General features: G+C 42.6%; 1 pseudogene across 1 annotated transcript; it reads right to left on the bottom strand.

The window, feature by feature from the left end:
- Positions 1 to 402: 402 nt before the first annotated feature.
- Positions 403 to 35219, bottom strand: LOC309549547 (putative nuclease HARBI1; annotated as a pseudogene). The gene is made up of 3 exons: positions 34915 to 35219; positions 33663 to 34257; positions 403 to 534 (listed from the first exon to the last, which is right to left on the bottom strand). The product of its transcript is annotated as a putative nuclease HARBI1 (transcript).
- Between the last annotated feature and the right edge of the window lie 25729 nt (positions 35220 to 60948).

The following is a 60948-nucleotide window of genomic DNA, read 5'->3' as shown; positions in this document are numbered from 1 at the left end:
ATATCCTGCAAGGAATGATGGACCGGAAAGGTCCTATGCCTACATCCTTGCAACCCATGTACATCCTATCTTGAGCAGATAGGGTACATTCTGTTCAGAAGTATAGATAGCCTTTAATAGTTCATCGACTTCTTTGACTGGAAAGAGGTATCTCGAAGAGCTAACTGCTTCTTCAACCACTGATGAAGACTCATCCTCAGACACAGAGGCTGAATTCTCCCTCTCCTCCAAGTCAGAGACAGTGTGTGAACTAATAGTTTCTAATTCCAAGGGGGGAAAGGATTTAGCAGAATATAAAGGTTCCTGTGCCAATGTGACAGATTTAGAAGTGGGCAAACCTGACCCAGCTAATTTAGAGCTAAAGGACTAAAACATGGAAACCACTTCTTTTATTGAAGACATTTACTTCTTCATGCATGCCACCGACTCAGAACCTGCTACTAGTGAAATACAATTGTCACAAAGCAGTTTTTTACAGCTGTCAGGTCGCCTAGCTCTACAATTCACACATTTTTTCTTAATGGGTCTGTCAGCCTGGAAAAGAGAAATAAAAAAAAAATTAAATTTCCAGCCTCCAATCACCCTCACTCCAAATCAGAGGAGAGACACATGCCTTGGGAACAGGGTTAGAAGTGGATGCAGCCACAGGATCAGCTTAAGCAGGTGCTCCATCTCCTACAGGGGTGTCTTCACCATCCATGGTGCCAAGAACCCCATGAATGCTGGGCCATCAATAGGAAGCGACCCGTAATTTGAATATGCCTCTGCCACTTGGGGAAATTAAGATCACAATCTTAGATAGTCTGGTGGCAGTGATGGTTGCCCAGCTCCAATACGTCCATTTCCGGCTGGGAATAAGAATCCCCGCTTCCTGTTCGGCACCATCTTGTCGTGCCACCGGAAGTGCGTCACCAAACGCCACATTGGTACACCCCGAGATGCGGACGTGCAAGGTAATGTCCAGGATGGCATCTTAGAACTCCTGGACATGCACTCCGGCAGTACCACGAGCAGGACGCACTCCAGAAGACCTAAAGGGTGCCCCGGGCTGTTGTCACCATTCTGAAAAGGGGAAGGCAAGCTTCCACAAGCATAAAGTGGGGGCTAAAGCCTTCAGGTACTGTATAATGCAACCAGACTTCAGGTACACCTAGTCTGAGCATCTAGAAGGGGGTCCACGACACTACCTGCCTGGAGTTTGCATGTTCTCCCTGTACCTGAGGGGGTTTCCTCCCACACTCCAAAGACATGCTGGTAGGTTAATTGAATCCTGTCTAAATTGGCCCTACTATGTGTTTGTAAGAATATGAGTTAGGAACCTTAGGTTGTAAGCTCCTTAAGGGTAGGGACAGATGTTAATGTACAATGTATATGTAAAGCTCTGTGTAAATTGACAGCGCTATATAAGTACCTGAAATAAATATATAAATAAAAATATATATGTAAAGTGCTGTATAAATTGACAGTGCTATATAAGTACCTGTAATAAATATTACATTTTACAGGGTAGATGTTAAGGTATTGGTGGATGCCAATATTGAACACAGAATCCAACAAATTGTTTCCCACAATTTTCATTCAGGACAGGAAATGAAAAAATGTTTTATTGCTATCCATGCCTCCGTGGACAGGTGACTACTGCACCCTTCACTAATGCATGGGCATTGTATAGACAGGAAGAGAGAGGAAAAGTAACCAAAAGGGTTGTAGCAGAAAAAAAAACTGACAAATTGAATCTTCCCTATTCCATTTAAAACAAATCAGCTTTAACTGAAATCCGGCTTAGGCTCCATTCACACCTGAGCATATAGTTTTCAGGCGTTTTTTTGGGCTTTTTTTCAGACGTTTTTTCGGGCCTTTTTCAGGCGTTTTTTGCAGGTGTTTGGAGGCAGGCACTTACATCTACCAAAAACGTTTGTAATCTGCCAACAAAGAAGCTCATGTACTTTTCTGAGCTTCAGGCGTTTTGCTTCAGGTGACAAAACGCTTAGATGTGAACAGGGCCATTTAAATGAATGGGATTTTGCTTGTTGGGCATTTTGGGACTTCAGAGATGAGTGTTTTAGGAACTGAAATATGCTCAGGTGTGAACAGGGCCCTAAAGCAGTACTATACCCAAAACAAAAAATATAATATATTGTAACCTGCCAATCATTAGATTTGGTGTCTGCATTAGTGTTCTTTTTTTAGACTCTTTTTTCACCTGGTGATCTGGCCAGTAACACACCTCCCATATTGGAGTGCCCCACTGAAGAAGGGGGCACATTTGGACAGCAGCATTGTTAAACTGGGGGGTTAGATGTTCAAGCAGATTTAAAGCCAAACCCCAGCTCACGTTTTATAAGCTGTTACATCAAACATTTTTGTTCCTTTTGGGATAAAGATTTTATACAAAAAAAATAAAGGCTGATTATTGTAAGCAGTGATCCCTGTCAGTGTTAAATTGTTTGTCCCTTCCCTGTAACTGATACATCTGCCAGAAAGCTTGTTCTTTTGAAAAACAACAGAGTTACTGGCTGGATCCCAAGATGAAAATAGAAGAAATAAAGCCTAAGTTAGAAAACGAATACAGCCATCACATCTAATGACTGAAGAGCTGGAATATAATACTGTAAATGTGATGTTTTGGGTTTAATACTGCTTTAAAAGTAATTTAATTTGCTAAATAAATATGTTAGTATGTCACAAGAGACAGTGCATACTCGAATGCTCATCATAAATAGCTGCATATGTACAGTATAGCACTCTTTTTTATGGCATGACATTACAAATCATTTTACGATTGTTAGTGCCCCAAATTATTAAACATACTTAAGAGCTGTTTATATATCTACCACAGCATTCCTAAAATAGTGATACATACCAACTAAGCTCTTAATCATGCAGAAAATAAATTTAGCTTGCATCTGGAATGCTATTTGACTTGTCATAACAATGCTAGCCCATAATATTTGACATTACAAACGCATTAATTTGTGTACTCTGCCTAGCACATCATTATTCCTTATAGAGTCTTTAGTATGGTTGTGGGTCCTTCTGGCCACCTTGAGGCTGCATTCACACTTGAGTGTAGCGTTTTCGTGCGTTTTTTTACCGCAAATTTTTAACCGGGAATTTACCGCGATTTTCAGGCGTTTTTGGAGCTAGGCATTGACATCTATCAAAAACGCTGGTAATCAGCCCAAAAAGAAGCTCATGTACTTTTTTCAGCTACAGGCTTTTTGCTTCAGGCGTTAAAATGCTCAGATGTGAACAGGGGCCATTTAAATGAATGGGGTTTTACTTGTTGGGCGTTTTGGAACTTTTTTTTTGAGCGTTTTGGAGCTGAAAAACGCTCAAAAATGCCCAGGTGTGAATGGAGCCTTAGGCTCGGTTCACACATATGCGATGCGGGAACCCTGCAAATCCACTGTGGGTTGCTGCATCGCATTCAAATCGCAGACAGCTCACACTGCCATATACAAATTGCTGGGGGTGTCAATACAAAGTTAACGACACCCCCAGATCAGTTCGTATATCGCAGTGCGAACTGACAGTTCGGACCTGAATCGTATCGCATTGGTGTGAACCAAAAAAGGGTCCTGTGCGTGTACAGTCTGAATCAGATGCAAATTCAGCCATACAATCTGTATGGCTGAATTCGCATCACACAGACATCGCATGTGATTTTCAGAGCAGTGCGCTCCAAATCACATGCGATGTCTGTCATCGCTATAGTGTGAATCAGGGCTAAAGCCGGACGTAGACAGTTGAAATTCTGACCAGTTCAGCAGAAGCTGGCTAAGATTCAAACTATGTATGGGCAGGCTGAATGTACCCAAGTCGATCGATCTACTTCAGTACAACCAGCCTGCCGGATTTTACATGCTATTATTGCTAGCGCCTAGCCACTAGCAATAAATACTGTGTTCTCCTGGCAGGGATAACTGTGTTGATGGGGGAATCGTGCATGGTTGTAGGAAAGAAAATCGCTGTGTCTATGGCTGATCTATGTATTTGAATGTTTTGCAATAGACCTAGTATTTTCATCATACAAGGGGCAAAAAAACAATGTCACATCATTCCCCAAGGCATGAGTAAATACATTTTATTATACAGTACCAATTAATTATTGTCTCTGTCTAACGCAGGTAACAAGTGTGTGTGGTAGAGGGTAAGAATGGTCCTCAAGGACTTCCATGGCCAAGGGACAGATGTCTCATTAGCATACAGCAGGTGGTGAAAGGTCTGCCTATGTACTGTAGTATTGTTGCATTATACATGCATAGTAAATGGATTGGTCACTGCTCTTTGGTGAAGAAATAATGCTGAGCCAAGGCAGGCATTTTCCCATATGATGTTAAATATGTGTAATAACAAGCACTTGTAATGCTCACAGGTTCTCCTTGTTGCTCAGTTATTTACCCCTAAGGATGACCATGCACTATGCAATTTGATTGTACAATCTGCTTTACGTTCTAATAATTTTTATTGAAAGAAAAATTTTCAAGTTATAACAAGGTACAAAGAAAACAAGTAAGACCACTAAGTTTACGACGTGCTCAGTAATGGCCAAGACATCTTGATACAATATTAACATTTATTATGATATCCAATTACTCATCAAATATCAATGTTAGATTCCATTACTATAAGCTATTCATTACGGAATATGGAAATGCTCACATATTGGAAACAGTGTTCCAAAATAAAACAGAGTATAGTAAAGAAAATGAAAAACAAAACAAAAACGAACTAAAATAAAATGAAAAGAGTGCACCAAGATGACACTAAACCTTCTATCCTCCATCAGGTACCATCATTTCTTATACACTTGAGTCCAGGCAGACCACGTAAGTTCAAAGGCAGTGAGAGAATGAGAATCGCATGCAGTAACACATTTATAAAGGTAATAAGTATTGACCCTGTGTATAATTTCAGATATCGTAGATGCATGAGTGGTTTTACAATCTCCTTTAGATCTATCATCAATTATGTAGTACAAGGGCCTGCCGGATATGATACAAATGGTGTTTGTTCATGTTAGTTTGGTAACTCTAAAGGAAATTGTAAAGAATATGTAGAATCGGATTGTATAGTGTATGGCCAGCATAAGAGCTGTTGCAAAGGATGCTCAAATTTATTGTATTGCTAGAAAATATCAAGCCATGTTTACTGGCCTTATAAAACGTAAAGGAAACCTATCGTCAATTTTAAATGTCCTGATCTAATAGCAAGTGCCACTAGGTATCTGTAATTACCTGGATTAGCCAAACACCCTTTTCTTGTGTGCCTCCTGATTCAGTTTCACTTTGTTTCTAGAGACCTGAATGCAGGGCTCAGTACCAGCAGCTGTCATCCTCATGTTCACCTACGGCTTTGTTTACACCAGGTGTGATGAGCTGCATTCGCAGCATACTTGCGCAGTAGTGTGCATTGTGTATAAAAACGGCATGTATTCAAACTTTGCGTAGCTGTGGTGTCTTTCAGGCCTCTCATTTCCTATCAATGGGCAAGTGGCCTCCTCTTTCTTTATTAGGAAGCCCTACAGACTCTTTTCATCTAGATTTCTGGAGGGCTCTTCATTACACCACTTCCTCTATTCCGCTTCCCACACATACTTTTATTTGTCACCTCACTGCCCTTGAGAAATATTTTGTACTCTCCAAACCCTTAGCCTAACAAAAAGGGAGGCCGACTTGGGACGTACGTTCTCTCCAGGTCAGCATAGCAACATTATTAGATTTGCACTCAAATCTTTAATTTGCATGAAGATACAGGAAACTAGTTTTAAAATTCTAACTCAATGGTACTACACCCCAACTCTCTTGTATAAATTCTTCCCACACACCACAGATGGGTGCTGGCGGTGCCTAAAGGAGTGGGGAGTGACACTACACATTTTTTGGCCCTGTCCCAAACTTGATCACTTCTGGCAGGAGGTTAGGAGGATTGTTCTAAGATTTACAGATTATGAAGTTCTGGTAGATCTGGCCTTCTTTCTCCTTCATGTGTCCCAACATTCCATCAAAAATCTACAAACAATCTATTATTCGTCACCTTCTCCATGTTGCCAAGTCCTGTATCCCTCTCACATGGAAAAGTCCGCAGCCACCGACAATAAGCGTCTGGCTTAACAGGGTGGAAGACATATATAAAATGGAAGACCTCATGCTTACAGCTCAGCATAAAGAGGAACGGTATTCCAAAACCTGGACGCTGTGGCAGGGGCGTAACTACAGGTGTTGCAATTGCAACCGGGCCCCATGCTCCAGGGGGCCTGTGCAGCTCCCCTGTACACCTGGATAGGAGGGGTGGCGGGGACAGCATGTAGAGTAATCACTGTCCTCCTTTTTCCTCCTGTAGCTGCAGGAGGAAAATGAAGGAGATTAGTTCCTCTGTATGCTGCCCCTGCCACTCCTATCCAGTTCACTTGTGTTCTGCTGCCCCCCCCCCCCCTGTGCTCCCTTCCCTCTCCTGCCAGCTGCTGCAGGGGGTGTGTCACAATAGAGAACCAGGAAGGGGTTGGTAAATATGTAATTTACCAGCTCCTTCCTTTTCTAAATGGACAGTCATAGTCAGGGTCGCAAAGGTCACACTTGCAACCAGGCCCTGGCATTCCACCATCGCGGGGAGGCCCCAAGATGGCAGGAAGGGGGCCCACTGCAGAACTTGTGAAAGGGTCCCACTGCGGGACTGTAATAAAGGGCCCTGCAACAAGAGTAAAGGGCCCCAGGATCAGTGGGAAGAGACCCAGGCTTGAAGGAAAGGGTCCTGACCAGGGGTCTGGGGGCCCCTTCATGGTTCCTTGCACCAGGTCCCTGAAGGTTCTAGTTACGCCTTTGCGCTGTGGAACATGTTTGTCTACTCTAATGAGGGGATGGCCCTTTTTGCCACTTAGATCATTGACTAAACTGCACTCTTTAAAGCAGAGTTCCGGGCAAAAAAAATTTTTTAGATAAAAAAATACCCCTGGGACAGTCAGGGCTAGTGCATTTAAGCAACAATAGCCTCTGAACTGTCCCCTGTTTAACTTACCTGTAAGAAGAAATACTTACCTTGAAAATGTCTTGTCCAGAGCTGCCATCTCAGGTGTAGGCAGCTGAAGCCGGAGCGTCCTCTTCGTGTCCTCTTCCGTGATGTCTGTCTCCCAGAATGCCCTGCTAGTCACTTCCGGGGCAGGCGCGTCATCCCGCAGCGGGTTCTGCGCATGCCCAGAAGCTGTTCTAATCCATCGGCAGAGAATGAGGCGCCTGCACCGGAAGTGACGAGGGACACCGGTGCAGGCGCGTTGACTCCTGGAATTGATGACGCTCATCTCCCAGGAGTCAATGCAAAGGGAGAAGTGACGTCGTGGGCCGCAACCACAGAGGGAGGAAGTGGAAGTGTTTGTAATCACTTGCTTGACATGCGAATTGCTTATTATCTTCAACTGATTTCTTATTGTATATTGCTCTCGCTTACTGTATTATGATTATGATGTATAATCTAATTTGTACACTGTTGTGTTGAAATGGAAACTTCCTTTCCAGAATAAAAAAAATATATGTAAAAAAAAATGTAGCATGTCTGCACAACGCACCTGAGCTGGTGTGAACAAGCCCTGAAAAGTGCCTCTATGGGCAATAAAGGCACTCTCACTCGGTGGACAATCTAATATTAGAGGAAATAAGGGGAAACTAAATCAGTAAGGTGCCCAAAGCGCATTTTTCTGGTCCAATATACGTAGGTAATAACAGACATATTATGGCACCTGCTCTTTAGGTTTTGTAAGTTAACATCCGCCACAGGGAAAATCAATATAATTTGTTTATACAGTGTTTGTAGTGGTGTCTTTACAAATATGGATACAAAATCTAGCCTTTCATGCAATGCCAGAAGTCTGCAAAACTCCAGTTATTATCTAGAATTCCTTGTTTGCTCCATGTTCATTTTTTTTATAGCTTTATACAAATCTAAAAAAGGTTTTGTAAGGATGTAATAATTTACTCCTATTTAAAGTGGAACTAAACTCAGTCAACATTAGTATTCATTCTTATGCTACTAGCATTAGTTCATAGATTATATTTACTTGTTTTAATTTGTTTTTAAACATTTCTTCAGCAACTTCCTGGTTTTTAGGCCAAAATTATGTCATACTCACCAGGTGTATTTTTGGGCATTTTTTCCCTTTTTTTGGAGGAGGGAAGGAGGGCTTTCTCAGCTAAGCACGCCCCATTGCCTGCATGCTTGAGCTAAGGGCAGATGGATTCCTGGAAATATATACGCTACATGAATTATCTGCCCTTTCTCAAGATGGCCTAGGCTAGAAATGCTAGGGGGGTGTTTTCCAAAGTAATTTCCCAACAACATAAAGCATGGAGAAACCGAGGGATGGGTGAATTTGCTTTGAGTATTAAAAGTTAATCAAAAAGCGTATTCAGTTTGTGATGCTTAGTTACAGTTAAAGCACTATTCAACCCAAGGGCAAACTTTTATTATATTGCAGCTTACCAATCCTTTGATGCGATGGCTGCATTTGTTTTTTTTTTTAGCCTTCCTTTTATTTTCACCTGATGATCTGGGCGGTAATTTTGTGCTAAAGCAAACCATTTAACGCTGACCAGCTTTTATTTATTCATGTAAAACCTTTATCCCAAAAGAAAAAACTGTTGTAACTGCTTGTGTAGCTGCAGTATGAACTGGAGCTTGGCTTTAGTTTGTTAGTGTATTTAAATCTGCTAGTACATCTAACTCTCCCCTCCCCCCAGACTAACAATGCTGCTGTCTGACGTGCCCCCTGTGCTCCTTCATGCAGAGTGGAGTCGCTTTAAGGCTACATCTACACAGGCCTTCCCTAAACAAAACTCTCCTGGCAGTAGAAGAAAGCTAAGCCTGAAAAAAAAGGCGATACCGCGTTATTGCCACGTTTAGCATTTGGAGTTTATTTGTTTTATTGGCCAGAGTACTTGCCTTCTTTTTCTAATCTCTCCCCTGATTTTTCTTTTCTCCTTTCCTTCTTTTTTCAGTGGTTACAATGACCACACACCTTTTGTTAAAGCGTCTTATGTTTTATTTAATGAATGAGCATTCCTAACCAATACAATAGCCTCATGGACTTCATCAATATACCTTGGTGTATAGATTATATTTTGTATTCAGCCTTAACTTGGAGTATAGGAACTTTTCACCTATAATCTTAGGATTTACTTCAAAAAGAAATATTGTTATAAGAATTCATATTATGTTCTTTTTCTGTTTTACGTTGGAAATCTTTTTATATGTCAAATTTGATATATTTATCTCTTTGGTGAATTATTGTGTCAACTACTTTGTTTACAATAAAATCTTTGTAAAAGAAATTAATAAACACCCAAGCGCTAAATGTTTAGGCGTGTTTACATGTGTTTTTGCCGCGTTTAGCTTTTGTTTTTGGCAAAAACGTTCCTCTCTTGAAGGCGATTTTTCTGTGTTCAGGAGAGGAACGATTACTGCTCTTAGGCTACGTTCACATGTGGGCGCAGTGGATCACAGGCAGAATCACCACGATTCGGAAATCATTGCAAATTGTGGGACTCTTGTACCTTTTTTTGGGCGTCATGCGTCCCACGATTCTGTTTGCGTGATGTTATCGCGATTCGGCAGGCGGAAATCGTGGCAACATCGCACAGCGTTTGGGGTGCCATGGCAAATCATGGGCATCGCACAGGCGTCCCACGATTTGCAATTATTTCAGGATCGCGGGCAGAATCGCGGTGATTCTGCCCGTGATCCGCTGCGCCCACATGTGAACGTAGCCTTAAACTCTGTGGCTCGTAAACTTTGTACATGGACACAGAGGCTTTTATTGATATGAGTTTAGGGGTTTTGGCAAAAAAATTCCATAAGCTCCTCAATTCACATTTAGTGACTGCCAGTGTACATGAGGCCTATACAGACGTGTGTTACCAGTCAGATCACCAGGTGAAAACAGAGGGAAAGAAACCTAAAAAAAAGAATACCAATACAGCCACCAAATCTAAGCTTCAATATACTACATTTTTTATTTTGGGTTTAATACACTTTAAGTTCTGCTTAAACCACTTTAAAACCGGAAGGATTTGCCCCCTTCCTAACCAGACCCTATTTTGCGTTTCGGCACTGCGTTACTTTAACGGACAATTGCGCGGTCATGCGATGCTGTACCCAAATAAAATTGATGTCTTTTTTTCTCACAAAAAGAGCTTTCTTTTGGTGGTATTTGATCACCTGTGCGATTTTTATTTTTTGCGCTATAAAAAAAACGACAATTTAGAAAAAAACAACAATAATTTTCGCTTTCTGCTATATGACATTCTCAAAAAAAAAATGTAAATTACAATTTTTTTTTACATTTTAGGCAAATTTGTTTTCTGCTACATACGAGCGGGGGCGAGAGCGTGCCACCGGCGGCGCGCGCTCGCCCCCTAGACTCCCGAGAGCGAGCAACGTACAGCTACGGCGATTCCCTTTGGAGCGCCTGCCTGCCGCCCTATAACTGCGGCGGGCGGTCGGCAACAGGTTAAGTAGGTCACATACATACAAAAACGTATAACAACTAGTATTCTGTTTCATACAGGTGCTAAGTTTTAACCTGCATTAACGCACTTGTAGCTTTATTGAGCAATTTGGACATGTTGCACAGGTGCTGAAGTCACAATCAGGTGACGCTCCTCAAATGCCCTGTGAGGTGTTTTTTTTTTTTACAAGCCTAAAATAAGAAATTAACACTTTGCAACACTATAGGTGCATTTGCAGTGCATTACGATGCACTTGTGGCACATTTTTATAGAAGTGAATAGAAGGTGTTGCAAAGTGTCAAAACGCCTGCCGAACTCTGCAGGCAGTGTTAGTTTCGTCTTGCCACAGCACTAGTGCCGCAGTATGTACATATCCATCCACTCCCTATTTGAACTATTTTAAGTGGCATTGATAGGCAGTAAGGAAGCTGTAAAAACGCAACCCAACTGCCTGTTTTCAACATCTTTGTTAGACCTCTTGCACACTGCAGCTTGTAAAAGCTCAGTACAGCTTTTTTTTTTTTTCTTTTTTACTAAGCTAAAATAAAGCCCATTATTTGTAATGTGCCTATGCACACAGGCACGTAAACAAGTGCTGTGTATTCTTCAGTAAAAAAAAAAAATAGGAAAATCAGCTTTTTTGGCCGGTAGATTACACCAAATGTGCACAAAATGCCCATTTATACATTGTGCAGAACAAGAACATGAGAATACGTTTTTGCCCATTACGTAAATACGTGCAAATACATACAGAAAAAATAAAAGTCTGAAAAAGTAGATGCTCAAACAGAAGTATCATGTGCAAGAGGCCTTACAAAAGTCTATGGGCCTTTTTAGGTGCCGATAAAAGTCACATCTGATATTAATTATTAAAATTATATCAAACATTTTTTATTTACAAAAAATTCACGTTGCAATGGAAACAGGTTTTTGTAAATAAAAAATGTTTGATATAATTTTAAGGCCTCATGAACACTTTAGCTCAAAAAGTCTGCTTTTACACGTGTCTGAGCTTTTTTTTTTTTTCTGCTTCTAAATGCCCCTCCATATTAACCTATAGCAGGGGTAATGAATTAAAATTCAAGGAGGTCCGGTCGCTAAAATTTTCTTTGGGCCGAGGTCCAATTCTGAAGTCTGTGCCATGACTCCGAAAGATGGGCAAAACAAAACGTGTTCATCAGCGTTGCTCTTAACATAAAATATGCCCATTAGAGTGCCCCCTAACATAAAATGTGTCCATCAGCGTGACCCTTAGCATAAAATTTGCCCATCAGCGTGCCCCTTAACATAAAATAAGGGGAACGCTGATGGGCACATTTTATGTTAGGGGGCACCCTGATGGGCACATTTTATGATGGTGGGATCGCTGATGGGCAAAACAAAACGTGTAAATCGGCGTTGCTCTTAACATAAAATATGACCATTAGAGCGCCCCTTAACATAAAAAATGCCCATCAGTGTGCCCCATAGCATAAATATGTCCATCAGAGTGCCCCTTAACATGAAATCTGCCCATCAGTGTGTATCACAGCATAAATATGCACATCAGCATGCCCCTTAATATAAAATATGCCCATCAGCATGACCCTTAACATAAAATAAGGGGCAAGCTGATGGGCACATTTTATGTTAGGGGCACTCTAATGGGCAGAACAAAATGTGCCCACCAGCGTGACCCTTAACATAAAATATGCCCATCAGCGTTACCCTTAACATAAAATAAGGGGCACGCTGATGGGCATATTTTATGTTAAGGGTCACGCTGATGGGCACATTTTATGTTAGGGGGCACCCTGATGGGCACATTTTATGATGGTGAGATCGCTGATGGGCAAAACAAAACGTGTAAATCAGCATTGCTCTTAACATAAAATATGCCCATTAGAGTGCCCCTTAACACAAAAAATGCCCATCAGTTTGCCCCATAGCATAAATATGTCCATCAGAGTGCCCCTTAACATAAAGTATGCCCATCAGTGTGTACCACAGCATAAATATGCACATCAGCATGCCCCTTAACATAAAATATGCCCATCAGTATGCCCCTTAGGTATTCTTTGCAAAGTGAAGCTTTACCTCATTTACTCAGCTCAGGAGCAACTGCACTTGCAGAGTGCATAGTCTATTTGCCTTTACTGTAGTAAATCAACCCCTATGTGTCTATGCACACATAGCAGTTTAGAGGCAGAAAGAAAAGGAGATGAGCTTTTGAGCATAATTCTGGCCAATAGAATGTATTAATGCCAGACTCGTGAACGCGTTTGCAAAAACACAGCTTTTTACTACGTTTTTGGTGCTGCTAAACTCCTGTAAGAGAAAAAAAAAAAACCCTCAATAGAATGCAGTGTGCATAAATCCTAACAGTTTATATCAGATGTGACTCAAAATACTTTATCGTGAATTACCTTGTGACATGTTGTAATGCATTGCAGCTCATTGCATTTAAATGTAATACTTGTTACTGCATTAGGCAGCGTTGCCCAACACACATTGTGTGAATGAACCCTAACACTGGAGAAACTTAGTCAGGGAAATTTGTGATACTACAAATTTACAAGGAACTGCAAAAGCAGCCTTGTTTTCTTGTTTTTCATCCTCTTGCTGCAATTAAGCTCTGCACATAAAGAAGCCTGTGTATATTTAATTCTACGGTCACATGAATAAGACTGAAAAAAAAAAATGTTACTTAAATTCCTGGACAAAAGATGTAAAAAGGATCCAGACTAGTAATTCTTTTCACACTTTGCTTATATAGTGTATTAGTTAGAGAGAATTGTACGTAATCTTTTAACATTTTTTTAGATACATATGTGAATGTGGTAAGCTTACGAAATAACCTAATTGGTTTGTGTGGTTGTAATAGAAATCTTTTTCTATGGTATTTATGTGTACCATTTTAATATTAAACATCCCGCTATTCTGTTTGCATGATTTTATTCATAAAAACAGGCTTGTGTTTACATATCCAAATGACTGCTTCCTAAATTAGTGTTCACCACTATGTGCTCCAATCATCCACATGCATTAGTGATAATCCCCTCATCTGATGTGCCCTCCCCTGGGGGATAAGACCAATCAATGGTCTGTATTTTGCTGTTTCATTCCTTTGCTGGCAATATTGTGATTAGAATCCTTCTATTACACTCATCTCCATACGCCCCAATCATAAAGAGAGAAAGCTGGACTTATCACGGTATGCTCACAATGCACGCCTCAGCATGATAAGAGATTGGACCCTCCCCTATGCGTTACGCCACAGGGTCACGTGGCTTCCTCAGGGGAAATCAAGCCATGTATAGGCAGACTGAATGTACCAAGTTAATCGATCGATGAACTTGGGTACAAATAACCTGCCGTTGCATGCCATTATCGCTAGCGGCTAGTATAGCCACTAGCAATAACCACTGTCTTCTCCCGGCGTGGACAGCTTCCACTGCCGGCCCCTCCCCCCTGAGTTTCTTTCCTGTAGCCTGTGGTTACTGGAAAGAAGTTTGCTCCATGTATGGGCTGCTTAAGTGGTGCAGTCTACCCACTGACCACCAACAATGTATGGGGCATTTTTCCAATGACCCCTGATAGATTAATCTTAGCTGGGGTTCCCTGAGATCTGAAAATTATTTCAAGGGTTCCTCTAGGGTGAAAAGGTTGAAAAAGGCTATTATAGAGAGTCTGTCTCTAAACAATAGATTTTCTGCAGTCTCCCAGACATGAAATGCCCACAGTACTTCTAGTAGCAAAAGACCATGTGATCTAGGCTGCCAAGGCTTTAGGTCACATGAGGAGACACATAGGTTGTTTTAGTGGCAAAGAAAATATATTTGTATTCAAAATAATTGTACCCCATGAATTTGTGTTAAGTTTACATTTTATTTATAGGTCCACTTTAGGTCCCTTTCACAGTTTTTCAGGCAGACCTAATCAGATGGTCCATGTATCCCTAGGGACAGGTGGGTATAAACAGACTTGTGTCTGTTTCCACCCCCTACCTCCAATCCGATCTGTTCTGCTTGAAAAAAAAAAAACAGAAGGGAATCTGTTCCCCTTTGTCTAGGCAGGTTGGAGGGCAGTTGGTTGTAAACGGACAACTGGTCTGTATACACCCAACCATGAGCATGTGTCCGTATCCGCATTGCCTAAATCTGTCATCCACCCGGTTCTCCAGGATTTATATTTTTTGTATACTTACATTTGGCCAGCTTGGCTCAAGGTAAGTATGCATAGCTGATATCCAGAGGGCCACTGGGGATGCTGAAAATACAGTAAACCCCCCCTCCATCGCGGTTCAGTTTTTGCGGTCCCGGTATATTGCGTTTTTTTCTGTAATGTTATTTTACTATATAAATCATTGAAAATTAAATATTTTTGTGTTTTCTATAGCTCTTGCTCTGTCTCTCAGTATATTTTATGTGTTTAAATGAGTTTCTATGGTTTTAAAAGTGTGTTTAACTACCTCAATACTGGGCACTTAAACCCCCTTCCTTCCCAGACCAATTTTCAGCTTTTAGCGCTGTTGCATTTTGAATGACAATTGCGCGGTCATGCAACACTGTACCTACACCAAATTTATGTCATTTTTTCCCCACAAATAGAGCTTTCTTTTGGTGGTATTTGATCACCGCCAGGTTTTTTCTTTTTTGGTGCACAAATAAAAAAAAACCGAAAAGTTTGAAAAAAAAAAAAAGTTTTTTTGTTTAGGTTATAAAATTTTGTAAATAGATACGTTTTTTCCTGCACTGATGACGCCGCACTGACAGGCACTGATGACGAGACACTGATGGGGTGGCACTGGTGGGGTGGCACTGATGGGGTGGCACTGATATGCAGCACTGATGGGCACTGATAGGTAGCACTGATATGCGGCACTGATATGTGGCACTGATAGATAGCACTGATATGCAGCATTGGTGGGCACTGATAGGCAGCGCTGATGGGCACTGATAGGCAGCACTGATGGGCACTGATCGGCGGCACTGATGGGCACTGATGGGTGGCACTGATGGGCGGCACTGATCGGCACTGATGGGGGGCACTGATGGGCACTGATAGGCAGCACTGGTGGGCAATAATGGGCACTGGTGGGCGGTACTGATAGATGGCAATAACGGGCACTGGTGGGCAGCACTGATAGATGGCATTGGTGGGCAGCACTAATAGGGGGGCACCACTGGCAGGCTCTCTGAGCCCTGTTTGCCATCCCTGGTGGCCATGGTGGGCATCCCTGGTGGTCATGGGTGGGCATCCCTGGTGGCTCTAGTGGCACCCCCTCCCCCCAGGGCTGCACTGGTAATCAATCATCTGATTACCAGCACAGACCCCCCCCTGTGATCAGTGAGTAATTAGAAATACTCACTGATCACCCCGGCTGCAGCACCGATCCTCTCCTTCTCCTCACACTGACAGGATCTGTCAGGAGGAGAAGAGATCGAAGCCGTTACAACGGCTGTATTGACATTACATGACGGCTGTGATTGGTCAGAGCCGTCATGTGATCAGGAGGGCCAATCACAGGGCCCTCCTGCCGAGTGATGTTGCTCTGTGTCCTAGGGACACAGGCACATCGAGATCGCGCCGCTGCGCGTGCCCGCGGCGGCACGATCTCTCTCCTTCTGAAGGACGTTCCGGAACGTCCATTCAGAAGGACGAGACTCCCACCCGGCCGTATATGTACTATGGCCCGGGTGGGAGGTGGTTAAAGACCTTAAAATGCTTTTAAAAGTACAGTGACAGTAAAAAAACCATGCCTACAGTGTATTTTAATAGGGTTTTTCTATTTCGCAGATTTTCACTTTTCGTGGGTGGGTCCGGAACGTAACCCCCGCGATGGAGGGGGGTTTACTGTACCTGTAGTAGCTAGCTACATACAGTGAGAGCCGCAATCTTCTTCTAGCAAAGTTCATTGTGGGCATCTTCTGCTCTGCGGGTCTCTTGCTCTGCACTGTTGCTGTTCAAAGAATGTCTTTCCTTTTTTTTCCCCAATTAATACAGGGTATTCTCTGACTGGGTGACATAAAGAGATGTGGTGGTGACATCATGAAACCCATATTGTCCAATTAAAGGATGCCTTGTATTCATTTTAAAAGTACAAGGCATTCTGTGAAGGTGCTGAGCGAAGCCAAATTCACCTGGCCAAATTGAGGTATTCACCCAGTTTGCAAAAAATACATTGAACAATATATTAATGGTCATAGAGCTGCAATCAAAGGGAAGTGCAAGAAACCAAAATAATAAACATACATACTCACCTAAATGGCTGCAGCTGTTCCCCGCTGGCTCTACTCCAAGAACTGAGCGATCAAAGACTGCTGATCTCTCAGTTCTCAGATCCACTCTGAGTACAGAGCAGTGGCTGTCAGTAACTCCTCTCTGCCCTTTCCCCTGTAGAGCTAACTAGAGCCCTGTGCTGTGAAGAGGGCTGGAGTGGCTGGCTCAGGCTTTTGGAGGCACGCTGAGCCAGCTGCTGGTCAGTCATCTTGGTGGATCCTTACATTATTGCCAGGATCCCTGCAGAGCGTGGACTGGCTCTGTCAGCTGAATCTGGGTCACAGGAGTGCAGAACTAAACTAAACCCACAGGGGAAGTATGGCCAGAAAAGCTTTGCTTTTAGCTTAACACCTTCCTTCCTGGCCTGTAGCAAAATGTTGGCCGAGTGGTGGCGTAATTGTTCTGACTGGACAACATATGATGTCCTTCAGAACAAGCCACTCGTGCGTGCCCCTGGGGGGTGTGGCGATCGGTGGTGCAGTGTGTCGTTCGGACACTGCGTCTCTGATCACAGTAAAGAGCCTATGACGTAGGCTCTTTATTATGCGATCAGCTGTGTGCCATACAAATAGGAAGTGCCAGTTATCAGCAGTCCTCTACTCACGCTAACAGCGCATAAGTAGAGGAGAGCTGATAAGCGGCTTTCCTGACGGAGGATTTGCACTGATAATCAGTGCATTGATTATCAGTGTAGTCCCATCAGTGATGCCTGCCAATGTCCACCAGTGATGCCAGTCAGTGCCCATCAGTGATGCCCATCAGTGCCTATAAAGGCTGCCCATCAGTGCTGCATATCTGTACCACCTATCAGTACCCATCAGTGCTGCATATTAGTTCCTCCTTATCAGTGCCGCCTCATCAGTGCAGCCTCATCAGCGCACATCAGTGAAGAACAAAAATTACTTATTTACAAAATTTTGTAGCAGAAACTAAGAAAAACTTTTTTTTTCTGCATTTTCTGTCTTTTTCATTTGTTTAGCACAAAAAAAGAAAAACTCAGTGGTGATTAAATACCAACAAAACAAAGCTCTGTATTTATAAAAAAAAAAAAAGGGTGGCCGTTGGAAGAGCTGGTTATGTGACTTTGACAGGTCATGTTCACTGCGTTAAGGCAATCTTTTTATTTGAATGGGTTGTCAGTGCATCAGAACAGACCAAAAAATGGACATGCTTAATTTTCAGCAACTAGTGTTGCAATATGTTACCATGTGTTTCACTGAGTTTCAGCCAATGCATATGCATTCTTTTATTGCTTTGGGGTACCATTGAAACTTAAAGTGTTTCGTTTCTTTTTAAATGTAGTGAAATTTATTTTTTCTAGGGATAGATCGATATGTTTTTTTCAGGGCCGATACCAAACCCGATATTTTGGTTACAACGTATCAGTATCGGCCGATATGGGCTGATATTTTGTACATTTAAAGTTTTGAAAAATACAATTTTTGACACAAATCTGGTACTGAACATGTTAATCTTTGTTTAATGCTTAATGGCTGGTTTGCTGGCACCCTGTGGTGGGTGGCTGGCTGTCTGGCACCCTGTGGTGGGTGGGTGGCTGACTTGCTGGCACCCTGTGGTGGGTGGCTGACTTGCTGGCACCCTGTGGTGGATGGCTGGCTGGCTGGCACCCTGTGGTGGGTGGTTGGCTGGCTGGCACCCTGTGGTGGGTGGTTGGCTGGCTGGCACCCTGTGGTGGATGGCTGGCTGGCTGGCACCCTGTGGTGGGTGGGTGGCTGGCTGTCTGGCACCCTGTGGTGGGTGGTTGGCTGGCTGGTACTCTGTTATAGGTGGGTGGCTGGCACAGAGGCTGTGGGTGGCTGGCTGGTACAGGGCCTGTGGGCGGCTGGCTGGTACAGGGCCTGTGGCTGGCTGGTACAGGGCCTGTGGGTGGCTGTCTGTCTGGCACCCTGTCTATGGATGGCTGTCTGTCTGGCACCCTGTGGTGGGTGGCTGGCTGGCACCCTGTGGTGGGTGGGTGGCTGGCTGGTATAGGGCCTGTGGGTGGCTGGCTGGCTGGTACAGTGTCTGTGGGTGGCTGGCTGGCTCGCTGGTACAGTGCCTGTGGCTGGATCGCTGGTACAATGCCTGTGGCTGGCTGGTACAGGGTCTGTGGATGGGGTGGCTGGCTGGCACCGGGCTGCTGTGGGTGGGTGTATGGCTGTGATACACTCCCTCGAGACTAGTCCCGACTCCAAACGAAGCTGTCCAAGGCGAGGGAGGCGGCCTAAGAAGGCAGAATGACATCACAAAAATATCGGCAATATCAGCCGTTTCCGGGGCCGATACCGATATATCGGGGAAAGTGCATATTGGCCTTGCCGATATTCAGTCTATTCCTAATTTTTTTCCAAAACAATTGCCATTGAAAGCTTGCTGCGCAAATACAGCTTGACAAAAAATATTGCAACGTCCGCCATTTTATTCTCCGGAGTCTTTGCTAGAGATATATCTATATATATATATATATATATATATATATATATATATATATATATAGGCTTGATCCTTAAGTGGTTAATTACTTTTCTATTTAGCAGGTATTAATATCTAAATATAGTCATGCACCTTTTCATTAAGTCCCCTAACTGATGCTACCACATATTAAAGTGTTACTAAACCCACAGTAAACCAACAGTACTACAGTAACAGTGTTACCAACAGTAAAATAATTATATATATATATATGCAGTAAAAAATGCTTGTTATACTCACTGTGGACCCTAAGGGGTTAATCCTCTGCATTGTGTAAAAAGGCTGTTTGATCCTGTATGCACAGATCCTCCTCTTCTTTCACTGACTCCAAAACAGGTCCGGATAAACTGTATATGGAGTCAGGCTGCACATGCTCGGTTTAGTGTGTATTGCTAGAGAGTTTTTTCTTTCTTGGGAGAGTCCATGCGATTAGTACAGGGCCAATCAGCACTGTCCAGATAGGGTATCAGGGGTCCTGCATCCTGAAAGGACAGCTCCATTCAGTATGAAAACTCCTCCTACAAGCTTTAACCAGACACTGATGGAAGTCACAAAACTGCTCTAACTGCTGATGAGAAAAGGTATTTATCAGTTTATATTTACTAAAATAATTGCATTTCCGTGTTCTGTGTACTGTGGGAGACCAGATACAGTGAGTGCAGGGTCCTGGGTTTAGTAACACTTTTAAGCCAATCTTCAGCCATAAATTGAAAGTGGCCCTTGTATACCCCCCTTACGCTCCACTACCTGTATAGCGGCTTTTTTTTTTTTTAACATATGCTGTGTCTCCTGGGATCTATACGTCAAGTATCCCAGGAGACCTTACTGTTTCATTCACAGAGGAGGAGGGGGTGCGGGCATAGTGGTGAGAGGCCTGTCCGCTGAACCCAAAAGAGCCACTGTGCCTCTTGATGATATCAGAAGCTACGTGGCAGCACAGTACTGAGCGGTGGTAGGGCATGAGAGGATCCCAGCGGGATAACCCTAGATGGGTGAGTATCTGAAACATGCAGATCCCACCTCCTGGTAAGAGGAGGGTAAAAGAAAGAAAAAAAAAAAAAAACACAGCAGGGGGGTTGGGTGGAGATCTGTTTTAAGGATCTTTGACACGGGAAATGCCTATATGTATTAATGTGAGTCTTGTAATATATCCGATTACACCTGCTCCACTTAGTAATTGCTAAATAAATTCTGTATGAGTATTTGGTATGCCTACTCTTGAATGTCTACATTCATGCATAATATTCTCTGGTTGGTATTGCCATTTTGGGCGTATCATAGAAATGGAAGCTGTTCTGTACATTAAGGTCAGCCTCACCCAAAGCTTACATTGCAGGTTTTAGGTTGCACCATTTGCTTGAATTTTTCTTATGAATTAAAATTCATCTTTCTATTATAATTCAACCTCACCGCCATTTAGAGGTGCCACATTCTTGCAGTTGGAATCTCCCTTTAATCTACAAATTTATTCTACAGTACAGAAAATCATCTGTGAGAACTTGACACCAGTAATTGATTTTGTAATAGCTGCAACCAAACAAGAAAGTAAAAAAAGGCCTGTTCTCACCTATTTATTTTGAGGCACACATTATACCATGTAATAATGCATGTACAAAGATTTGTCATTGTTCCTGCCTGAGGCTAGTTAACATAATGTATATGCAGCATGTTGGCATGCACTGGCCAAAAAGTCATGTCCATTTTTGTTATCCATTAATGTACATTAAATGCATTATAATAGGCTTGAATAGGACTGGCAGCTCTTGTTAACACATCAAACATGCACTAAAAATGTACTTCAACACAAGGGTATAATTTGAATCCATCTGGAATGTGTGGATGGCCCGTGTAGATAAAAGAAGCTGTGCTGGATGATTCATTATGAGGATTGCTTCCCAAACTGGCAAACTTTAGAAATAGTGATCGATATCCTTGAGTCAGTGAAAAAAAAATATATGTGGAAAGTTGTGTATGAAGCGTTGTTAGAAAATATAATATTGCTTAATTCATCAAACCACTAACTACTTGACCAGGCATGTCCAACCTGCGGCCCGAGGGCCGCATGCGGCCCAGAACTGCAGCCAATGCGGCCCACTGCCCCCTGACAATTTTTTTTTTTCTGGGGAGGAAGGAAGTCAAGTCGGGGGCAAGGCCACAGCGGCTTCCAACCAACTGTAGGCAGAGGCTGCAACTGCATTGGATGGGCACGCACTGGTGAGGCTGCACTGGATGGGCATGCACTGGCGAGGCTGCATTAGAAGAGCACTGATCAGGCTGCATTGGATGGGCATGCACTGGTGAGGCTGCATTGGATGGGCACTGATCAGGCTGCATAGAATGGGCACTGAACAGGCTGCATTGGATGGGCACGCATTGGATGGGTACTGTTTAGGCTGCATTGGATGGGCACGCACTAGGCTGCAAGCGCCGTGCGATCTCCCGGCTGCTGCGGGAGACTTAGGATGTCTGCAGTCAGTGACAGAGCCGCTGCTTCCTGTATAGCTCCCGGCTCTGTCACAGGCGGAGTGACATGAAATACACTCACGCCTGTGACAGGAGCCATACAGAAAGCAGCGGCTCTGTTCTCTACTGCAGCCGCTGGTACCTCCAGCAGTACCCGCATGACCAGCATTACCCGCCAGCAGTAACCGCCAGCATTATCCACCAGCATTACCCACCAGCAGTAACCACCAGCAGCCTGCAAAATAAGTAGAAAAGGCATTGTGTGTAAATTGTAGCAATATGTCCTTGTTCATACATGTACATTTTCTAGCTGCCTAAGTCATATGTGCTAGGGGTGCAACTATCAACCAGCACATAACTGTAAATATCCCAGCATGTGCAGTGTTTCTGACTCCTACCACCATGACTTCCTTTAATATCTCTCAGAAGAAGTAAACCTCCGCATACTGATTCAATTCCATTGGTCATCCTCTAGTTGTGTTAAATTAGTGCGGGGGAGGGGGGGGGGGTAGGCGCGGGAAGGGCGCGGTGGCGTTTTATTACTTATATACCTTAACTATAGTATATATTTTATATGCGGCCCGAGAAAATTTCTCTACACTCAATGTGGCCCAGAGAAGCCGAAAGGTTGGACACCCATGTACTAGACCATACATTTAAGATAATTCCCCATAACAATGTTTTTTTTTGTCTTCGATCCGGATAATCTTTACTGTGGTGTTACTTTTTTCTTTATTTTAAAGAGCCTCCCTGCCATCCTCCTTGCCCTGATTCTTGAACTTTTTGGGGGAATTTCATCCTGGTTGATGGTAACATTGCTTAATTTACTTCATTGACCCAATTTGTTCCATGACATGTACTTCAACATCTCCTGTGTGAACAAAACATTTTTTTGGCATTCCTCCACCCCAAGACTGTTGTTAATATTCACATGCAACTTGCTTAAAAAAAAAAAAATGATTCAATAGATATACGTAATACACATTAAAGCATTTATACTTGACAGCCTAACTGTAAATGTACGTCAATACTTTGACGTTAAATACCAGGGTTATGGCAGCAGCTAGCTGATGCCTGGGCAGGAAGCCGAGTGAGGGCAAAATAGCCCCCCACTCAGCTCTATGCCCTTGGAGGACCAAAGCGATGTCTGATGTCACTTCCGCTACTTGGGCTTAAAGGGATTTTTTTTTTTCTGAAAGTCGAAATTACATTTTAATTTATTTATTTTTGCTTTTAAAGGTTAAATAAGAGCTCTTTTTGACCCCATATCTCTCAATAAAGAGGACCCGTCATGCCTACTTCTATTACTAGAGTTGTTACATTTCTTGTAATAGGAACAAAAGTGATAAAAAAAAAATGAAAGGGACTTTGTTAAAATAAAAAGTAAAATAAATGAGTAAAACTTTTTTAAAGCACCCCATACGTAAGTCGTGCCCGTATATGTAAACAGTGTTCAAGCCACACAGGTGAGGTTAGTGCAAGACCTCCTCTATAACTCTAAGCAGGTAACCTGTAAATATTTTTAAAGCGTCGCTTATGGAGATTTTTAAGTACTGTAATTTGTCGCCATTCCATGAGCGTGCGCAATTTTAAAGCATGACATGTTAGGTATCTATTTACTTAGTGTAACATCATCTAACACATTATACAAAAAATCTCTAACTTTACTGTTTGTTTTTTAAATTCATTAAAGTGTATTTTTTTTTTTTAAAACTGCATTTGAAAGACCTCTGCGCAAATAAAGTGTGACTTCAAATATTGCAGTGACTGCAATTTTTTTCTATAGGGTCTCTGCTAAACAAAAATGTATAATGTTTGGGTAATAGTAATTAGTAATTTTCTAGCAAAAAATACTGATATTTACTTGTAAACAACAAATGTTAGAAAAAGGCCTCATCTTAAAGTTGTTAAAATGACAGTAATACTCCTTATAGGATGTTTATATAATTCATTTCTAAACATCAATGGGATAGCACCAAAAATAAACATGTATTTAAAGACTGTACAGAACTACTTGAAAGCAAAAAATAGGAACACATGGTGCTGCTTTGGAACATAAACTCTAATATATGCCAAGGGGACGTGTGTACTGATCTAGCATTCAAAGGACTCCCTTGAGTGATAGCTATAAGATTATTTGGAGGCAGCCCCCTCATCCGCAAAGATTCAACAACACACCAGAAGCCCAGACGTAACCTTTACAAGGCAGCTAAAGATATCTAATGTGTGTCTGCACCACATCCAATAAAAAGCAAAGATGGCAGCCGCTCTAATCTGTTTCAAATTAGCAAACAAAGAAAGGTACACATGGACTGGAGAATAAATGAAACAATATGGTATGTTATCCTTGTTTAATCTTTGCAAACAATCCTAGAATCAGGAGCATAGTATGATTGGATTAGGTTGTGCATGGGCAGTCAGTGGCCGTGTACAGGAGGATTGCTCACTCTCCACCTAAAAGCTCAGAAACCATGTGACTTGCTGTTGTCTTCATCCTGACTCAGAATGAATGGGACAGTGTACAGTTACATATAGTTACATAGTTAGTCAGGTTGAAAAAAGACACAAGTCCATCTGGTTCAACCAAAAAAAAAAAAAAAAAACAGTATTGAAAACCCAACCATACAATCCCATAAGTACAATCCTATACCCGCAGTTGATCCAGAGGAAGGCCAAAAAACCCCCAGCAAAGCATGATCCAATTTGCTACAGCAGGGGGAAAAAATTCCTTCCTAATCCCCCGAGATGCAATCAGATATTCTCTGGATCAACTTTACCTTAAAAAAAAAAATGTTAGTACCCATTTATATTATGTACACCTAGGAAAGAATCCAGGCCTTTTTTAAAGCGATCTAGTGAGCTAGCCAGAACCACCTCTGGAGGGAGTCTATTCCACATTTTCACAGCTCTTACAGTGAAGAAACCTTTCCGTATTTGGAGACGAAATCTGTTTTCCTCTAGACGTAAAGAGTGCCCCCTTGTCCTCTGTGTTGACCTTAAAGTGAACAACTCAACACCAAGTTCACTATATGGACCCCTTATGTATTTATACATGTTGATCATATCCCCCCTTAATCTCCTCTTCTCAAGAGAGAATAAATTCAACTCCTTTTATCATAGCTGAGCTCCTCCATGCCTCAGTTTGGTTGCCCTTCTCTGCACTTTCTGCCCTTTTCTGCACAGTATGTACAGTAAAATATCCTTTGCCTTTTAAATTCAGATATAGTAATGCAAGAAAGGTTCCACATGCTTGTATATGCCTATGCTCACTAACCCAGCACTTGTGACCTCCATGGTCAAATGGGTGCATTATTTGTTTTTTATCAGACTGTAGTTCTGTAATAAAAAAGGCTAAAAGATCCGCGCTTAGGATAAAAGCTAAAAATACCAACTATGGCTGCAGCCCACTTCAAAAATGCAACCCTAGAGGGGGTGCATCAAATCAGTATAAAGAAGGAGGAAGTGATTGGCGCTGCCAGATATAGAATGTGGGAAAGGGAAATTATTTAATGTGTTCTAGTAATGGTGAGTCCTTGTTCTGATGTATACACTCAACTATTATGGGACACGTGGTATGATTGGGGATAAGGAATATACAGAATTTAAAAAGATTGTATATATATTGTTATAGCATATGCACTATAAATCTACATGTAATGTGTTTGCGTGCACATGCCTCAATACAGCAAGAAGTGTAACCAAAGTGCAAAAAAGTGCTAAGTGTCACGAGTGTGAACACTCACGGTGGATGTATAGGATGTTCAACATCCACCGTGAGTGTAAAACCTAATGTAGAACTATAAGCAAAACTCATTTTTTTCATTTTGGATAGCATAAGGGGGGGGGGGGGTTAACCTCTTGTGAGCATTGTGGGGGGGGGGGGTTGCCATCTGTGTCCCATTAGGGAGGTCTACCGTCACTTCCGGTTTACATCAGATTTGTGTATATATTTATATATATATATATATATATATATATAATTAGATATCTATAGTGCTGTTTGCTGGTTAGTTAGCTTAGTGTAGAGCCTACCAGTGAAACCCCAGTGAGTCCACGCCAATTGTGCCATTTAAGGGCTTGTTGGCCAACTTTTATTAAAGGAAAAGAAAAACAAATCCAATAACAGAACAGTTGCCCATGCAGGGGTTTCAGCTTTCCACAGCAACAATGTATATGAAAAATCCTGAGCCACCTGGCTCTCTTTAGCAGCACCGCTGCTCAGCCTTCATGCTTTGGCCCTCTTGGCCATATAACAGAGTTCCTGTACAAACACCGTTCTTTGGTTAGCACTCTTTTCCAGCTTTCTTGCTGATCCAGCCCACAGGCTTGGGCCCTCTGTCTGCTTTGTCAGACTATACTGTGCAGACATGCACACTTCGCTCTTGCACGCCTGGACTTCTCGGGAGGGTGAAGCCCTGACTCTATTATTAGCCCAGGACCCACCTGCACAATCAATCCCCTGGCTGTTCCCAAAACCTGTACCCAGGATTAGAGATTTTTTCTCACCCAGATTGCTGCTAATGGGCCATACACACTATAAGATTTTCTGAAGACATTTTCCTTTAGACTTACCAAAACCATATAATATGAGGTCAAACCTAAACACTTTCAATTTGTATGCAATCTGGCAGGCCCTTGCACTACATAGAAAAGGTAAATCTGAAGGAAAAAGTCTTCAGAAAATCTTATAGTGTGTATGGCCCTTAAAGGCCCGTACACACGATAAGAAAATCGGAAGGGAAATTTCGTCCGACGACCGATCTGCCGATTTTCGGATTGTTAGTATGGTGCTTCCGACAGCCGACTCCGACTTTTCGGCCGAAAAAATCCTGGTGTGCAGGCTATATAATTTTTGTCGTCCGTCAACACAAGGTCCGATTTTCGTACAGAATTCGTCAGACAAAAATCTAAAATCTGAACACGCATGATCGGAAGCAAATAACGACCCGGAAGAATTTTTGTACGAAAACTAGCCATTGTATCAAGAAAGAACTTTCGTCTCGCGGCAGGCAAATAAATATTTGAAATGCAATGCACATGCTCATCTTGGTTAATGTGAGAAGAAGGAAGCTGCTGCTCATAATTTAGAATTAAAGAGGCATGTGTTCTGTTATGATGATGATAATGATTTGGCTATTCTATATGTTGCATGTTGTTTTTTTAGAATGTTAACTCTACACCATTCTCAATGGTTTATGAATGGAAAATATGTAACTATTGATGTGTCCCTTTATTATTTTTTTCATTAATATATAATACATATTTTGCTGCCTACTCCCGATATGCTCAATTTTTAGAAATAAACATAGGCAAGTAGTTTATTAACCATTTTCTTTACTTTTGAAATAAATATATCCAAACATAAACATAGAGATACTCTCATTAGTAAAAATAGAACAGAAAAAAAAGGGCATTCCCACCTCAAATAATTTAGAAATAAATAATAATGGGTAACAGAAAAAAACACATTATAAATTCAATTCATTTATAAATGGGAATAGGTATAGTCATGTGACCATGGGGGTAGATGGGGATCAGGTGGCTGGTAGTCTGACAGGTGCGTGTGTCCGTGTATTTCTCCTCGGACACATTTATTCAGCACCTGCAGTAAGAGGACCTCTGCCATTTGTCGCTGTTCCTCTGTCATCAGCCTTAATTTATTGGCTGTGAGAAAGCAAAATGAGTCAGCCTCATCTGGCTTTCTTTGCAGGGCCATAGAGGCCTGACTTAAGAATGAAGCAGTGGCCTCCTCAAAATTTTTTGTTTTTTTTGGTCTCTTTTCACTAGGCTGTGTTGTTACAGACTGTCCAGATGACGCCTGGCTTCCACTTGGCTCCTCCACATTGACACTTTCCTGTTTAGGAAATTAAAACATTATTATAATGTTATAGTGTACATAAAATGTCACGTTTGTTTGATTATTTTAACCATATAACAGACTTTACATTAAGGGTAAATTATTGGCTTGATAATATTTTTTTGCATCATTATCTTTATTGCAGACAATATATTGTTAAATGCTATACCTGTGTCAAGGTTGGCTCTTGTACATCTTCCTCCTGGGTTTCGGCACTTGAGCCCTCTGCCTAAGTGGAAGGGAGAGTAGACAGGGATAGCCTTGATTCTGACTGTTCGGTCAGGAAGCGCAGGCTCTCGAAATACCAGAGCCTTGGTACATAAATATCGGCAGCAGCAGCTCCTGACCTTTCAGAATCCCAGATTTTGTTCAGCTCCCTTTTAAAGGTGCTGCGCAGATTAGATATTTGAATGTCAGCATTTAGGCAAAATGGCTTACATAAATCAGCCAATTTTTGAAGAGCATCATTTTTAATTTGTTTATTTGAGTAATACTTACTCTTCACCTTCCACAAACAAGGCAACTGTCTGTATTCCTCAATAAATTGAGGTAAAAAATCCAGTGACGTAAATTTGTCAACCATTATTTATGCCTGCAAGACACAACACAAAACATAGTCAAAGATCATGTATTTTTTCACATAATAAAGATAGGCCCAATATAAGCTGTATAGGGCACAAAACATCCGTGCTCGAATTTAAAGTCGTACCTTTGTTTGCTTAGATGATTCGTGGTTCGCCAATCGATCGTGCTCCTGTGACAGATCTGTTCGATGGCGAATCGGCGAGTGAACGATCTGGTGTCCTTTAAATACAGCGCATGCGTCAACTCCGCCTCCAGTGGCACGCTGACGCAGGGGCGTGTACATGCCCAATATTAAGCTGCATGCGACACACAGACACGTGAGTCGTCAGAAGATTCGTGGAGGAGATGGCAGAATCGGGGAGTTGCAGTGAAGGCCGCAGTGGTTGGGCTCAGAAAAAACCCAAAGCCACACCTATGAGCAAGGGTGAGATGGTTGAGATGGTGGCCATACTGGAGAAAAACGATTATGATGGCAAGCTGGAGAATTATGAAAGACCCAACTCCAGAAAAGGCAGAATTCTTGAGAAGGTCATTTCATCTCTAAAGAATATTTATGGTGTGGATCGATCCAAGGACCAAATCCGAAAAAGATGGTCCGATCTGAAACATCGGGAACAAGAACAGCTAGGTCACATCCATCATATCCGGAAAAGAAGTAAGCAATAGTTGTGTTTAAGCAATACAGTGGGTACGGAAAGTATTCAGACCCCCTTAAATTTTTCACTCTTTGTTATATTGCAGCCATTTGCTAAAATCATTTAAGTTCATTGTCCTTCCTCATGAATGTACACATAGCACCCCATACTGACAGAAAAACACAGAATTGTTGACATTGTTGCAGATTTATTAAAAAAGAAAAACTGAAATATCACATGGTCCTAAGTATTCAGACCCTTTGCTCAGTATTTAGTAGAAGCCCCCTTTTGATCTAATACAGCCAGGAGTCTTTTTGGGAAAGATGCAACAAGTCTTTCACACCTGGATTTGGGGATCCTCTGCCATTCCTCCTTGCAGATCCTCTCCAGTTCTGTCAGGTTGGATGGTAAACGTTGGTGGACAGCCATTTTTAGGTTTCTCCAGAGATGCTCAATTGGGTTTAAGTCAGGGCTCTGGCTGGGCCATTCAAGAACAGTCACGGAGTTGTTGTGAAGCCACTCCTTCGTTATTTTAGCTGTGTGCTTAGGGTCATTGTCTTGTTGGAAGGTAAACCTTCGGCCCAGTCTGAGGTCCAGAGCACTCTGGAGAAGGTTTTTGTCCAGGATATCCCTGTACTTGGCCGCATTCATCTTTCCCTCGATTGCAACCAGTCGTCCTGTCCCTGCAGCTGAAAAACACCCCCACAGCATGATGCTGCCACCACCATGCTTCACTGTTGAGACTGTATTGGACAGGTGATGAGCAGTGCCTGGTTTTCTCCACACATACCGCTTAGAATTAATGCCAAAAAGTTCTATTTTGGTCTCATCAGACCAGAGAATCTTATTTCTCACCATCTTGGAGTCCTTCAGGTGTTTTTTAGCAAACTCCATGCGGGCTTTCATGTGTCTTACACTGAGGAGAGGCTTCCATCGGGCCACTTGGTGGAGGGCTGCAGTGATGGTTGACTTTCTACAACTTTCTCCCATCTCCTGACTGCATCTCTGGAGCTCAGCCACAGTGATCTTTGGGTTCTTCTTTACCTCTCTCACCAAGGCTCTTCTCCCCCGATAGCTCAGTTTGGCCAGACGGCCAGCTCTAGGAAGGGTTCTGGTCGTCCCAAACGTCTTCCATTTGAGGATTATGGAGGCCACTGTGCTCTTAGGAACCTTAAGTGCAGCAGAAATCTTTTTGTAACCTTGGCCAGATCTGTGCCTTGCCACAATTCTGTCTCTGAGCTCTTCAGGCAGTTCCTTTGACCTCATGATTCTCATTTGCTCTGACATGCATTGTGATCTGGAAGGTCTTGTATAGACAGGTGTGTGGCTTTCCTAATCAAGTCCAATCAGTATAATCAAACACAGCTGGACTCAAATGAAGGTGTAGAACCATCTCAAGGATGATCAGAAGAAATGGAAATGGAAAGCACCTGAGTTAAATATATGAGTGTCACAGCAAAGGGTCTGAATACTTAGGACCATGTGATATTTCAGTTTTTCTTTTTTAATAAATCTGCAACAATGTCAACAATTCTGTGTTTTTCTGTCAGTATGGGGTGCTATGTGTACATTCATGAGGAAGAAGAATGAACTTAAATGATTTTAGCAAATGGTTGCAATATAACAAAGAGTGAAAAATTTAAGGGGGTCTGAATACTTTCCGTACCCACTGTATGTATTGGTTATATTTGGTGTATGTTGTATAGAAATGTATAGATACTAATGTATATGAAAACTTTACTTAATAATTTTATTTGTCATGTATGTATTTTCTTGATATATTTAGGATTTATTTGTATATTAAATTAAAAGACAGGAATCCACGATAAACTATATATGCATATTATTGCAAAGAATTTTCTTTGCAAACTCATATTTGTTCCATATTGTATTTTTCACCTTTAAATAGGGAAAAAACGAAAAATGAAAATAAAACAAAGACAACATATGAGGAGAAGGGAATCTACCATGCCTGCTCCATCCACATTGGAGGAAAAAAATGAAGAAATGGTCCCTGATGCAATGACACATTCCCAAAACAAATGTAATTGTTTCCTATGCTCAGTAAATCATTAATGTCCCTACTTTTTAGGAGGTAACCATGTACATGTCAGAATATTTTCAGTGAAAAAAGCTGTCAAGCAGTGCACCATGTCATAGCAAATTTCCCCCCTTTTAATTTTCTGACATGCCACATTTTTATTATGTAGAAAATGATCAAACAAAACACACTGTGACCACTATGGAGGAAAGCAATGTGGCAAGTAGTCCAGAGTGCAGCATGGTGGAGTCAAGTGTTCAGCAAATCAGCTTACCACCACAGCAACATCAAGGTTGGTAGCCACATAATGTTTAAAAATGGGAGACGAAAAATATCTGAGTTTGGGTTGATTCTTTAACCTTCTATTGTTGTATTTCAGACGAAATGGACATTCCAGATGTCCCCGAAGTTCCCTCATTTGAGCCATGGGATCTGTCACCTACAGCCGGATCAGATCTGGAAATATTTGCTCCAAGATCCCCTGCCATGATTCAGAGTGAGTCTCCAAAAAAGAAACAAACACAAACAAGTGTTGGGGAGCCCTTTTTTTGTGCCCAAGTAAGTATTATTCTAATGTTGGTTCTAGTGTATTTCTATTTTGGTGTATTTGATTTAATGCTTTAAAGGAACTACCTGTTTGCTACATTAGCAAGGTGTGAAACCGTACAGTGCTAATGTACATAGTATAAAGTGCATTACCATGGGGGAGGAAGAGGTGTAGTGAGCTGTTTGTGTCAACAGGTGGAATTGTTTATGAGCCACAGACACCAGTGCAAAGAGAACATAATGTTTGCACTGTGTACTTTCATAGTAGTATAGGTGTCATAAGGGCAAGCAGGTTACACACAACAATGCACAGGGTAGGTACTAACTATTAATTTGTTTATGATGAACTTGACCCCAAATGTTTAGATATTATGACCTCATCTAGTTGCTTGTCATTTACTTAATATATATTCTTTTTTATTAACAGGTCATGATATTCATAGTTGTACAATTGCCAGGATGATTGTTGATGCTTTGCAGTGTTGCTCAGAACTGGAAAAAATAAAGGAGGCTGCTACAGCTTTACAATGCAAAATGCGTGATTTTGTGGACCTGCTTGCAAAATTTTAAGGTTACTTTTTATGTTATATTTGTTGGGTTTATTTGGGATATTTTTGCTTTTCCCAATGTTCTTAAAACATTTTATGGCCTATTTTTTGGCCAATAACTGATCATGTGCAAGAGGTGTCCCAAAGTTTTAAACATTTTTATACAGTTTTATACAGGGCTCCTATGCATATGATAACGTTTTATAAGTACTAAATAAGAAGACTTGAAGAACTGTTTTGCTTCAGTTTTTTTAACATGTCTACTGAACAAAGTTCCCTGAAATTAAAAGCAATCTAGATGTTCTCTCTTTACAACACCCTAACCCTAACCCTGTGAATGTGTGTTAATAAAAAATGTTTCCACTCAACAATGTGTGTTATAATATTTCTTTGCCTTGCCGCGGGGGGGGGGGGGGGGGCAGGTCTAAAGCTGTGTGAGGTGGCACAAAATGTATGATGGCTGTCCTGTTCACATAGTTGAATGTTAATTAAAGCATTTTAGTTTGTGTGTATAATTATCAGCCTGCCAGAATGAGTGTTCCTTCTGGACCAGTGGCCATCTAACAAGTGATATTCACTAGTACACTGAGTGCACAATGATATCTGTTGACTGAGTGGCAATCAGTCTACACACACAGTATACAGGTTCTATTTAAAGGACTAGCACTCCTAGGATTCTACATGTCATTGTGATAGGTGCTAGCACTCAGTGTACTGAGATCAGTGTAATATATAGTGTATCGCAGCTTCGTTTGTCCATTTCCCTTTATATATATATATATATATATATATATATATATATATATATATATATATATAACACTTATATCTCTACACTGAGCGAGTTTCACATAACACTGACATCTCCTTACATTGGTGGGCAGTGAGAAGGATGTCATAAATTAACACAACATAACAGGTGGAGCTAAGTTGTTATTACACTAATGTATTAATAATAATAAAAAAAAGTATGGGGACCTTCTGGCCAATGACCACCAATGTAAGGTGACATTGGGTGGACCTTGGGTGTGACCTACATTACAATGTGAGAGGGCTTTTCGAATTTAACTGGGGTGCTGAACGCCCTGGTCTTTTGGCCACCTAGCAATGTCCCAAAGCTTTGATATTTCATATTTTCATATTTTGCTTATTACATTGTATATAAATTATATTAATCAAGATACTTGACATATGGACCCAAATGCACACGTTTCTTCCAAAATGTGGATTATCTTTAGTGAAACATGTGGTGCTTAAAAATAATTACGATATAGTGACCTCGTGAATCAGTTAAGGTCTAATTTCACTATTGGAGCAACTGGTAAACCAAACACACATGGTAAAAATCTAATTTTAACAGCTGGGGAGAGACAACAGTAGATAAACACACTGATGAATGTATTAACCCTCCAAAAGTCACACATATATAACACATGATGAACAAAAAACATGTCGATTTTGGCATGTACCCAAAATATTAAAATACACACTCCTGAATAAATGCAAGATTTTTTAATTGCACAAATAATAATATATTTATACAAATTAGACTGTATCGGGCAGGAATTGCTGCCAAGAAATGGCCCCTCTCCCCACAAAATAGTCGACATATTGTTGTCTAACATCACGGGCACTTCTGGATGGCAAGCCAGAACGGGCTACTTCCATTGGTGTCATAGGATCGACAGGCCCACGTGCTTCAGCCTCTACACTAGGCCCTGGCATGGCAGGGTCACTCTCCATTGGCTAAGAGCTTACATATGTCTCTGCATGCCTGCGCAAAAAATTATGCAAGATGCAGCAACAGACGACCACATGATTAATTTTGTTTAATGCCAGATGGATGGAGCTCAAGAAAAGTCTAAACCGATTTGACATTATCCTGAAGGCATTCTCCACCACTCTTCTAGCTCGGGATAGCTGGTAATTGAAAATCCTTTGCTCGGGGGTGAGGTTTCTCAGAGGGAATGGCTTCAAAAGATGCTCCCCAAGCGCAAAAGCATCATCAGCCACGAAAACAAAATTGAGACCCTCAATTGTTTGCTCCCTGGATGGCAAGTTGAGAGTGCCATTTTGTAGCCGCCGAGCAAACTTGGTTTGGTCAATGACTCCCCCATCAGAATTGTGGCCATTCTTTCCAATGTCCAAAAACATAAATTCATAATTAGCATTGACAATTGCTAGCATGACAATGCTAAAAAAAACCTTTATAATTATAATAATAGGATCCCGAATTAGGTGGTGGGATGATGCGGACGTGCTTGCCATCAATAGCACCCCCACAATTGGGAAAATTCCACTGCTCCTGGAATTGGCCAGCAACTTCCTGCCACTGCTCTGCGTTGGTCGGAAACTGTTGGGAAAAAATGAAAATACAATTAGTGCTTGTGCACATCACATTATTACACACACATTTGGCAGAGAAATGCTTATGCAACTTTAAGATAAGAACAACATGAAGGGAATCTTTAGCATTTTGGGGTATGACATCTACATACATTTAATTTTCCCCTCCTAATGTCATAATATTGTAATTCACCAGCTACAGTATTTGTATATGCTGACTTTTACATTTAGCATGGGTGGGTGGGTAAAACTATGCTTTTAAACATCATTAAGGGCTTGTGCCCACTGAACGTTTTTACATCAGAAAATAAACATACACAATCATAGGTTTGACTGGATAGACTGATGTCTTTAATAAACCTCATAAACTATGTAAAAATAAATTTCTAAAGAAATAATGGGTTCTGGGAAAGTCAGAAAATTACACAGATACAATATACTGTTAACAGGCTATGCGTTTAGGGACACATAGGAGAGAATTCTGGAGTGGTTACTGGGTCATTTTAAAAATGCTTAGGAAAATATATAGCTTTACTACTATGTGCATGAGGCCAGAGGGTAGTTTCAAAATAATGACATCTGTAATTTGATGTACATCCAAAATAAACTAAATTAGTTTGACATGACAAATACATGGAATGTAATATAAAAATAAGAAACATACCTTGATATAGTCCTTCTGCAAGACTTTAATGATAGCAGAGCAGGTCTCAGGGATGATGACTCCAAGAGCTTGGGGGGATATACCTGTGGTGAACTTGAGATCCTGCAGGCTTCTCCCTGTTGCAAGATATCTTAATGTTGCAATTAGCCTTTGCTCAGGAGTAATTGCAACCCGCATACATGTATCCTGCTTCAGAATATAGGGGTCACCAAGGCAAGAGGACGGTGAAAACATGGATCCGTCATCCTCAAATAATTCCTGAAGTCATCAGGATTATTTTCCTGTAGCTCCCGCAGCAAGGACATGTGGTAAAATTGCTCACGGTTGAGCAACCAATTTTTGGTCCAGGAGGTCCTCTTTTTCTTCTTCTTGCAAAGAACTCAGCTTAGAGCAATTACTCCCAGCCCATCAAACAGCAAGAGTAGAATCCTCGGTCATCATAATTACTTCTCGAACGATGTCTTGGAATATAGCGAAATGTCGTTTACCAAACAAATGCTACCGAAATCAGCGCGAGATGCCCAGAAGGGTCACGGGCAAAAACTCACTTCCTCTTTTGTAGCGTCATCTTTTTTCGGACGACAAAATTCGTGTGCAGTCTAGAGCACATTCCAACCAACGGACACGCACTCTGGACAAAAGACGGACGACCGGTCGGCGGAAATTCGTAGCATGTGTACGGGGCTTTAGTCTCCAGTTTCCAGGTACCCATATGGACTTTACAAAACCCTAGAGGAAATAAATAAATTTAAATATATATATATATACACAGTATATATAATTTACAGAACCTTCCTATAAATTGACTAATGTTAAACAGCATAAGGATTAAAAATGTCAATGTCAGTCAGTTTAGATCAGCTTTAAAGCAGTTGTAAACCGTTGCACTTTTTTTTTTTGTTAAATATGTAAACTTATGTTAAAATTACCTGAAAACGCTGGAGGCAGCGTCCATCTATATTGAGTCTTCCTTTCGGGTTCGTCACTCCTGCGTATGCAGCCGTTTCTTCAGAACGCATGTGCCAGTGACGTAACTGGCTGCTAGGTCAGTAAATATCTTCTAAACAGTGCATGTTTAGGAGATATTTTAAGCCTTGTACACACGATCAGATTATCGAACGATCTTTCGTCCGTTATTTGTTGCATGCTAGTCTCATATGGAAAGTGAAGAGGTTACTTTCATACGAAAAATCCCGTAAGACAGAATTTAACTTCAGAAGTGATGTAATGTGTTGAATTGTTTTGTATGTGTTCTTTCATTTCTGAGCATGCGTAGTCTTGCTCTTACGATATTTTTCGGACGAAAACTATACTAAGTAAATGGGAATCGGACATTGTGTTGACGTACGATAAAAGTTTTATAGCCTGCACATCCAGTTTTTGTCGCCCGAAAATGTGTAATTGGCTGTCGAAAGCACCATGCTAACAATCCGAAAACCGGCAGATCCGTTCGTTGGATGAAATTTTACCTTCGATTTTCATATTGTGTGTACGGGCCTTTACACTACCTATAGGTAAGCCTTAATATAGGCTTACCTATAGGTTTAACTTAAAGATGGAAATTTACTTCCTCTTTAAAGTGATTGTAAATCTTGTTTTTGAAAAAAAAAAAAAAAAAAAAAAACAGACATATTATACTTACCTGCTCTGTGCAGTTGGTTTTGCACAGAGCAGCCCGGATCCTCTTCTTTGCGGGTCCCTTGTTGCTGCTCCTAGCCTCTCCCTTCTGTCGAGTGCCTCCACAGCAAGCAGCTTGCTATGGGGGCACCCGAGCAGAGCTGCAGCTCTGTGTGTCCATTCAGATAGGGAGCTGCGGTTCAGTCCTGCCCCCTCTCTCTCCTGATTGGCTAACTGACTTTGATTGACAGTCACATAGTTACATAGTTAGTGAGGTTGAAAAAAGACATCAGTCCATCCAGTTCAACCTATGATGTGTGTGTTTGCTGTTAACTGTATATTGTATACCCCTGTACGTTGTGGTCTTTAAGGTGCCCATCTAATAGTTTTTTGAAACTATCGATGCTCCCTGCTGATACGACTGTTTGCGGAAGAGAATTCCACATCCTTACTGCTCTGACAGTGAAGAACCCCCTACGTACTTTAAGGTTAAACCGCCTTTCCTCTAGTTTTAGTGAGTGGCCACGTGTCTTATTGTATTCCCTTTCTCTGAATAGTTTGTTTCTTATGCTAGGGTCGCCAGTACAGTATTTGTACATTGATATCATATCTCCCCTTAATCGTCTCTTCTCTATCAGTCGCGGGAGCCAATGGCGCCACTGCTGTGTCTAGGCCAATCAGGAGGGCGAGTCCCCACCGAGAGACTCATGGCCATCGCTGGACAGAGATAGGGGGTGCTGGGGAGGCTGCTTCACACAGAAGGCTTTTTATCTTAATGCATTAAGATAAAAAACCTTCTTACTTTACAACTCTTTTAAACTACAAATTCCCCTGAAACCCATGTAATGGAGAGGAAGAGACAGGCGAGTTTATAGTCCAAATCAGGTGAGCAACCAAGTGAGACCACCATGGCTTTCTCCTTAGATAAAGAGGAATAAGTCTTGTTACCTAATGTGTTACTGGCAGGATCACCAGGTGAAAATAAAGGCGAAATGCTTGAAAAAAAAAAAAACACAACCACCACATCTCCAGACAGGTAAACTGCAATATGATAAATTTCTATTTCTATTTCTGGGTTTAGATTATTATTTTTTGAACCAAAAACATAAGAAGGAAGGAAGTTTCAATAAAACCACAAACATACTGCTGTAGTTATCACACCGTGGAAATTTCTGTCTTCCCCCAATAATATGCAAGTTGGTAACAAATGTAGGATTATGCCTTCTCTGCAGATAATCTGCACTCGTTTTGGAATCATGATTGTTGATCCATGAGCACAGCAGAACAGAAGATGATATAATACTTTATAGTAGGTAAAGTAGTATGCTGTCAGAAGTCAGGTTATGCTAGCTGAGCCAGAAATTCTGGTTTGCGAAATTGTCATTATCATTACTTATAGTTAATTAAAATGTGCTTCCCCTCTGTGTGTAGTCATAGCAAACAAAAGTAAGCAATGCATCATGAGAAAAAAAGTTTATATGTATATACTGTATTTTATCATTTATTTATTTATTTATTTTTACATATTTTGATGCTGGCAATACAAGTGCAGTTTTTTTATGTTACAAATATTAGAAATAATTTTGTTTTCATTAGAAAAAGCAGAAAGAGAAATACTGTGTCATACACAGGGAAAAGTATAATATCCAGGTAAATCTCATGGTTACAAAGGTTATTACATAATAAAGACAGGGTATCCTACAGCAAGGCCAACATGTCAAGAAAAGGGAGTGACCATGCAAAAACCTATCGTCCTTATGAGATAGACCTGGTTGACGTGTGGTGTACTATAACCTACACCCGAGCAGGGCCGGACAGGTGTTTTTGTGCATCTTCATGCAGGCCAATCATCTCAGTTGGGACACAGCAGCTGCATGGACACAGCCGCTCCTCCCAATATGACATCAGTTTGGGTGCAAGTGTGTGTGTCTGTCCCCAAACTCACTCTGTCTGCATTCGGGGACACGCCCCCCACGCAAATTTCATATTGGGAGTACTGGGGAACCATACTGGGAATCTATCGATCGACTTGTGTACAGTGCCGTCGGTTATAGCTAGCAACGCTGATAATTGTATTCTACCAGTGGGGAAGGCTCCCCGCTGGCAGAATACAATAAGTCAGTGGGAGTGATTTCCACATCTACATTGAACGTGAGCATGGGGGAATCGGTTTATTTATTTTTTTTGTTCAATCTGCTGGTTGAACACATCATAAATCGCCTGCCTTGGGCTATAGATAGGATTTAAATATACAGTAGTTAGGGGCTCCAGATTTCAAAGTGAATTTTCTGTCTGTCGTGCAATTGAGCAGCCAGATTTTCCATAACTTTGTTCACAACTTCAGACCCCCACTATTGCCAAAAGACGATTTCAGCATAGCTCTGGACATCCATGGACGTCTTCTCAGACGCATGCCCCCCCACATGTGCCCTGGGGCGTGCATCCGGCGTGCTCCTTGATCACTGTGTGCCACTGTGTCCTTTGGACACAGCTGATCACAGATCCTGGTAAAAGGCCAATCACAGCAGCCCTTTACCATGTGATCAGCTGTGTTCAATCACAGCTGTTCACATGTAAACACACCTGCTGGTTATCGCCATTCCTTTCCTCACGCTCTGTCACCAGACCAGAGAGGCAGCGGAAGATTAGAGAAGTTAACAAGTGGCTGAGGAGCTGGTGTAGTAAGGAGGGTTTCGGGTTCCTGGAGAACTGGGCCGACTTCTCAGTCGGCCACCGGCTCTTTGGTAGGGACGGATTGCACCTAAATGGGGAGGGTGCAGCTGTACTGGGTGAGAAGATGGCCAAAAAGTTAGAGGGGCTTTTAAACTAGGTGATGGGGGGGAGGGAACAGATGTAGAATTAGCCAGTGGAAAGCAAGTTTCAGAGGGCAGAAATGGGGGCATTAGCGGTAGGGTGTTCGGAGCTCCTATACCCAGGGTGGGTATGGGGAAAAATCAAGAGAGCAGCCTAAAAACATCAAATGAGGATATATGTAACCGGTCAAAATTAAGAGGTTTGTATACCAATGCCAGAAGCCTGGCCAACAAGATGGGAGAGCTGGAGCTACTGATGTTTGAGGAGGACTTAGATTTTGTGGGGATAACAGAGACTTGGTTCGTCAGCTCTCATGAATGGATGGCGACCATTCAGGGGTATTCCCTTTATCGCAGAGATAGAGAAGGTAAAAAAGGGGGAGGGGTATGTCTGTATATTAAGAATAGTGTACAGGTAAATATGAGGGATGATATTAATAATGGAGCTAAGGACGAATCTCTATGGGTAGAGCTTCAAAGGGAAGGCACGGTGGGGAAGGTAATATTGGGCGTATGCTATAGACCCCCCAACCAGAGGGAGGAGGGGGAGGCGGACCTCATTTTACAGATAGGATTGGCAGCAAGGATGGGAAATGTCATTATAATGGGGGACTTTAATTATCCTGATATAGACTGGGCAGAAGGAACCACACACTCAGCCAAGGCTAGGCAGTTCCTAAATGTTTTGGATAATTTCATGGGTCAGATGGTGAATGCACCAACGAGAAACAATGCGGTACTTGACCTACTGATTACCAACAATACAGACCTGCTCACCGATATAGAAATACGGGGCAACTTAGGAAACAGTGACCATAGGTCAATAAGTTTCAGTATTAATTACAGTTATAGGAAGCAGAGGGGTAATATAAGGACGCTGAATTTCAAAAGAGCCAATTTCCCAAAACTGCGCTCGCTGCTAGAAAATATCAATTGGGATAGAACCCTAGGAACAAAGAACACGGAGGAAAAATGGGAGTGCTTCAAGAGCATACTTAACAAGGGGATTGACCAGTGCATTCCAAAGGGAAATAAATTTAAAAGAGCAAAATTAAACCCTGGGTGGCTAAACTCCAACATAAAAATGCATATTAGTGCTAAAGAAAAGGCCTTCAAAAGATACAAGACTGAGGGGTCATTGGCAGCATTTAAGCATTACAAAGAGTGTAATAAGAATTGTAAAAACAAAATCAGGGCGTCTAAAATAGAACACGAGAGACATATAGCGGAGGAGAGTAAAAAGAACCCCAAGAAGTTCTTTAAGTATATAAACAGTAAGAAAGCGAGGCCAGAACACATTGGCCCCATAAAAGATGACAAAGGAAATATGGCCACTGAGGACAGAGAAAAGGCGGAAGTGTTAAATACTTTCTTTTCTTCAGTCTTCACAAAAGAATCGGGGGGCTACACAAACCTAGCTTGTAAGGCCAAACTAAACAACACACCTCAGGAAGTGCCGCCATGGCTAACAGAAGATAGACTTAAAACTAAACTAGAGAAACTTAACATAAATAAATCACCGGGACCGGATGGCTTGCACCCGAGGGTTCTTAAAGAGCTCAGCCAGGTGATTGCCAGACCATTATTCTTGATCTTTAAGGATAGTTTACAGACGGGTATGGTGCTAGCTGATTGGAAAAAAGCCAACGTGGTACCAATATTTAAAAAGGGGCCGAGGTGTATCCCGGGTAACTATAGGCCGGTCAGCCTAACATCAGTAGTCTGCAAGATTTTGGAGGGGATGTTAAGGGACCACATACAAGACTTTAGTAATGAAAACTGTATTATTAGTAGTAATCAGCATGGATTTATGAAAAATCGTTCTTGCCAATCCAATCTATTAACCTTCTATGATGAAGTGAGCTGCCACCTAGATAAAGGAAAGCCTGTGGATGTGGTGTATCTGGACTTTGCAAAGGCCTTTGACACCGTTCCCCACAAACGCTTACTGTACATACTAAGGAAGGTAGGTATGGACCATAAGGTGAGTAATGGGGAGTACTCGGATTGGGCGGGTGTGGAAAGTGGGGTCCACCAGGGTTCTGTCCTGGGACCAATCCTGTTTAATTTATTCATAAATGATCTAGAGGAGGGGATATCTAGTACAATCTCAGTATTTGCTGATGATACTAAACTAAGCATGCCAATATCTTCTATGTGGGATGTGGAAACCTTACAAGCGGACCTGAACAAAATAACGGGGTGGGCAACTACATGGCAGATGAGGTTCAATGTTGAAAAATGTAAAGTAATGCACTTGGGGGCCAGAAACCAGAAAGCAAGCTACTCACTAGGGGGGGGACCTCTGGGTGAGTCTTGGATGGAAAAAGACTTGGGGGTACTGGTAGGCAACAGGCTTGGCAATGGCATGCAATGCCAAGCCGCTGCAAGCAAAGCAAACAGAATACTGGGATGTATAAAAAAGGGGATTCACTCCAGAAATAAAGAGATTATTCTCCCGCTCTACAAGACTCTGGTCCGGCCACATCTGGAGTATGCTGTCCAGTTCTGGGCACCGGTCCTCAGGAAGGATGTGCTGGAATTGGAAAGAGTCCAGAGAAGGGCAACAAAAATAATTTGGGGAATGGAGGACATCAGCTATGAGGAAAGACTACAAGCACTGAACCTATTCTCTCTGGAGAAGAGACGATTGAGGGGGGATATGATATCAATGTACAAATACTGTACTGGCGACCCTAGCATAAGGAACAAACTATTCAGAGTAAGGGAATACAATAAGACACATAGCCACTCACTAAAACTAGAGGAAAGGCGGTTTAACCTTAAAATGCGTAAGGGGTTCTTCACTGTAAGAACGGTAAGGATGTGGAATTCTCTTCCACAAGCAGTCGTATCAGCTGGGAGGATTGATAGTTTCAAAAAACTATTAGATGGGCAACTTGGAGACCACAACATACAGGGGTATACAATGTACGGTTAAAAGCAAACACACACACACATCATAGGTTGAACTGGATGGACTGATGTCTTTTTTCAACCTCACTAACTTTGTAACTATGTCACAGCATGAGAAAAGGAGACCCGGTAATTGGCAAGTGTGACAAGGAACATGTACACAGATAATCAGGTCACTAATCATCAGTGCCTTGATTATCAGTGTAGCTCCATCAGTGCCACCTATCAGTGCTTCTCATCAGTGCTGCCCATCAGTGCCACCTATCAGTGCCTCCTATCAGTGCCCATCAATGCCGCCTATCAGTGCAGCCTCATCAGCACACATCAATGAAGGAGAAAAATTACTTATTTGCAAAATTTTATAACAAACTAAAAAAAAAAAGTTGTTGCTGTTTTTTTTTTTTTTTTTTTTTTTTTAATTTTCGGTCTTTTTTTATTTGTTTATCAAAAATAAGAAAAAAACAGTGGTGATGAAATACCACCAAAAGAAAGTTCCATTTGTGTGAGTGAATAAAATGATAAAAATGTCATATGGGTACAGTGTTGCATGACCGGACAATTGTTATTCAAAGCACTGAAAGCTGAACATTGGCCTGGGCAGGAAGGGGGTGAAAATGCCGGTATTGAAGTGGTTAAGGTAAGATATTTGATGGGCTGATTGGAGATTTCTAGTGGTATCAATGTGCGGGCTGATAATAGACATTCACCATAGGCATTTACCTTTGAGAAAATCATATGTGATGAAACGCGTCAGTTTTGCCTCAGACAGCTAGGACCATGCCAAAGACTGCCTGCTTTGTTTGTAACTATTCCTCCCTCTAATACTAATGATAGGCATCTATTCCTCCCACTAATGCCAATGATGGGACACTATTCCTCCCTCTAATAATAATGATAGGGGACTATTCCTCCCACTAATGCCAATGATGGGACACTATTCCTCCCTCTAATACTAATGATAGGGGACTATTCCTCCCACTAATGCCAATTATTGGACACTATTCCTCCCCCTAATACTAATGATAAGTCACTTTTCCTCCCACTAATATCAATGATAGGGCGTTATTTCTTGCACTAATACCAGTGATGGGGAACTATTCTTCCTCCTCCTGACTACAGGCTCCATGTCACTAACCACAGTGTCTGAGGCATTGTTTACTTCCACTGTTGCCAGGACATTTTTCACTCCTATTGGCTAAAATTTCTACAGTCTGAAGGACAGTAAGCTAGTCCCTTGTTTAAAAATTTTGGAAACCCATGCTCTAGGCCAGTGATGGTGAACCTTGGCACCCCAGATGTTTTGGAACTACATTTCCCGTGATGCTCATGCACACTGCAGTATAGGTGAGCATCTCGGGGAATGTAGTTCCAAAACATTTAGGGTGCCAAGGTTGGCCATCACTGCTTTAGGCCAATAGATAGGACAGCAAGGTTAGGGTCATATTAAAAATAATATAGTAATACCCATGGTCTGTCCTTAAATTCAAAATGTTTAGAATGAAATATGCAACCATACAAAGATCCATTTTCAGTACAATATACTGTAATCTACAGATACAAAGTAAAAAGTAGGTGCCCAAGACTTTCAATGCTGTATGATGTCCTAAGTTGTTTCATAGAAATTACTGCTGTACAAATCAATCTTTTGTACTGTAGTATAAATCTAGATTCCTGGTTTAAGTCAAGGCAGGATTTTTCCTTTCCCTGTCCATATGCACTGCTAAATACTGAATCTTCCTTTGAAATTCCTCCCGATATGACTTTCACTATGCTGTATTACCCACAACCCCCCAGACACATAAGTGCCTCGCACACCCTTTGCTTCTCCATTCAGGCAATGGTTATAATAATACTTTGCAGTGGTAGTGTCTGCAGTTCAGCTTTCAGAAAATTTTTGTGAGCTAAAATGACAATTGGAGTATAACAAATTTTTAGGCTGGATTTTAATTATTGCATGTTAACACACGGTATAAAAGTAGTACCAATAATTCTTAATGGCACCCCAATGCACATTTACAGTATGACCCAATGCACTTGATTCTCAGTGTATTGCAATGCACAAATGTGAATTCAGTCAGCATGGTGGTGTGCTGTGATGGCCAAAAACAGTGCATGTAATTGTTTTTGAGTTGAGGCTCATTAAGAGCCCCTTCAGAATGCATAAACTGCCTTAAAGTGGATCTAAACCCCCTTATCTATTACAGCCAAGGAAGCTGCTATCTTAGCCTCTCTATGACCTGCAGTTGCCATGACGCTGAACATGTAATCATTTATGGCACCATCCATTTGAGGGCTTGACAGTTTGGTTGATTACAAGCAATCATTGGTGTGCACAGCCTATTGCATTAGGGTGTGCACCCCAGAGTACAAACACACATGCTTGTATATCAGCAGAGCAGTGGATGGTGTCAGTATAGCAAAGATTGGTGTCAGTAGGGCAGTGGAAGGTGTCTATAGTTTTTTTTTATTTTTATTATTTTTTACAGTTTTTTAAATTATTTTTAAAATTTTATTATTTTTTTACAATTTTTTAGAAGTCCTGTATTGGGCCTTTGGTGAAATATCAGGGGTCTAAACAGACCTCTGATGTCTCACTTTTGAGACAGAGAAAGAAACTGAGGACAGAGATTCCCCAGTCCCTTTCTCTGCATCCTACAGTAAACATAGTTAACTTTGCTTCAGTTAAGAATCAAGACAGAAGCGATTGGTACAGATCACTCACTGTGTTCATTCAGAAAAGGAAGGGGGCCGGGTAATGAAATATTTACCAGTCCCTTCCCCCTCTCCTGGGAGTAGAGGAGGGAAGCTGGCAGCACTGCAGGGGGGAGACAGGAAGCAGGAGGAATTGGGCCTGCACAGGGTGATTAGGGTGTGCCCGACACACCCTGTGTGCACACCTATGCATGCTACTATGACAGTTATCATTCGGAGCATCCCGTGAATGCAACTGTGTTGGAAAACAGTTAAATCATTGAGTTTAGTTCCACCTTAACACAATGCACAAAAAAGCATGGTAAAATAACATGCACCTAAAGGTTTGAACAGAGCCACAGGATGTACTCAGATTATGTAACACATTGTCCTGTGTTAAGGCACTCTGCATTAAAGCAGCTCAATAATTTTGAATCGATGGGCAAGACACATAACAAACCTAAAAACTCACTTGACCCTTTTTTTAATGAATTGGTACACTGAAGTCCAAGTGTAATGAGGCGTACTGTCAAGGTGAGTTGGGGTGCTATTCAAAATGAATGACACCCTAATTCAACCCGAAGATTATCTGCTGACCATAGGTGCTTTTCCCCTATGCCAAACATTATGCTTTCAAATAAGCACAAAAACAGGTCAAATACAACTCAGAGCAAGTTCAAACTAACTCAGCTATAAGCCTCATTCCCTAAAGGTGCCCTAAAGTTTTTTGCTTATGATTTGCGTCTGAGTTTTCTTCCTTTGTATGCTTACCCTACAATTAATAAGTGTACACCTACAGGCAGTTATGATAAGTGATCAGCTTCTGACCCTCCATTGGGTTGGTTGTATTTGTAAGTGATACAATAATCCCGCGAATGCTAAATTACTGCCTCCATTCAGTAGTAAAAAAAATAGACACATGACTAGCATAGCATAGCACCAATGTTCCATCTGCCATTTGCTCTGGTTGCAATCTTGGGAGAGCCTGAATCTAGTTTTGTCACAAAGCTCTTGCAAGATTCCAGTGGCAATTTTAGATGCAGGTGTGATATATAGTACAATCTGTGTCACAAAGTGGGGCCCTAGTGTGAGAGGTGTCGATCGGGAGAATAACCCATCTGGACAGTCATGCATTATACATTAGTTAGGGATAGATACTTGTTTTTTCAGGAACGGGTAAGCTTCGGATAAGGCTGCACCCCCACAGCAGGAACCAAACTGGAGTTTCGGAAAACTTTGGGTAGTGTAGGGCCCAGATACCTTGCAAAGGGAGGATGCCCCCCTCCCCGTGCCTGTATTTATTTCTTTTTTTTTTTTCGGTGGGTCCCCTTTTTCTGGCAGGTACCTGAAAGTTTACCCCCACCCGCAACCTTCAAGGATATGTCACAGGTCCCAGGAGGCTGTGGGTCCAATATGAAAGCGCAGCACTACTCACACATGCACAGTGGAAAGCTGGCTGTGAAGCAACAAGAAGTCCATTCCGGTTTCCCACATCCAAGATGGCAGCACCAGGTACATGAAGACTGGCGAAGAACCAGCACGGGTGAGGACAGCGCTAGATCCCTGGACTGGTAAGTGCATGTTTATTAAAAGTCATTTGTAGAGTGAAGTTCCTCTATAAGGAAGGTAACCCTCGTTTGGTCTTCTTAAGAGATTATTATAATACAGAATTTATATAGCGCCAACAGTTTGTGCAGCGCCTTACAACATAAGGGCAGAAAGTACAGTTACAATACAATTTAATATAGGAGGAATCACTGGGCCCAATATAGGAGGGTCAAGTGATACAAAAGATAATAGTTGTGGGGGATGAGCTGATGGAGAAAATAAAAGTACAGTCGTTAGGTGGAGGCTGAAGAGGAGGGATCATCTTAAAGCAAACAGTGTAGGCAGAGCCGAAACTAGGGAGCGGGGGGGGGGGGGATGGGGGGCACATGCGCCAACTGGGCGCCAACTTGGTTGGGGGGAGGGGTGCCACATTGTATGTAGTGCTGACACTATCTGGGATTTGGGAGGTTGGATCAGGCTGGACTGACCTGGCTGAGCCGCTAAGCTGCATTCACACTACCGGCTGCTCTGTGAGCTTGCACTGCCGCTGATCGCAAGGGAGCCAGGTACTGGACACCGGGGATTCAGCCTGCTATCTTGCTGCCTTGAATTCAGACCTGGACAGGAGGAAAATACAGCCGATGGTGATAGGTTCTAGTAAATGCCACCCCTCTGCCCCTCCTCTTCTCTTTCTGCTGCCTAGGTCCCCTTTCTTGCCTCTCCAACCAACTGCTGTGTTTTGTATCAGGATAGGGAGCAGGGGGAATGGGCCTATGTCATTTATCGGCCCCTTTATTTTCTGAATAAACAGTGTGAGCAATCTGTACTGATCACTTACTTTTTTTTAATAACTGAAGCATAGTAAACGGTGTTGTTTACTATGGCTCAGTTTGTGAATGCACGGGAAGCCGCTCAGCACAGAGCACTTCCCATTCATTCAGCCGAGGCTGCAGAGAAAGGAATTGAAGAACCTGTGTTCCTTTCTCAGTCTTAAAAATGAGACATCAGGGGTCTGTTTAGACCCCTGATATTTCACCAAATGCCCCCAACTGGCTCCAAAGAAATTGTAAAAAAAAAAAATTGTAAAAAATAAAATAAAAATAATAAAAATAAAAGACTACTGACACCATCCACTGCCCTACTGACAAAATCCACTGCTCTAGTGACTGACCCAATCCACTGTGTTACTAACTGCAACCTCTGCCCTTCTGACACTGTCCGCTGCCCTACTGATACCAAACTCTCCCCTACTGACACTGTCCACTGCCCTACTGATACCAAGCTCCCCCCTTACTGACACTGTCCCCTGGCCTACTGACACCATCCCCTGCCCTAATAACACCAACCTCTGCTCTGCTGACATGGTCCACTGCCCCACTGACACCATCCTCTCCCCTACTGACACTGTCCACTGCTCTACGTATACCAAACTCTCCCCAACTGACACTATCCACTGCCCTACTGATACCAAGCTCCCCCTTACTGACACTGTCCGCTGGCCTACTGACACCATCCCCTGCCCTAATGACACCAACCTCTGCTCTGCTGACATTGTCCACTGCCCCACTGACACCATCCTCTCCCCTACTGACCCCTTCCACTGCTCTATTGACACCATTCACTGCTATACTGATACTGTCCACTGCCCTACTGACACCAACCTCTCCCCTACTGACCCCAACCTCTCCCCTACTGACACCAATCTCTGCCCTACTGACACCAATCCCCTCTCTACTGACACTGTCCAGTGCCATATTGACACTGTCCACACACCATCTACTACCAAACTTACACTGTCCACACACTATCCACTGCCCTACTGACACTGCCCACACACCGTCCACTGATCTACTGAGCGACACTTTCAACTTATAAAGTAGGCCAAGTTCATATTTTTACAGTGACATTTGGTTTAGTAATCTTAGTATTTTTTTATGGCTACAAGAATGCCTTTGTTTTATATAACCTTGCCCCTTTAAGCCCCTCCAACTTTTAAAGCAATTTGCCCACACCAATTGTTCAGTATGGCGTGCTATGCTATGCTATGCACGCCATATTGCTGCTCTCCCTGGGACACCCAAAGGTGTCCCAGGTCTTTTACAATCCTATAGTGTATACTTCTAAAATAAAAATTGTGGCAACCCTAGCCGCCAGGCCAGAAGAAAGCAGCAGTGCTTTATGTGAAGATTTCAAGCCTCACGTCCACAGCGGTTTGGGAGGGGCACTGCTGGAAAGGAAGAAGAGCACACAAAAGCAGACCTTAATAAACACTAGCTTCTTGGCTAACTTCTTCTTTCCTGGCAGCGCCCCTCCTAATCTGCTACAGAAGTGAGGTTTGAAATCACTATTACTAAAACTTTTATTAATATTATCATCCTATGGCTTGTCTATGTATTTATTACGCTTCCCTCTCTGGGCAGGGGGCTGGAAGTGTAGTCTTTGCCCTGGGAGAAAGAATGTCTAGCTTTGCCACTTAGAGTAGGAGATAGTTGGAGAGATTGTCGTAGGGAGTTCCATAGGATAGGTGAGGCTCTGGAAAAGTCCTGGAGGCGAGCATGGGAGGAGGTGACAAGGGAGCTAGAAAGCAGGAGGTCTTAGGAGGAAAGCAGAGAATGATTCGATTTGTATTTTGAGACTAGGTTAGTGATGTAGCTGGGGGAAGAGTTGTGGATGGCTTTGTACATTTTTGTTAGTATTTTGAATTGAATTTGTTGGGTGAGTGGTAGCCATTGGAGGGATTGACAGAGAGGAGTAGCAGACACTGAATGGTAAGGTGGATGAGCCTGGATAAGAAAGAAATCCAAGCCTGAATTTGTTTTTGCTGTTAACACGCCTTACAGTTTCTTAAGTGGATCTGTACAACCTGAGTGATTTACTATAATTGCTGGTTTATTGGATGAAAGCTCTTGTAAGGAAACAGTTGTGTCACCTTATTCCCTTGAATCCTCTGCTACACAGTAAGTAGCCACTACATCCGTGTGAAAGAAGAAGAAAATAGAAAAAGTAAAAAAAAAACATGTGCAATGCATCAAACGTTGATGACTGAGAAGAGGCAAAAAACGAACCCGGAAAAGTGAGCCGATCAGTTGATAAACTTGGAAACATTTAATAAAAAACATATAAAAATAAACTCATACATAAAATACAATTGAAAAGTAAGAATGTAATTGCTAATCTCCTTCAAGAAAATGCTATTTGCGTGGCTATCTCTGACTTCAAATCTTTGAGTCACTGACTGGGTACAAGATATGAAGATATACTATTTGAAGACTGATTTACATGTTGTTTATGTATATGTATACAATGTATACAATGTATTGACGGATTTATGTATTCATTGATTGATTTTTATGTAAATATATTTTTATGAATTTATATACTTCATGTTCAGTTCTTGATTAATGGATATTTTACTTATAATACTGTATTCTCCATGAAATATGTAATAAACTATTTATTCATTCTGTGACATATCATACTACCTTTAATAATTGTCAATGACTGACCTCATTCAAAGTCCCACAAACTTTGCCTTTTTCCTACAAATACTAGGGATGGAGGTCTAGTCATTATTTACACTTCAGATCATGAATCCCCCCCCCTCTTCCCTTTGTACCAATTGGGTGGAAGACACCCGTATTGTTCATGATCTGGGGCTTCCTTGTTAGGCATATCCAACACCTTGCTCCCTGTTTACATTTTGCCTCTTTTTGCAAAATATATGTTTAATCATCTAACTTTGCGTTTTTTGTAACTTATATAATTCTTACTGAAAAAATGTTTTTCGTCAATTGCTTACATCTTTTATACTCTAGGGAGGTCCCCTTCCCCCCAGCCTGTCTGTTCCCGGGGTTGCGATGCAGGATTCTGGCGCGCCCTTCCCCGCCCCGTCTCTGATATCATCCGGGGTAGTGGTGGGGTGCGTCAAAGGACGCATCGGCGGCATGCACAGTTGCCCCACCCCGTTTTCCAAATGGCATTGAGTTGCTGGGGCAAACCTTTGTTTTCCACTCTGACGCCTGGCCGGGTGGGTGTCTCGTCCCCGGCGCTGGTGCGCCGGATATGAGATCATACCTCCCGACCCTTTTAATGGTGTCCTCACATGGCGTTGGCGGTTACTTTTGCCTTGGTCAGAGGGGTGTTCGAGCTGAGAGGAGTTAGGACGCTACATTCTCTATTCTTCATAGGTTGTTTCTGTTTCTGACATTCACTTGCACCAGTTTTTCCACCTCTTCAACAATTTGTTGGTAAGATGTCTGTTGACACATCTTTCAATGTTTTCTATTTGGCTGTATTCACAGATGGGCTACTTAGGTTGGTGTATCACTCTCTACTCCCCTTATGCGGTTTACTTGGCTTTTACACTTTTTTGTCAACTATTTTTCACTATGGTTTTTTAACTCCTCATATCTCCTACCTCTTTCTCTGCATCGTATTAATGCTCCGGTACTTTGGATTCACCCCATTTTCCACCTCTAAAAACTCGGGCTATCTATACATATTCCTGGGCATATCGGCAGCTCTTTTGATCTATATATTTTGTCCTTATATCACATATGACAAAGAATAAATACACTACCAAATTATTATTTTTTTTTTTTTCAACAATCTTTTTCAGATAATTTTTGGTCATGATATATTCTCCTCTACCATTGCCGATTTTTGTGATGTCTCTATCTACACCCCATAGATGGGTTAATTTCAGCTTCCCCTCCATCTCCTTCTCCCCATGTTCTGGCCTCAGCCAATTTACCCGCCTCAGCCCCGGGTTAGACAATTGCTGTGTGGTGATGACCTCCCTCCTTTTCGGGATTTTTTACTTTTGGGCAGAGGCGTAACTAGAGCCTTCAGGGCCCCGATGCAAGAAACCATGAAGGGCCCCCCAGATCCCTGGCCGGGGCCCTTCCCTTCAAGCCCAGGGCTCTTCCCACTAATCCTGGGGCTCTTTACTCTCGTTGCATGGCCTTTTATTACGGTCCCGCATCAGGATCCTGTCACAAGTTCTGCAGTGGGCCCCCTTCCTGCAATCTTGGGGCCTCCCCATGGTGGTGCAATGCCAGGGCCCGGTCGCAAGTGTGACTTTTGCAATCCTGGAAGTTCACCCACTGGTTTGCTACTGGGCCCCCTGGAGCATGGGGCCCGGTAGCAATCGCAACCCCTGTAGTTACGCCCCTGCTTTTGGGCTACCATAGTAAGTAGCTGTTTTTTTATAGTGGAGCAATGGTTATTTTTGATATTTTTTTCTACATACATTTTACATTATAAATGTTAATTTACATTTACAGACTCTAAATTCCAAATTAGCTCCTGATTAGTGGACGTAGAGCCACGAAACGCATAGAGCCTATAAGATATGAAGATATACTATTTGAAGACTGATTTACATGTTGTTTATGTATACAATGTATTGATGGATTTATGTATTCATTGATTGATTTTTAAGTAAATATATTTTTATGAATTTATATACTTCATGTTCAGTTCTTGATATACAGTATGGATATTTTACTTATTATACTGTAATATGTAATAAACTATTTATTCATTCTGTGACATATCATATTACCTTTAATAAGTGTCAATGAGTGACCTCATTCAAAGTCCCACAACCTTTGCCTTTTTCCTACAAATACTAGGGATGGAGGTCTAGTCATTATTTACACTTCAGATCATGAATCCCCCCCCTCTTCCCTAAAGTTGGTCATAGATGGTTCAAATCTTGGGCAGTTCAGCAGGGATCAGGCTAGATTTGATCTATGTATGAGCAGGCTGATTTTACCCAAGATGATCCATCAATCGACTTGGGTACAACCAGCAACAAGGAAAGAAAATTGCATCATCTATGGCCTGCCTAAGTGATGTCAGCACTTCTAATCTGCATACCTTTTCCCGGATCAGTGACATATTTCATGTCTTCAAGGTTCGTAATAATATTCAGTGCATTCTGTCTAGCCCGTTTTCCTATGTCTTTTCCCTTCCGAATAAAGCAATGTACATTAAATAACCATTAATTGCTAACTGTTTTAAGTCTTTTCAGACTGAGGTTTGAGACTGTACATTTGCTTGCCATTAATTTGCAGTTTCTCAAATAGCTGAGGAAGCAGCCATTTCACCACAGACATTGGGTAATTATACTCTCTCGCTTAATTGCTCACCAGAAAGCTTCAGCTGTGTCTTGGGTGTGACTATGCAGATAAGCTTAGAAGTTATAACATTCTGTAGGGACATAGAGCAATGGAAATCTGTACTGAGAGAAATACATAAGCTGAGTTCCTTATCAAAAGTTCTGGAACAAACATATACATTATCTCATAAAAGTAAGTACAATATATATATATATATATATATATATATATATATATATACATAGTATCTCACAAAAGTGAGTACACCTCTCACATTTTTGTAAATATTTTATTATTTCTTTTTTATGTGACAACACTGAAGAAATGACACTTTGCTACAATGTAAAGTAGTGAGTGTACAGCTTGTATAACAATGTATATTAGCTGTCTCCTCAAAATAACTCAACACACAGCCATTATTGTCTAAACCACTTGCAACAAAAGTGAGTACACCCCTAAGTGAACATGTCCAAATTGGGTCCAATTAGCCATTTTCCCTCCTTGGTGTAATGTGACTCGTTAGTGTTACAAGGTCTCGGGTGTAAATGGGGAGCAGGTGTGTTACATTTGGTGTTATCGCTCTCACTCTCTAATACTGGTCACTGGAACCATGGTAAACAACTCTCTGAGAATCTAAAAAAAAGAATTGTTGCTCTACATAAAGATGACCAAGGCTATAGAAAGATTGCCAAGGACCTGAAACTAAGCTGCAGCAAGGTGGCGAAGACCATACAGTGGTTCAACAGGACAGGCTCCATTCAGAACAGGCCTCGCCATGGTCGACCACAGAAGTTGATTGCTCGTGCTCAGCGTCATATCCAGAGGTTGTCTTTGGAAAATAGATGTATGAGTGCTGCCAGCATTGCTGCAGAGGTTGAAGGGGTGGGAGGTCAGCCTGTCAGTGCTCAGGCCATACACCGCATACTGCATCAAATTGGTCTGTATGGCTATGACCCCAGAAGGAAGACTCTTATAAAGATGATGCACAAGAAAGCCCGCCAACCGTTTGCTGAAGACAAGCAGACTAAGGACATAGATTACTGGAACCATGTCCTGTAGTCTGATGAGACCAAGATAAACTTATTTGGTTCAGATCGTGTGAAGTGTCTGTGGCGGCAACCAGTGGAGGAGTACAAAGACAAAGGAGTACAGTGCGTCTTGCCTACAGTCAAGCATGGTGGTGGGAGTGTCATGGTCTGGGGCTACATGAGTACTGCCAGCACTGGGGAGCTACAATTCATTGAGGGAACCATGAATGCTAACATGTACTGTGACATACTGAAGCAGAGCATGATCCCCTCCCTTTGGAGACTGGGATACATGGCAGTATTCCAACATGATAACGACCCAAAACACACCTCCAAGATGACCACTGCCTTGCTAAAGAAGCTGAGGGTAAAGGTGATGGACTGGCCAAGCATGTCTCCAGACCTAAACCCTATTGAGCATCTGTGGGGCATCTTAAAATGAAGGGTGGAGGAGCACAAGGTCTCTAACATCCACCAGCTCCGTGATGGCGTCATGAAGGAGTGGAAGAGGACTCCAGTGGCAACCTGTGAAGCTCTGGTGAACTCCATGCCCAAGAGGGTTAAAGCAGTGCTGGAAAATATTGGTGGGCACAAAAATATTGACACTTTGGGCCCATTTTGTACATTTTTACCTAGGGGTGTACTCACTTTTGTTGCCAAGGGGCTTAGACATTATTGGTGTGTTGAGTTATTTTGAGGGGATATCAAATTTACACCGTTATACAAGCTGTACACTCACTACTTTGTAGCAAAGGGTCATTTCTTCAGTTTTGTTAAATGAAAAGATATAATAAAATATTTACAAAAATGTGAGGGATGTACTCACTTTTGTGAGATACTGTACGTAGGTGGATAAGTCAGCATTAGCATTAGTTTCCTTTAAAGAACAAATACCATAAAGCTGAACTATGGTTGAGGCCCCGTTCACACTGGTCCGACATGCGCTCCAACTTGGAGAGCACAAGTCGCTTGACATGTCAAAATCAATGGTTCCCTATTAGAGCAGTCTTAACCAGTTCGACTTGTGTCGGTCTGATTTTGAAAAAGGTTCCTGCACTACTTTGGTCTGACGTGGGCACGATGTCAGCCTATTGCTTAAAATGTAGGTCACATCTAATTCGGATCATCATCATAACTGATCTGATTTGTGGCATGTGACTTGTGCTCTGGGGGTCTTCAAGGGGAACCCCACGCCAACATTTTTTTTAAAAAAAAAGGCATGGGATCCCCCCAAGATCCATACTAGACCCTTATCTGAGCCATGCAGCCTGGCAGGTCAGGAATGGGGAGGGGGACAAGTGAGCACCCCACCTCCTTATCCTTACCAGGCCACATGCCCTCAACATGAGGTGGTGTGGGCTTTGGAGCAGGGGGGTGCTCTGCTCCCCCCACCCCAAAGCACCTTGTCCCCATGTTGATGGGGACAACGGCCTCTTCCCGACAACCCTGGGCGGTGGTTGTGGGAGTCTGCGGGCAGGGGGCTTATCAGAATCTGGAAGCCCCCTTTAACAAGGGGGCCCCCAGATTCCGCCCCCCCTATTGTGACTGAGTATAGATACAGTGTACCTCTACCTATTCACAAAAAAGTGTAGTATTACAAAAAACAAGAGATGGTTTTTGACAAGTCCTTTAAAAAAAATGAAATATATCCCCCGTCGTAGCTCCAATGTGTCTTCTTTCTCCAGTTCCTGCCGCCGATGTCTTCTCCCTCTGCTGATGTCTTCTTCCTCCAGTCTTCTCCCTCCGCTGATGTCTCCTTCCTCCTCTGATGTCTTATTTCTCCGATCTTCTCCCTCTGCCGATATCTTCTCCCACCAATGATATCATCTGCCGCCGCTAAACGCTAAAAAAAAAAAGAAAAAAAAAAGATCCTCCTTTTCCACTGGCTCCCGCTGTTGTGTCAGCTCCGTTGTCTGCTAGTTCTTATATAGCTATAGGGCTTGGCCACCTGGTGACATCACCTGGAGTTCCCACCCCCTTGTGATGTCACACCTCAGTTACATAACAAAGGGTGGGCTTTGCTGGTGATGTCACAATCCCTATTTGTTTTTTTTTTGCATGGGGTTTCCGAAGGGTCTGGTATGATCTTGGGAGGGAGGGGGGAGGGGCACGCCATTTATTTTTGTAATTTTGGCGGGGGGTTCCCCCTCAGGATCCATACTAGACTCAAAGGGCCTGGTATGTATCAGGGGGACTCCACGCCATTTTTTATTATTTTTTGATAAATTTGAGGTTTCTTCCAAACCAGAAGCAAAGAAATTGTTTTGAATATTATCTCAAAGTTGGATCAAAGTCGGATCCCGTTCATTGAAGTTGAATGGAAGTTGGACATGAAGTCGCTGGGCAAAGTCGGAACGGAAGTCATGCAACTTCAGTGTCGGATCAGTGTGAACATAGCCATACATTGAATGATTACAAGATATAAGGCAAATTTCCAACTTACCTTAAAAAAAAAAAAAAAAAACATACAGAAATTCTGCACTCTGCCTGTGTGTACACCAGCCTGTCTGACAGAAGCCGGCTGAACATTCGGCTTCTTTTGAACGGGCATGCTGGAAAACCAGCATCCGATCAGCACAGGCAGTCAATGGCTGCGAGCGCTGACTGGTGTGTTCTGGGGGGGGCATCCGCCTGTCAGAACACAATTGCTCAGCAGGGAGATACCTGTACTAACATTGGATAGTTAGAAAAGTGAGCTCCTCAGTTTTTGTTTTCTTTCAGCCCGCTGGGTTGAACGAAAAAAAAAAAAAATGATAGTGTGTACCAGGCTTAAGATTAGAATATTTAAATAAACTCTCTCATTATACCACCATATTCCATCCAATAATGCAGACTATAGAGCAGGTGTGATCTGAGGTATACGCAGTGGCTGACCTCCATCCCTAATGAATATGCAAAGAGAATGAGGGTAATGGCTGTGGGACTTTAAGTGAGGTCAGTCACTGTACTAAGTATATAAAAAGAGTAAAACATGGGATAATCAATAATATATTAGATGTAACAACGGGAATATGACAAATTTCTCCACATGAATATAAATATGAATAATAGTCGGCTACTTACAGATGATATAAAATGAACCAGTGACAATGGGAAGAGATGAAGCTACCCCAGGAGCAACTGTCCAACCCGGGGCTGAGGCGGGTAAGGGCGGAGGGCTCCACAGAGTATGTGGGGGGGGGGGGGGAGATGGAAACATGGTCGCCTCAAGAAGGGGGCAATACCAACGCCAAAAAGAGTCCAAAAGTGAGGAAAACACATCATGGCCAAATGATCTAAGGAACAATAAAAATATACAATGTGAATACCCAGTGATAAAAAGATATATGGTGATGTGTACCAAGGAATATTTGGGGTGAAGAGAATAAAAAATTAAGAAAGGAGGGAATGTGAATATATATGGAAACCTGAAAAGTACCAAAAAGAAATAAGTAGAAAATGCCAGAGTACAAGTGAAATTAAGACAAAATATACCTCAACTTATACTCAATCCCACCACCATTCTAAGCACAATGCTACCTATCCTGTAAAAGAAAGATTTGTTAACCTTCCTAAAGTAAAGGAGCTCTTTTTTGGTTACATAATCGGCTCCTAATGCCGGCTTCAGGGGAAACGAAGGATAGCTGACAATGGATGCCCCATAGTAAGTCTATGGGTGACGTCACTGCCCAAGCATTGCAGCCGTTATCGCTGGTATCTCCTCTTCCCTGAAGCCGGCTTCTGGGGAGATCACATGACCGGACCAAAGTGCCCTTAGCAGGGCCGGTGCTTCCACTAGGCAAACTAGGCAGCCGCCTAGGGCGCATTGCAAACTAGAGGCGCAGCCATGAGTCGGCACTCTCTGTCCATCATGAATGATCCTTGTAAGCTGAGGGGAGGGGGCCACAGTGGGGGAGGAAGAATGGACAGAGGAAGATGCCAGGTGTCTGGGGCAGTGGCTGAACTACCAGGCTCTGGCTTTCCACCACTGTTGGGGGGGGGGGGCCCAAGAGGCAGGAAGGGAGCCCACAGGAGTGCTGCCTGCATGATGATCCTCTTCGGCTGGAGCTGAGGGGTGTAAACCCTGGGCAGGAAGTGGCTCTCTGTACTGAGCTGATGGGCAGCCGTTCATTTCCCTGGGTCGGTATTAAGCAGGGAGCAGAGGAGAGCTGAACCTGACCCCAAGCTTGGCACTGGAGGGCGACACCTTTGCTGGAGCAGAAACGACGAGGCACCGGAATGGTCTGAGGAGGTTGGGGATTAGGGACGTGCAAAGCTGACTGCTGCTTCTCCCTTCACCAGGAGCCGGTTGGAGCTGTGGTGAGCACTGTGGTTCTGGAGAGGAGCATCCTAGGAGAAGGAATCAGCAGGATCACGGTGAAGGAGGGCAGAGTGCGGGCCACTCTCTTCATACCGCCCAGTGAGTGTCCCCAGAACAGGGGATCAGGGTCCCTGGGTGTGGCATGGAGGTTCCCTGGTGTGAAAGGCAATCAGGGTCACCAGATGTGCCATGGGGGTTAGGGGGTCACCGGGTGTAACAGGGTTTTGAGGAATTGGGGTCCCTGGGTGTGCTATGGGGGATTGAGGTTCCCAGGTGTGACATAGAAAAACATCAGGGTCTCTGGGTATGACACGGAGGAACATCAGGTGCCCCTGGTGTGACATGGAGGATCATCGGGGTCCCTTGGTGTGGCATAGAGGGACATTAGGGTCCCCAGGTGTGACATGGAGGAATATGGGGGTCACTGGGTATGACAGCATAACATAGAGGAACCATCACATCAGGGTCACTGGGTATGATATAGAGGAGTTTTTAACCCCTTCCCTTTTTACCTTATCTTTTGGGGGCGGGGGGGGGGGGGGGCGCGAGTAGCTGGTCTTGCCTAGGGCGTAAAATAGTCTAGCACCGGCCCTGGCCCTTAGATTAGGTAAGTATATTCATCTTTCCTTTACAGGGCGGGCGCAGGATTAAGTTTAGTTAGCTTTTGACTAGACTTCTGCTTTAGGTTTACTAGTAGTGTTCTAAAGGACTAAGTATATCTGTTAAACTGAGCCCTGTGAACCAAGTAGTGCCACTGTTCTGCAAGTATAACTGTATACTATATACTGTATAACTGTATAGTCCAATAACATGCAAAGGCTTAGCACTTCAGAATTTTCATGGAAAAAACTCAGTTGAAACAATAAAACTGCCACTAAACAGGGAATGCATTTCAGGATTGATATGGTCCTTTATTAAGCCATCTGCTGGTTAAATAAAGGGCTGCTTTAGTTTTCAAACAGATGCCGTGTTTAACAGCTTTGTCGTTCAGAGTTTATTTTTTATTATTTAATTTCTTTGATTGCTGCAACAATTTGATCGTATTGTACTGAATTTAGAAGTACTGGGAAACTTTTGTTGATGACACCAACCATCACTATATAGTGCTGACTACCTCACATTTACTTCTTATAGGGATTTTGTATAACAGCCCACCTGTCTCTAACATGAACCCATTGACATTTTTGACCACTGGCCTATGCAAACTTCCTTCAATTGCAAGATGATTGTTGATATCTTTGCATGAACCGCATGATTAAATATCACCCACAAAATTTCAGTGGTAATGGTAATCAAATCAGGGCTTAGGGCAGTCCATAATCTGTTTTAGCCATTCCTTAGTGCATTTCCTAGTGTGCTTCTGATCATTAAGTTGAAAGATCTATTTACAGTTCAATATCAACTTTTGGAAAGACAGCCAATAGCCCCGCAGAATGCTGAATGCAGAATGCTGCGGATCAATAAAAAAAAAAACTGTCTAACATTCTGCCTGTGTTTATGCCAGTCAGCCCAAGTGTATGCCAGCTGGCTTCGGTTGGACCAGCATGCTGGAAAATCAGAAGCCAATGGCTGAGAACGCTGATCAGAGTGTTCAGGCTGTCAGAACACAACAGCCCAGCGGGGGAGATCGCTGTACTAATATTGGATCATTAGTACAGCGGCTCCAACCAGAGCTGTAAAAAAAACGAATAGTGTGTACCAGGCTTTACATTCTCATCAAACGTCCTTTCATATTATAAGGAATATCTAGTTGACACGATGACTGCAAGCTGCCCAGGGCCTGAAGCAGCAAAGCAACTCCAAACCATAACATTTCCACCACAATGCTTCACAGTTCTTATCAGTGACGGCTGGTGCTCAAAATTTTTTGGGCGGGCGCAAACAGAAAAACGAGTGATCAGCGTGCCCCCAATCAATGCAGAGTGCCACAGCGTGCCCCCAATCAATGCAGAGCGCCACAGCGTGCCCCCAATCAATGCAGAGCACCATAGCATGCCCCCCAATCAATGCAGAATGACACAGCATGCCCCCAATCAATGCAGAGTGCAACAGCGTGCCCCCCAATCAATGCAGAGTGCCACAGCATGCCCCCATCAATGCAGAGTGCCACAGCATGCCCCCATCAATGCAGAATGCCACAGCATGCCCCCATCAATGCAGAGTGCCACAGCATGCCCCCATCAATGCAGAATGCCACAGCATGCCCCCCAATCAATGCAGAATGCCACAGCATGCCCCCCAATCAATGCAGAATGTCACAGCATGACCCCAATCAATGCAGAGTGCCACAGCATGCCCCCAATCAATGTAGAGCGCCACAGCATGCCCCCAATCAATGCAGAGTGCCACAGCATGCCCCCAATCAATGCAGAGCGCCACATCATGCCCCCAATCAATGCAGAGCGCCACAGCATTGTCCCCAATCAATGCAGAGCGCCACAGCATGCCCCCAATCAATGCAGAGACCAGCATGCGTGCTCCCTTCACTGCAGTGTGGGCTTCCCCCTGAGACCAATGCACTTACCTGGCGGCGGCTTCTCTTCAGTCCCGGCGGCGGCTTCTTCTTCAGTCCTGGCGGCGGCTTCTCTTTAGTCCCGGCGGCGGCTTCTCCTCTCCTCGAGACTCCGTCCTCTTCTGCGGCGGCGGGAAGGTGACCGGGCGGTGACGGTGAGTGACTGATGCACGCATGAGTCTGGACCAATCATGATCCAGGACATCACAAAAGGGGGAGTGTCGGAGCGCAGTGCTCTGCGCCCAGGTGACCCCCCAGAAGGCCGCTAATCAGCGCCTCCGCCGGGTGGAAAACCCCACCCCCCCCCATAGCCACCAATGAGTCCGGCGCCCTTAGTGGGCTAAAAATTTAATTTTTTTTAAATCTTTTTTTTTCTTTTTTTTTTTTGGGGGGGGGGCGGCGCCCCTGCGCCCCCTATCGGCCGGCCGCCACTGGTTCTTATTGTTTTATGAGATTCTTCTCCTGAAGAAACTTTCATTTTCTT

Source organism: Pelophylax lessonae, assembly GCF_965119305.1.
Source record: "Pelophylax lessonae genome assembly, chromosome: 1".
Classification (NCBI taxonomy): domain Eukaryota; kingdom Metazoa; phylum Chordata; class Amphibia; order Anura; family Ranidae; genus Pelophylax; species Pelophylax lessonae.
Note: the sequence above shows the minus strand (reverse complement) of the source record. Positions and strands in the feature narration are given on the sequence as shown.